Source organism: Chenopodium quinoa, unplaced genomic scaffold (genome assembly GCF_001683475.1).
Source record: "Chenopodium quinoa cultivar QQ74 unplaced genomic scaffold, ASM168347v1, whole genome shotgun sequence".
NCBI classification, from domain to species: domain Eukaryota; kingdom Viridiplantae; phylum Streptophyta; class Magnoliopsida; order Caryophyllales; family Amaranthaceae; genus Chenopodium; species Chenopodium quinoa.
Genome location: NW_018744633.1, coordinates 1,581,648 through 1,653,736, shown reverse-complemented (window position 1 = coordinate 1,653,736; position 72,089 = coordinate 1,581,648). Strand labels below are relative to the sequence as shown.

The following is a 72,089-nucleotide window of genomic DNA, read 5'->3' as shown; positions in this document are numbered from 1 at the left end:
GGCAATGAGAGAATGAACATGAGTGAGCCTCCCTTTAAAAGTGATTTTAAACAAGAGATAGAGCAAAACCATGAGAATGAAAAGGAGAAAGAATGTGAGAAAAAAAAAGAATATGAGAAAGAGAAAGATTTTGAAAAAGAGAGTGAAGAGAGAAGAGAAAAAGAGAGAGAAAAAAAACAATTGCAAAAACTACCATATCCTCACAAATTTGTTAGAAACAAATTAGATGTGCAATTTGGAAAATTTCTTGAAACATTGAAACAAATTCACCTTTCAATTCCTTTTACCGATGCTATTAAGCAAATGCCTAACTATGCTAGGTTTTTGAAAGATATTTTGAGTGGAAGGAGAAAGTGTGAATTGGTTGAAACGGTGAGTCTCACCGAGAATTGTAGTGCAATTATCATGAACAAGATGCCACCCAAATTAAAAGACCCCGGTAACTTTTCTATCCCATGTGCAATATACAAGATGCAAATTGATAATGCTTTGTGTGACCTAGGGGCTAGTGTTAGCCTAATGCCATACTCGGTATACCAAAGACTTGGGATAGGGGAACTTCTACCCACCAACATCACCCTACAATTGGCCGATCGCTCTATTAAATTCCCAAAGGGTAAGGTAGAGGATGTTCCTCTAAGGGTGGGGAAGTTTGTAATCCCGGTGGATTTTGTTGTGTTACAGATGGATGAAGATGTTAACATTCCAATAATTCTAGGAAGACCTTTTCTTGCTACTTCGGGTGCTTTAATAGATGTTCAAAGTGCTAAAATTTCACTAAAAGTAGGAAATGAGGTGATAGAATTTGATTTGAATGAGAGCATGAAATATCCAAGCTCTAGTCTTGATAATTGCATGATGATTGATACTATTGATTCTATTGTAACTTCTATGCATGAGCACTTGCTCACTACTAACAATGCCCTTGAGAATGTCCTTTTGAACAAGGAAAAGATAGGTGACCAAAGCAAAGAGATGGCATTGTATGAAGAGATGCTTGAAGGAAGTACGGAACCAAGCAATGAGCAAGTGTGCATGGGAATCACAACACATGATGCATTAGAAGTAGCTACCTCAAGAGAAGGTAAGGGTGTTCCAATGGTAGAGTTGAAACCTCTACCATCACACCTAAGGTATGAGTTTTTGGGCCCCAATTCAACTTTTCCGGTTATTGTGAATTCTTCTTTGAACGAGTGCCAAACTCAAATGTTATGTGGTGTTTTGAGAGATCACCAAGGTGCTTTAGGCTATACCATAGATAACCTCAAAGGTATTAGCCCCGCTTTATGTATGCACCACATAACACTTGAGGAGGGTGCTAAGCCTTCCATTGAGAGGCAAAGGAAACTCAATCCTCAAATGGGGGAGGTGGTGAAGAAAGAAATCACCAAACTCCTTGATGCCGGCATCATCTTCCCCATTTCGAGTTCTAGATGGGTTTCCCCCGTTCATGTGGTCCCTAAAAAGGGAGGAATGACCGTAGTTGAAAATGAGAATGGTAATCTCATTTCAACTAGAACGGTGACCGGTTGGAGGATGTGCATAGACTATAGACGTCTAAATGCATCCACCAACAAGGATCATTTTCCTCTCCCTTTTATCGACCAAATGCTTGAAAGACTAACCAAGCACAAGTATTATTGCTTTCTTGATGGTTATTCGGGTTTCTTTCAAATCCCTATAAACCCGGATGACCAAGAGAAAACAACTTTTACTTGTCCCTATGGAACTTTTGCATATAGGAGGATGCCCTTCGGGCTTTGCAACGCACCGGCAACCTTCCAAAGATGCATGATGAGTATTTTTGGGGACATGCTTGAAGCCGAAATGGAAGTTTTCATGGATGATTTCTCGGTAGGGGGCCTTTCGTTCGAGGATTGTTTGTCCAACTTGGGCAAGAGCTTGACAAGATGTGAGAAGGTCAATTTGGTTTTGAATTGGGAGAAATGCCACTTTATGGTGGAAGAGGGAATTGTCCTTGGTCATAAGATTTCAAGCAAAGGGATTGAGGTTGACAAGGCCAAGGTTGAAGTGATAGAAAAGCTTCCGCCACCAATCAATGTGAGAGGAGTAAGGTCATTTTTGGGGCATGCCGGGTTCTATAGGAGATTCATCAAGGATTTTTCACAAATTGCTAGACCCCTAAATGCTCTTCTTCAAAAAGATGCCATCTTTATTTTTGATGAAGAGTGTCTCCAAGCTTTCAACAAATTAAAGGATGCTTTAATCTCAACTCCAATTGTGCAAGGGCCAAGATGGGATTTGCCATTTGAACTTATGTGCGATGCAAGTGATGTTGCGATTGGAGGAGTATTGGGGCAAAGGATAGAGAAGAGGCTTCACGTGATTTACTACATGTCTAAGACTTTGAATGAAGCTCAACGGAACTACACCACAACAGAGAAAGAGTTTCTTGCCGTGGTTCATGCTTTTGAGAAGTTTTGGAACTACCTCATTGGTTCCAAAACTATTGTTTATACCGATCACGCAACCATTAGGTACCTTATTGCAAAGAAAGAATCCAAGCCACGTCTTCTTCGGTGGGTCCTATCTCTCCAACAATTTGATGTTGAAATCCGTGATAAAATGGGGGCCGAGAATGTGGTTGCGGACCATCTTTCCCGACTAGAGAATGTGCAAGCTAGTGATGATGAAATCCCTATATGTGATGAATTGAGAGATGATATGCTTTACATCTTGAATGAAAAGGAGCTTCCTTGGTTCGCCGACTTGGTAAACTACTTGGCTTGTGGAGAATGCCCACCCGATTTCTCCAAGAATCAAAGGAAGAAGCTAAAAAGGGAAGCAAGACATTATGTATGGGATGATCCCATTCTCTACAAACGAGGAGTAGACGGTTTGCTCCGTAGGTGTGTCCCGGATGAACAAGTGCAAGGAGTGCTCAAGATGTGCCATTCCGATCCATGTGGAGGGCATATGGGAGCCAACAAAACTGCATTGAAAATCTTGCATAGCGGTTTGTGGTGGCCTCACATCTTCAAGGACGCTTGGGGATTTGTGAAGACTTGTGACCGGTGTCAACGAACCGGCAACATATCCAAACGCAATGAGATGCCCCAACAACCGATTCTTGAGCTTGAGGTATTTGATGTATGGGGTATGGATTTCATGGGGCCATTCCCAAATTCTCATGGGAATCAATACATCCTTGTGGCGGTCGACTATGTATCAAAATGGGTGGAAGCCATTGCCTCCCCAACTAATGACCACAAGGTTGTCATGAAGATGTTCAAAAAAGTCATATTTCCAAGATTCGGTATTCCAAGGGCGGTGGTGAGTGACAATGGTTCACATTTTGTTCATAGTGCTTTTCAAAAGATGCTAAGAAAGCACGGGGTCCACCAAAGATTTGGCCTTACCTATCATCCACAAACAAGTGGACAAGCGGAAGTGTTTAACCGTCAAATAAAGTTAATCCTCGAGAAGACGGTTGCTAAGAACAGGAAGGATTGGTCAGAAAAGCTTGATGACGCTCTATGGGCATATAGAACGGCGTACAAGACCCTAATAGGCACAACTCCATATCGTCTAGTGTATGGAAAATCTTGTCATCTACCGGTGGAGCTTGAGCACCGGACCCAATGGGCGATCAAGAAGATTAATTTCGACTTGGCTAGCGCGGGAGAGCAAAGATGGCTTGATTTGCATGAGCTTGAAGAGCTAAGGTTGGAAGCCTATGAGTGTGCTAGCAACTATAAGAATCGCACTAAGGATTGCCACGACCGGAACATTGAAAAGAAAGCATTTCTAAAAGGCGATAAGGTACTCCTCTACAATTCTAGGATGAAATTGTTTCCCGGGAAACTTTTATCAAGGTGGAGTGGACCTTTTGTTGTCAAGGAAGTGTTTCCTCATGGAGCCGTGGAAGTTTGGGATATGGACGGCAAGAGATCTTTCAAGGTGAATGGGCATCGCCTCAAGCTTTACTACGAGGGTGCTCATGTGGGTGTTTTAGAATCAACTCAATGTAATCTTACCTCCTGAGTGTGGAGGTCGTCAAGCTATTGACGTTAAAGAAGCGCTTCCGGGAGGCAACCCGAGTAAAAAAAAAGAAAAAAAAGAGAGAGAAGAGAGAGTCAAGAAAATAAAAGGAGTGAAAAATAAAACAATGAATGAGAGAAGAAAAGAATATGAGTGTTGGGAATATCTGATTTTGGCCAAAATTGTTGAATTTTGTTCTTGTGGTTTTGATATAGGTACTTGAAGCAAAAAGAGCCGAAGAAAACAAAACAGGAAGCTGTCAACAGCTAGGAGCGGGCGCTCCAACACAACTGCAAGCCCGCTCCAAGCTCAATGTACGAAACAGTAGGCTTCAAGACTGGTAGGAGCGGGCGCTCCAACTCAACTGCACGCCCGCTCCTGTCTGGGTTAGCAAACAGGTTTCAATCATAGCATTAGAGCGGGCGCTCCACTATCATTGCACGCCCGCTCCTGTCAAATGCCGTAGCCAAAATTGATTTAAGGAGCGGGCGCTCCAACTCAACTGCACGCCCGCTCCTTGCTGGGTCAGAAAGTCAGTTTCTTAACTACGGCTTGGAGCGGGCGCTCCAACATCATTGCACGCCCGCTCCTGTCAAATGCCGTAGCCAAAATTGATTTAAGGAGCGGGCGCTCCAACTCAACTGCACGCCCGCTCCTTGCTGGGTCAGAAAGTCAGTTTCTCAACTACGGCTTGGAGCGGGCGCTCCAACATCTCTGCACGCCCGCTCCAAAATGGTTTTAAAACGGGCAGAAACTCTCTCAGTTAGGAGCGGGCGCTCCTACCCTTCTGCACGCCCGCTCCTACCTGTCCGGGTAAAAAAAAAGAGGAACTTATCTCTCTTTTAATCACTTTACCCATCATTTCTCACCACTCATTCAAACATTCATACTCTCTCTCCTCCTTCCCATCTACTACCCTCTCTAAAAACCTCATATTCTCCAACTTCTCTCTTCATTTTCATTATCAAATCTCAACTTTCTTCAACCGAAATTCACAAATTCTTAATCTACATCAAATTCTCTCTCCAAAAACCATAATTTTACAAAAATTTGGGCAAAAATTTCGAAGACCCACAAGTGGGAATTGAAGAAAATCAATAGGGAAAGGGGCAAGCTTGCTAGTAAAGGAGGAATTTGAGGAAATTGGAGGATTTTAGAGTATTTTCATACTCAAAGTGGTATAATTTTCTTCCTTACTTCACTTTCCCTCTTAAACCTAAGGGTTTTTCTTCAATATTTCTCTCAATTTGTTTATTTCATGATTGTTGTGTAATTAGTTGCATGATTAGGTGATTTAAACAAATTTTCTTGCCTTTGATAATTAAATTGTTGGTTTTTGTGGATAATTGTGGAGTAAGGGAATGGCTTGTGCATGAAAAATTAATTATAATTTGTGAATTTGTGAATTTTTGTGTGAGAATTGTTGTGTTAAGATTGTTGGTTGGTTGTGTGGAATTATTATTGAATTGTGAGCAGGTACCTTGGTTTAATTTGGGGGATTTGAAGTTAAGGAGGTTGTGTTTGTTGAATTTTGGTGCTTGTGTGAGGAGTTTTGAGTGAACCCTTTTTACTCCTTTTTCCAAATTTTGTCAAGATGGTGCTAAGATTATTTGGAGGTGCGGGAGGAAAGAAAAGAAAGACTTCCAGCATCCAAATATCCGAAAACCAAAACCAAAACCAAACTCAAAACCAAGACAATGCTCCTCCTCCCATTAGAATCCCCGAAAAATTTAAAAAGTATCACTCCGAGCTTTCAAAACGAAAAATCCTTCCAACAAGATTTTACGACCAATCAACTGGCCATCTTTTAGGGATAGATGAAGGAATTCGGCGAGTGGCCGATAATTTCGGATGGTTAAACTACCTCAAGAAGAGGGAGCTAACCTACGAATCGATCACTCTCGAGTTCCTTTCAACCTTAACCATGCGCCGAATCAATGGTGAGGGAGAGCCTCTTGAGTGCGAAATTAAGTTAAGACTTTTCAATCAAGAAAAGACTCTAACCTTAACTCGCCTCAATGAAATATTTGAGTGGCCCGTGTATAATCAAATAGACAACCCCGATAGTTTCTAACTTTCTAGCTACGAAGAGCGAAATTGGTGGAATACTATCGCGGAGTATCCTAATTTCACCACCCGGTCTAGCCACGCTAGCCACATTGTCCACCCCGTACTCCGTATATTCATGAGAATTATGGGGTACGCTTGTTTCTCGAAACAAGATCTCGGGAAGCTAACAAAAGAGGAGATCAAATGCCTCTTTATAGCTTCCCGATTTGAAGGGGACCTTGAGGGTAATGTGAACATAGGATACTTGTTTATCCAAAGGTGCCTTGAGATTAAGAGGAGTACGGAGTTTAGAGGGGAGATAAAATGTGGTGGCATGATCACAATAATTGCCAAGGCTTTGGGTTTCACTAATTGGGTTGAGCAATTAACCCCGGTGAACGGGTCCAATGTCCTTGACCTTGCCGGACTTGCCTCAATGCAAATGCTTGTGGAGATCCGTGGCAATGTCACCACATACTCTTGGTTGGTCAAGGGTAAGCACCGTTGCTTTCTCCCTAATGCGGCGGTAATGAACACCGTGGGGAACACTTGGCAAGTGCCATTTGAGCCACTCCCCGCGAATGTTCCCATCCCTGACCAGCCATCTCAACCTCGTCGCCATAGTATTTCTACCGCTCCTAGGTTTTTCGGCGGCTCCTCTTCTTCTCCTTCTTCCTCCTTCGACCTTGAATCGGCTTTTCACCGCCTAAATCTTTCCAACCAAAGAATCCTCCAAGAAAATGAATATCAAAGTTATGTGTCTCAAATGACATATCAAAGCCAAGTTGAGAGGGGAGACTTTCTCCCCTATGTCAACTATCCTAACCGCCCCGTTCAAGAGGGGCCGGTTGCGGGTTGGAACAACAACCAACCCACCTACTCTTATTGGCAAGGACCTCGTAGCTCCGTTTCGGAGCTACGATCCTTTCCTCCCTACGATTATACACAACCCGGGGGTTGTGATTTTAGGGGGGACCCATCTTATTACCACGTCCCCGAGACATGTGGTAATATGACTCCCGAGGAAATCGATAACCACCCCTTAAGGGGATACTTCGGGTTTCCACCCGGGTATGATGGTGGGTGGGGCACTAGTAATGCACCGGACTACGGTCACTATCGTAGTAGCCCTAGCTATGATCTTCCTCCATACGTGGATCAACCTTCCTTTTCCGGCGATGTAGACCTCAACTATAACTACATGCCATCATCGCCTAGGGAGGATGATCGGGAGTAGCCTTTAGACATTTGTTTTTACCGTTCCCTTCTCTTCTTTTCCCATCATGTGTAACACCGAGGCCGGTGTCGAGTTCTAGCTTGGGGGGGGAGATGTTTCTCATTGTGTCCATCTATCGTGGGAACGGTAATCAAATGTCTAGCTTGGGGGAAGTCTTGGGGTCTTTGTGTCTAGGGTAGTTTTCGGTTTTGGTAGGAAATGTGCTTTCTTGTGATGCCTTTTGTGCTATGTATGGAGAAATTTGAGATTGTATGTGGAATGTTTGGCATGAAAGGCTTAGTCTAGCCTTTGGGACTTGTGGTAGGATTCATAAGGTATTATGTTCTAGTTTGCATGCCTATATTAGGTTGGTTGTTACCCCTTTTCACGTTTTTATGGCATGCCTAGGCTAGAACAATTGCATATTGATGTTTTTGTCCCACTTCTCTTTATGTGTGTGCTATTTGGAGCATCTTATCTATGGCTTTGATATGATCATGCTTTGGTTGGTTTGATTGTTGGTTGGTATCATGGTTGATTGGCATTGTTCTTGGTCTTGCTTGATGGTGAATTTTGATGATGATTTCCCTTAATATCTAAATTTCTTTTTCTTATCCTCTAACCCCTCTAACATCCAAATTCCCTAATATCCAAATCCCTAATATCCAAATTCTTTAATTAGTTTCTCTTTCCCCCATTTTCAACCTTTATTCAAAAAAAAAAAAAAAAAAAAAAAAAAAAAAATTTAAAAAGGATTTTGTTTGCCTTTGATCGGTTTGCAATGATGATATTGAATTGTATGTGGTGGATGTTTGTTTTCTTTTCGTAATAAAATTTCGAGCATGGTTTAGATGCCCTTGGTGGAACATAGAATTGGTTAGTTTAGGCTAGTGTGAGAATAACTTTCCCGAATGTGCGAAACTTAAAGTCTAGGTTTGTGGTAAGATGGAGTCGCCCATATCAAAGGAATTTGAACCCCAAAAGGTAGTAATTGATCCCACATTGTTCCCAAAAGTGAGGGTGTAATATTATTTTTTCAAGCCTACTACATTTGAATGAGTGGCAAGGATCCTCTTTGATTTAGTACCTAGATCGAGAACTTGAGTCCTGACTCCCAAGATCGCGGCCTAAACTACTCTTAGTAATATGAAGTTGTTATGTATTGTTCATTCGCACAAAGTTAAGGCATGTCATTCTTGTTTCCTTAGTTCAATCTTTAAGTTGTTATAAATAATAGTTTGTGATGTAAATACCCAAGTTTGAAAAAAAAAAAAAAAAAGAAGTAATGAATAGCCACCACCCTAGCGATGAAACAAGCTTGGGGGTGCGTTTTTGTTTCAAGTTTATTCATAGTTTGTATTTTGGGTCAAAGTTAGAAACCTCTTTAGGTTTGCTCTTAGTGCTATATATCTTAGCTTGACTTTAATTGCAAAGCACTTCTAGTTTTCTCTATGCCTTAACTTTGTGCCGTATTCCTTGAGTCTTGTAATGTTAGTAGAATAGTTGAAGCCATAGACGGTGGAGGGAGTTGGTTCACAAGCATATGGAGAGGGTATTTATCATTGAGATGTCGAGTGCTCTAAACCTTCTTGGGTCTATTTTTCTTTCGGCTCCTTCGAGGAGTCATGAGACATTACCATTAGGGGGAATTTGAACTTTGTGTTGGGGACGCGGTAAGATTGGTTGAATGGACCAAAGTTGAGTACATTCGGGAAGGTTAGCTAGGCCTCGGCTAGTCATGACCGTGGTTGATCTTAGGCATATACCTCATGCTCGAGTTTTATTGCTTAAGGATTCTCATATCTATGCATGTGCTTTTCTTTGAGCAAATTGATCTTTGGGTTTGTTTTTGGGCAATGTGAATTGCTTGAGGACAAGCATTTGGCTAGCTTGGGGGGATTTGATAAGTGGTTTATTTGACCACTTATTGTGTAAATTTAAACCCGATTTTGCGATCATTTCCCCTCTTTCTAACCCAATTTTGAATGAAAATGTTTTTTCTCGGCTTTCCCCCCCTCTTGGTTTGTGTTTGTCCATGTTTTGCAGGTCTATGAGCTCAATTAGGCAGGCTTTCGGTGCATGAATCGTGTTTAAGACAAGAGGATTGAAGATTGGAGAGGGCGCTCCAGGGGAGCGGGCGTGCCCCTCTCAAGGAGCGGGCGCTCCTCGACTCTAGCCACATTCTGCCCAAGTTCAGGTGCTGTTAGGAGCGGGCGTGCACCTCTCATGGAGCGGGCGCTCCTCGACTCTAGCCACATTCTGCCCAACTTCAGGTGCTGTTAGGAGCGGGCGTGCACCTCTCATGGAGCGGGCGCTACTCCCGTTGAAGATTGAATCTGCCCATGCTGCTGGAACAGGGGAGCGGGCGTGCATCATGTGAGGAGCGGGCGCTCCTCCCTGACACTTTCAAATCTGATCCTTCATTGAAGCATTCTGGAGAGGGCGTGCAGCCGAGAGGAGCGGGCGCTCCCAGCTTAGGAGCGGGCGCTCCTCATTGTGGAGCGGGCGCTCCTCGCTGGGAATCCGTTTTCTTTTGACGGATTTCCCTATGTGTTTCGGGGAGTATAAATACTTCCCCTTTAGCTCATTTAGAAAAGGGGGGACAGTAGCCTAGTTTTCAAAAACCTCTCTTAGTTTGAAACATTCCTTAGGATTAATTTAGCTTAGTTTTCATCAAATCAAATCATTGTATTAGTGAAATTCAAGAATTATTCTCAAAGTTTGGCAATTTGTATTCAACATTTGAAGCTTCAATTAGTAATTTCTCCAACCTTCTTCCTTTTAATTTAAGATTTTATTTGGTATTTGCATGTTATTTAAATCTTCCTAGTTCTTGGTAATTTGTTATTGGATGATAGTTATTTCAATTGTTAACCACTTTTCCCCAATTATTGAAGTATTTAGAACCCTAATTCTTGATTGCATGTTGATAAACATGAGTTGTGAGTAGTCTTCTTGCTAGGGGTTGGGTGAAGCTCGACCTTTTGGGTTAACTATGCAAATGTGGGAGAAGCATTGATGTTTGAATTGCAATTAAATTGATTATATGAGATTGCTTGTTAGTTCCTCATGATAGGTTTAGCTACCCTTGACTAAGGAGCTTGATAGTATGATATGCCTAATTTGACATGGAAGTGTAAATTGAGTACGTCATTACTTATTGTAATTTGATTATGTATCATCTATTGCTAAACTAATGAGGAATCTAAGTTTAGTAGTGTGAGTTGTTTTCTAATTGCATGAGGTTGATTTTACATATAGTCCTTGCTATATCTTGTCTATTTTACTCCCCGTTTGCCTATTTGCCTTGGTTGAGTGGATCTCATTCCCTAGTATCTTTAATTCATTGATTTAGAACCATAGTTTGTTTGTCTTCTAGATGAACCCCAATTCACCAATTGACTTCGAGTTAGCTTAAGTGTAAAGATCTTTGGCAATCATATCCCGTTCCTTGTGGACCGAACTCTTACTTGTCATTATGCTTGGTTTGTAAGGTGTTTGTTAATAAATGTGTTTGATTGAGTGTGGAATGTACGACCGTTCCAACGCCCATCAGGTTTCTTATCAAAGAAAATTTTAGGTCCAGCCAATACTCTGTCTCTGTTTTCCATGGTCCTAAAACGAACCATAGAAATACCCTTCTCCCTCAAAGCCACTTTATCTATCCCCAAATTCCTCCATATCATTCTAAAGAACCCTTCCATTACAGTTAATGGGGGATTAGCACCACAAACATATACTACAATTGCAGAATTCCAGAAATCAATTTCATCCTGTATATCCTCTAAATCAATTTTAACACATTCAGGGAATTTAGTTTTCACAACATTATCATCAATTGCATGCATATTTGACGCATCAAAATCAGATTGCAGATTCTTTGAAATGGAGTTTACCTGAAGAACAGGGGTTAGATGCATACCCAGATTCTATTCCTTCGATTTCTGCTTCGAACTTGCTTCCATGGCACTAATCCATTCAGAGAAAGCCCTTTTTGTCCTCTTCTGCTGCTCCAATTCCATTATTGAAGCCCCTGGTGAAAGAATTTGTTCTTCCATAAATCGATCAATTTCTGGGTTCCCAATTTCCATCACTTCAATTTCTGGGTTTCCATGCTTTTCCTTATTCTTCTTATTATTTTTTTTTTGTTTCTGATTGTGTTTTTGTTTGTTTTGCGCAATTTTCGAAGAAGATTGAGTACGAGTGCTCACTGCCATGGCTGCTAAGCTCGCACTTTCACGCGCTCTTAGAGAGAAAACCACGCGCTTAATCTTTTTTTCTGAAACTCCATTTTAACAACTCATTCTCATTATTATTGATTTTAATAATAAAAAAATATATTTAAGAGCCTTGTTCCCCTTCCTTCTTCCCTTATCTTAACCAGCCTTACCGGAGCCTGCTGCCCCAATCCCTTCCCCCATCCCCCGACTGTACCTACCCCCTCCCCTGACGGAGACTGCCTCACCCTCCTTTCCCGAGTTCTCATTCCCTTTACCCACCAGGACCACCGCCCATTGCAGGAAGATCCACACCTCACTCCACCACCACCCTCAACTCCCAGCCACGTCCACAGCCTATCGCACCATCAGCTCCCAGACACGACCACTGACCATCAAACCACCATGCCCTGTGCAACACCCACACCCCACTCAACACCATCACACCAATTCAACCACCAACCACATTTTGCAGGTCAAAAACACATGAATAATACGGATAACATGAATTGGAACCGCAATAATCATCATCATTATAATTAAGATTATTGATGTGATCTTCTTCTAATGTAGTTTTAACTAATAATCTAATCCCTTTTTCAACTCATTACTTGTATCTCATTCAAACCAACCCTAGGTTTGCAATCCAAAATAAAATTTCGTTATTTTCAAAAAAGTTAAAACCCATATCAAATCTCACACCTAATTGAAATGGGTGTTCATCAAAATTTAATCTTGATGAGTAATTTTACAGAATTTATAAAAAATAACAATTTTATAGAGAGAGAGAGAGAGAGTAATGAGTGAAGGAATGGGGGCACGAGAGAGCGAATGTCGAAGGGTGGGGTCAGGTGAGGGGGTCATGGTGGTTAGGCGGGGGTCAGGTGAGAGGGTCATGGTGATCATGTGGGGTATCAAAGTCAGGTGAGAAGCTATGGTAGAGGTCTGGGTGGGTGGGAGGAGAGATTTCAGAAAAGAACAAAATTAAAAAGAAAAAATTAACCTGCTAAACAGGTTGTAGGTAAATGAGCTAGACCATTTTAAGTAGATGTGTATCAAAGTTTTTCTTTTCTTTTTTTTTTTGGGATGCAAATGAGGGAAAATCCCGAACAAATAAGGAAAACAATTACACCACCATATGTGGCAAAGCCACTCCAACTAAGTCCTCCAAAAGAGAGTTCTATATTTCGATTGGAGGCTCATTGAAATAAACCACTCTCTCTTAAAGAATAACACCCAAATTGGCAAAGGTATCCGCCACTCTATTCCCCTCCCTAAAACAGTGAACAAAAGAAAACAAAATAAAAAGATTACAAAGACTACGACACTTATTGATGATATGCATACACTCCCCTTGTTGCTGATTCGCATTATTGAAGGCTTCCACACATGCTTTATTGTCCATCTGGTTAATGAGCTGAGCTTCCTGATGCCTATTTGCTTTGCCATTTGAAGACCATAAATTCCCACATTTGCTGCAAACACCTTCACAAATCTTCCTTCTACATCCCTAACCAATCCCCCGCCACTAGCTAGTCCAGGAGAGCCTTTAGCAGCTCCATCAGTATTGAGAGTCCACCAGAGGGAGGTGCATTCCAGAGCACATGAATCTCTTCTTTCTTTCCACCATTCGCACTTAAAATGGGATAATGAATTCTAGGAGTATTGAAAACTCTCCAAGCTTCTTCAACTTGACCTTTGATGAACATACCAGAATCTAGAGGAATCTCACCTTCTCTTCCAAAGACAAACATGTTCCTCCATCTCCAAATCCACTATAAGGTAAGTGCAGAACAAGAGGGCCACTTTTCTGAATAGATAAGCCCGTCAGCTTCCAAATTTTTAACCAACCACTCCTCTAGATTACCAGTATAGAATGAAGGGTGAAGGGCTGTATCTCCAACTTTATTCCAGATTTCACAAGAAGTAGGACAATCTCTTATGAGGTGGAGAAGTGTCTCATCCTCACCAATACTGCATCTATTACAGCTAGGATCTGTAGTTAAATGTCTTCTTTGTCTGTTAGCATTACAGAGGATTCGATCATGTAACACTAGCCATAGAAAAGTCTTGACTCTTTGTTGAACCGAGGTGTGCCACGCAAGTTCCCACTTTGGATTCCATGGAATAACATCATCTTCACGCATTAGCTTTAGTTTATCCTTAACAGAAAACAACCCACTATTAGAACCTCTCCAGTAAATTTGTTCCTCACTTGAGTCATTCTCAATCACCGAATGAGAAGTTATATATATATGTTTTAGTTGTTGGTCAGGAAGCAAGTGTGCAAAAAGGTCCCATCTCCAACCTTTTCCCACTTCCCACATCTCTTCAACTATGGCACCCTCAATTGAACTAGGAATTAAGGCAGTTGCATGATCACGGAGAGGCTTGGTTGATGCCCATCTATGATCCCAAAAGAGTGTACGCTTCCCATTGCCAACTGCTACTTGCGACCCTGCTTTGATCCACTGAGAATTCTCAAAAATCCCTCGCCAAACATTCGACATACTAGATGTAGGGGTGAACATGTCGATATCGCATCGACCCTTGAAATACTTGGCTCGAAGCACTCTAGCCCAAAGAGCGTTAGGTTCTTTCAAAACTCTTCAGCCAAGCTTCGTGAGAGAAGCTTAATTGGTTTGTCTTGCCGATCTCATACCTAGCCCTCCCTTGTCTCGTGGTAATTTTAGTGTGTCCCATGAGATGAATCCTCTATTTTTCGTCCGTACTTCCCCAAATGAACCGTCGAGCTTTTTTTGTTAATTTCATCACAAATAGTACGAGGAAGCTTGGCTGTTTGCATTGAGTAATTTGCCAATGTTGTGATAGTAGACTTCGTGAGAGTAATCAATCCTCCCTGCCAATGATAGATATTTCGTCTTCCATCCTGTGAGACATCTATCTATTTTTTCACAAAGGTGCACATATGTTTCCCTTGTCACTCTGTTGGTGAGGGTAGGCATTCCCAGATTTAGCCCGAGGTCGTCAGTGATTTGTATTCCCAGATTTTCTCCAATAGCCACCCCATCTTCATTTTTTATGTTTCTGGAAATATAAACACGCGACTTGGGCAAGCTAACACGTTGACCAGAAGCTTTGCGGAAGCGATCTAGACAATTTTTTATGACCATGTTCTGTTAAATCAAAGCTTCCGCAAACAATATTAGATCGTCCGCGAAAAATAAGTTAGAAAGAAGAGGACCTCCACGACTATCATGTATTGGTTTCCACTTATCCTTAATAATTGCCTCTTCAATGACTTGATTAAGCCTCTCCATACACAACACAAAAAGGTATGGGGACAAAGGATCTCCCCGTCGAATACCACGAGAAGGGAAAAGGCATATGATTTTTCTCCATTCCACAATATTCGCATAGAGGGGGAAGATACACACTCCGATCCATTATGACTTCAATCATGAGCAACAGAAAATTCATCTCCTTTAGAGTGTCTCGAATAAAGGACCACTTAAGCCTATCGTAGGCTTTCTCAAAGTCTATTTTAATCGTCATATAGCCCTTGTTTCCTTGTTTCTTTTTCATGGTGTGAAGAACCTCCTGCACTATGACTCAATTGTCGATGATCTGACGACCCGGAACAAAGCTAGACTGGGATTGTGCAATGAGTTTAGGGAGCAGTAGCTTGATTCGGTTCACAATTGCTTTCCTAATTATTTTATATGTGACATTACAAAGGCTAATGGGTCGAAATTGTGAGGGTAATTCTGGGTTTTCAAGCTTGGGAATAAGTACAAGAAACATCTCATTGAGAGTATTAGGGAGGGCTTTACCTTCAAGGGCTGCAAGCACCAAATTGTACACGTTCTAAGCTACCAAATTCCAATTCTTCTGGTAGAATAGCGCTTGGAATCCATCTGGTTAAGCGCACCCATATTATTGATTACAAAATCAATATCCCCTTTCGAGTATGGTTTATAGAGTTTGTGCCACTCCTCCTATGATAAAGTCGAACACACCCTTGTAGGAATATTGCAAATCCCCTCATCATCATCAGCAGTAAAGAGCTTTGCAAAATAATCAAGAACCAGATGTTTGACTAGCTCCTTGTCGTGTACCCATTCATCATTCTCATCGTTGATTGCCACAATTTTATTGCGCCACCTACGGATCATAGTAGAGAGGTGGGAAGAAAGAGGTGTTACGATCACCATCTTGTGTCTAGTCAACCCGAGCTTTCTGGTACCATAATAACTCTTCCTGGTCAAGCACCATGTCAAGATCTCTCCTTAATTTTTCTTCAATTTTTATTAAGACAGTCTCTAGTGTGAGATAATTTAGCTTGTATCCCTTGAATTCTAGCCATTAGATTTCTCTTCTCTCGAAATATAATGTGAAAAATTTCCTTATTCCAATTTTGAAGTTTACTAGACAAGGAATTTAAAAGAGGTACTAGAGGGGCCGATTTGTCCCAGTTTTACTCTATGAAACCTGCAAACTTTTCATATGAAAGCCATGCCGCTTGAAAGCAGAAAGGCATGTCTATAGAGTCTAACGGAGTAAAACCATTGGAAGAAATCAACAAGGGGCAGTGGTCAGATTGCAATGTAGGGAGATGTTTAAACCGAGTCTTGTCTAATCTGAGACCCCATTTAGCATTACATAAGATACTATCAAGCCGAGCACTTCTTCTAGTCTCGATGGAATTACCTCGAGCCCACGTGTGAGAAGGGCCCGAGAATTCCACTTCAATGAGTTGATTGTTTTCTACCTAATGATTAAAGTGAAGGCTACATCTCGAAGTTTCAGGGAAACTCGAGCTGCGTTCTTAACCGAACCTTGTCTCATTAAAATCTCTAGCAAGCAGCCAGGATTTGTTATTTCACTTGATAAAGTCAGACAAGTCACGCCATAAATCTCTTCTATTAGCAGGGTCAGGACTCGCATACACTGAGGAGAAATACCATGGTTCTTCCCCCCTCCTATTGATCACCATTGTGATATATTGATTAGACCGTTCAATGGGGTCAATAGTCACTAACTCCGACTTCTAGTAAACCCAAATTTCCCTAGTAAATCCTTGAGCGTCCTCTCTTGTATGTCCCAAGTAACCCAGCATATTGCCTACTCTCACACTACAAGAAAACAGCAAAATTGCGACGGAAAAAGTTCGTCGTAAAATATGTCAATTCCGTCGTAAAGTAGGGTTACGACGGAATTCCGTCGTAAATAGTTGTCGGAAAACCCTTTGTAGGAAAATGGCCATATTACGACGGAATTTCCGTCGTAAACCAACTTTACGACGGAATTTACGACGGAAATAATATCGTCGGACTTGGAATTGGCCTTCATTGAAGATCCGTCGCAAACTTCCGACGGAAACAGGTCCGTCGCAAACTTTAGGTTACGACGGAATTTTCCGTCGTAAAATATAATTTACGATGGAATAATCTGTCGTAATTTATAATTTACGACGGAAAAAAGCCTCGCAAAATATATTTACGACGGAAAAAGCGTCGCAAACTCTAATTTACGACGGAAAATTCCGTCGCAATGTATTTGCGACGGAAAATTCCGTCGCAATGTATTTGCGACGGAAAATTCCGTCGCAATGTATTTGCGACGGAAAATTCCATCGTTATTTATAATTTGCGACGGAATTTTCCGTCGTAAATATTATTTTGCGACAGAAAATTCCGTCGCAAACTATAAATTTCCGACAGAAATTTCCGTCGCAAATATGTACATTACGACGGAAAATTCCGTCATAAATTATATTTCCAGCCCAAAACAAATTTCTGTAATTTTCTGCATTTTCAAACCTGAATTTTTTTAATGATAAATCGACAAAAAAAAAAAAAACTAAATATTGAGTCCTAAAATTGTTGTTTTTAAAAAATTAATTACCGACCTACGAAATTATATTTATGTACATATATATATAATAATTATGTCCTAGTACAAAAGATAGTCCACATTTTGGTATCTATACCAAACAAAATCTAGGTTAGAGTGATTCTATGCTAGACTAAAGCTAAGCTACGCAATCGCCTGGAAACCCTGGCTTGCTCCACCACCACCCGGGTCGTCCCTAGGGTCTCGATGCTGAGGATGAATGGCGGAACATGAGTCGTTGTTGGTGAGACGACTCATCATCTCATCCATACTCTCCTTGTATCTCCTCTCCATTTCAACCATTCGGGCTTCCATTTGAGTTTGGAGAGCTTGCACCCTGTGTTCCATCTGGTCTTGCATTTGAGAAATGACAGACGGCGTGTATTACTGTGAAGAACGGGAACCTCGACCCATCTGTTTGCCATAGTAGAGCTCTGCACTTTGGCCAAGTCTCTTCACACGCCCCTTCTTATTGCGCCCACCCACCGATTCCCAGTACAACTCATTTGGACTCTTCTGAATCCCCTGACTCCTTGTTTCTTCGAGCTTCTTCTGGTAGGTCTCCTACAAAATATTGAAGATAAAAAAAAAAATATTGTTAAAAAAACAACCAACAATATAAGGTAAGGTATCTTTCTTCTAACATTCCAATATCACATACTTTTAGGTGCCTAAGGATAGAAATAAAGAGAAATAAGCACATAAGTCAAATTTCGACCCTAACTCATCCAATATCATCCAAATTTGGCCTATATGGCTAAAACCATGCCTATTTTCTATGTTTTCAATGAAATGGAAGGTTTCTTTCTTCTAACATTCCAATATCAATTGCATTTAGGTGCCTAAGGATAGAAATTAAGAGAATTAAGCACATATGTCAAATATCGACCCTAACTCATCCAAAATCATCCAAATTTGGCCTATATGGCTAAAACCAGGCCTATTTTCTAAGTTTTCAAGCAAATGTAAGGTTTCTTTCTTCTAACATTCCAATATCACATACTTTTAAGTGCCTAAGGATAGAAATTAAGAGAAATAAGCACATATGTCAAATATCGATCTAACTCATCCAAAATCATCCAAATTTGGCCTATATGGCTAAAACCATGCCTATTTTATAAGTTAGCAAGAAAATGTAAGGTTTATTTCTTCTAACATTCCAATATCACATACTTTTAAGTTCCTAAGGATAGAAATTAAGAGAAATAAGCACATATGTCAAATATCGATCTAACTCATTCAAAATCATCCAAATTTGGCCTATATGGCTAAAACCATGCCTATTTTCTATGTTTTCAAGCAAATGGACTCGTTCTTTCTTATAAAATTCCAATATCACATACTTTTAGGTGCCTAAGGATAGAAATAAAGAGAAATAAGCACATAAGTCAGTTTTCGACCCTAACTCATCCAAAATCATCCACATTTGGCCTATATGGCTAAAACCATGCCTATTTTCTATGTTTTCAATGAAATGGAAGGTTTCTTTCTTCTAACATTCCAATATCAATTTCATTTAGGTGCCTAAGGATATAAATTAATAGAATTAAGCACATATGTCAAATATCGACCCTAACTCATCCAAAATCATCCAAATTTGGCCAATATGGCTAAGACCATGCCTATTTTCTATGTTTTCAAGCAAATGGACTCGTTCTTTTCTAACATTCCAATATCAATTGCTTTTAAGTGCCTAAGGATAGAAATTAAGAGAAATAAGCACATATGTCAAATATCGACCCTAACTCATCCAAAATCATCCAAATTTGGCCTATATGGCTAAAACCATGCCTATTTTCTACGTTTTCAAGCAAATGTAAGGTTTCTCTCTTCTAACATTCCAATATCAATTGGTTTTAAGTTCCTAAGGATAGAAATTAAGAGAATTAAGCATATATGTCAAATATCGACCCTAACTCATCCAAAATCATCTAAATTTGGCCAATATGGCTAAAACCATGCTTATTTTCTATGTTTTCATGCAAATGGACTCGTTCTTTTCTAACATTCCAATATCAATTTCTTTTAAGTGCCTAAGGATATAAATTAAGAGAAATAAGCACATAAGTCAATTTTCAACCCTAACTCATCCAAAATCATTTAAATTTGGCCTATATGGCTAAAACCATGCCTATTTTCTATGTTTTCAAGCAAATATAAGGTTTCTTTCTTCTAACATTCCAATATCAATTGTTTTTAAGTGCCTAAGGATATAAATTAAGAGAATTAAGCACATATGTCAAATATCGACCCTAACTCATCCAAAATCATCCAAATTTGGCCTATATGGCTAAAACCATGCCTATTTTCTATGTTTTCAAGCAAATGGACTCGTCCTTTCTTCTAACATTCCAATATAAATTGCTTTTAAGTGCCTAAGGATAGAAATTAAGAGAAATAAGCACATAAGTCAATTTTCAACCTTAACTCATCCAAAATCATCCAAATTTGGCCTATATGGCTAAAACCATGCCTATTTTCTAAGTTTTCAAGCAAATGGACTCGTTCTTTCTTCTAACATTCCAATATCACATAACTTTAAGTGCCTAAGGATAGAAATTAAGATAAATAAGTACATATGTCAATTTTCGACCCTAACTCATCCAAAATCATCCAAAATAAGCATATAATGAGTTCTACTTTGCTAATTTTCCATATATCAACTCATATAATAAGTGTTTACCGCAATCCTTTTTGATTTGTTGTTGACAGCCACTTGGCCTTTTCCAGGCACTTTCTTGAAGTGTGTCTTCAAGAAAAGATCATGGGCATTTGGTAATTAGCCTTGGTTTTTTGCAGCCTTTATATGTACGTGCAGAGAATCAATGAAAACATGTTAGCCCACCAAAATTCATTAATAGACAAATGACTTAATTGTTACTAGACATATTGTAGGAACCTTACCATCCTTTTAGCATGTTGTACAGATGACATTGAACCTTGAAAGTGGGTCGGTTCAACGACATTTTCCATGGATCCGCCTCTTCGGTTCTTCTTGTTTTGTTCCGACCGCTTCTTATATTTTGGATCGGTGGCAACAATTCTCATCATGCCTTCCTGGACATCTTTGCTAAGCCATCTTGGTTTGCGACCATTCAGCCTGTGTGTGATGTTGTAGAACGTGTCACGTAGACGATTTGCAAACTTTTCTTCGAAAGTGTCCTTCACTTGGTTGTTTAACTCAGGTGCCCACTTGAATTTTTTCTGCAAATCAAGAAAATGTCTTTATTACAAAATTCAACTCTATCAATATAATTTATAAAACATGAATTATGTTAGGTCAAAGTTATCATACGTTGAACAAGTTCCAAAAGTGCTCTCTCGAATCTTCATCAACCTCTCCATAATTCCTCCAAGGCTCAACATAGTAGCCGGTTAGCGAGTCAGAGAGCACATTCTTCACCGGGATATCATCAAACCTATAATAAAGGATAGACATTCATGTAAGTAGATAATCAACAAAAAGTGAACAAAACATGGTTAAAGTAATACAAATTCACTTTATCAAAGTAAATACGAATTTAAGGATATTTCATTATACAAATACATACGCACCAAAGTGTGGAAGGGTCCAACTCTAGCAAGTCATTAGGATGCGGGTCCTGTAGCTCCTGTTCCTGATGCTCCTGTTGCCCTTGTACATGCCGAGGAATCTGTCTCCGATTGACGATTTCTTGAGAGGCCCCCAAATCATGTGTCTCCTCTTCCTCCATTGACTCATCCTCGTCAACACGTACAACCTGAGATTTCCCCTTAGACTTTCTCCTCTTGGACGTTTCTCCTTGATTTCCTCCTCCCATGATGACCACCTTAAAAAGTTGTTAGTACCATGATCGCACATTGTAAATTCATAAATTAGATCCATAAGACATTAAAATAATAAAATGATACCAAAAATGTAATGCAATATTACAAGTCCGAGTAGTCATTAAAAACTAAACATTCGAAGACAATAGTTAAAGGAGTAACTACATATTCTCCTCTTCATTACTCTTATCACTACTACCACTATCATTATCACTATCATTATTACTATCACTAGTGTTATCTAAAAATACATCGATGTCCTCTTCTTCGTCACTGTCACTGGAGCCAATGCTTTCTTCTTCTTCTTCATTACTTGAGATAATAAAGTCATCGTCATCGTCATCATCACTATCAAGTTCATAGTCTGGAATGTCATTTGGTGGACAAAGCGTTGCATGTACTTGTGGTGAAGGACCCTGCAAAAACTCTAAATCCACCGGAGCATCAATCACCGACCTTGCTTGAGTTCTAAATACAGCCCACCATTGAACCCGATCACATTTAAGGCTAGGGTAAGATGCATAACACACTTGAGACACTTGGTAAGATAAGACAAATGGATCATACTTGGGATACTTCTTAGTATGATTTACTTCGACAAGCTTGTATTGTTCATGAGTGTTCATTCCTTTACCACAATCCATCCAACTACAACTAAACAAAATAGTCTTGTACTCTTTTTCGGGACCGGTGTAGACAAGTTCAATTATGTCGTTTAAAATGCCAAAGTACTCTCCACCGTCCTCACTTGAGACACACACCCCGTAATTCATCGTAGATTTGTGTTTGCCATAGGACTGTGTGTGGAAATTAAAGCCACCGACAAATATCTGGTTCCAAGTCCGAACACGCTTGAAAGGCCTCATAGACAATGCTCGCAACACATCGGAACTTGGTTTTTGTTCTCTCACCTATAACCGTTACGAATACAAGCATCACACTAATTGAAATGAAATATATTATATTATATTATCACAAATTAATCGATATGCAATGTTCGAAAAGTATTATCACCTTGTGATGAAACCAATCAGGGAATTCACTTTCGCATTTCTCCATGACATCTTCTCGACGCAAATAAGTTCGAGTACTAAGAATGTAGTCCTCAAACTTCCTGACAGATTAATGACACATGGTTAATCATTGCAGCAATTATATTAAATTTAAGGGATTTTCATAAGTTTATCCTAAACATATATACCTTTCGTATTCACCAAGAATGCTGGTATTTCTTAAAATGAACAAATGAGCACGTTAGAGTTCCTTGTCATCTAAATACCGAGTTTTACCCAAATTTGACACACGATCGACCCTTATCCACCGTGAACAGCTCTGGGATTTCATCGTTGTCAGCCTGGGATTCCACATCAGCATTCACATTTCGACCTAGATCTCGTGTTTTTGTGTCAACTGAGGGCTGAAAGTAATTGGAGCAGAAGTTTGATACCTCTTCAGTGAGATAAGTGTTGCATATGGAACCTTCAACACGAGCCTTATTACCAATTTTTCGTTTCAGGTGATTAAGGAACCTGTAATTATGTCTATGTAGCCGTAGAAGTATAAGTAACGGAAATCAATTAAAGAGATGAAAGTAAGAGTTGAGAAAGGACCTTTGATTTACCTTTCGAAAGGATACATCCACCGATATTGAACAGGTCCACATAACTTGCCCTCATATGGCAAATGAATTGGTAAATGCTCCATGGAGTTGAAGAAAGATGGGGGGAAAACCTTCTCAAGCTTGCACAGGATCTCAGCTATGTTTTTTTCCAATCGCTCCATGTCGCTAACTGTAATTGTGTAGCAACATAAATCGTGAAAGAATTGGCTTATCTCTGTAATTGCATTCCATATATGGGTAGGGAGAAATTCTCTCAAAGAAGTGGGCAACAACCTCTCCATGAACACGTGACAATCATGACTTTTCATTCCATGTAACTTACCTGATTGCAAATCAACGCATCGGCTCAAATTGGAAGCGTAACCATCAGGAAACCGCAGCTGTTTGACCCACTCACACAAAACCTTTCTCTGAGCCTTGTCAAGAGCAAATGGAGCCTTTGGCATGAATTATTTTCCTCTATCATCCTCTTGAAGATGTAGCTGGGGCCGTTTACAGTATTTAGCAATGTCATTCCGAGCTGATGGCGTGTCACAAGATAGCTTTTTCACGTCCATTATAGTGTGAATCAACTGATCAAAAAAGTTTTTTTCAACGTGCATGACATCTAAGTTGTGACGAACAAGCAGATGTTTCCAATATGGAAGGTCCCATAGAGTGATTTGATTGAACCACCCTTTTTTTGCATTCTTGAGACGTTTTAGTGCCTCGGGGCCATATGTTGCTTTTGGGAGGTTTTTCACACATTCCCAAAGTTCCTCTCCTGACATGATGTGAGGTGGTGAACCCTTTTCGACTTTGTTTTTACAAAATGCATTTTTACTATTTCGAAAAGGATGATTTGTCGGAAGGAATTGACGATGGCAGTCAAACCAAGAAACCTTACCACCATTTTCGAGCCAAAATGCTTTGCTTTTCTCCATGCAATATGGACAAGCCTTCTTACCGGCTATGGTCCAACCAGATAACATACCATAAAGCCGGGAAGTCACTAACGGTCCATAGGATGGCTGCTCGAAGATTGAAATTTTGTTTTCTCGAAATATCGTAAGTATTTGCCCCAACTTCCCACAACTGTTTCGACTCGTGTATGAGCGGATACATGTAAACATCCAAGTTGCCCTTAGGGTTTTTAGGACCAGGAACGAGTAACAAAAGAAACATGAACTGTCTTTTCATACACATTGACGGAGGCAAGTTATAAGGGGTCAAAATGACAGGCTAACATGAATACTGTCCCCCAAACTGACCATGTGGAGCAAATCCATCCGTACATAGGCCAAGTCAAACATTACGAGGTTCAGAGGCAAACTCAGGAAAGCAACTATCTAGGTGTTTCCACGCTTCACTATCGCTAGGGTGTGCCATTGTGCCTTGAACTCCAGGATTTTTAGCATGCCATGTCATTTCCTCAGAAATGTTTTTAGTTGCAAAAAGCCTTTGCAACCTAGGTGTGATAGGGAAATAAAAAAGAACATTCAAAGGCACTAAGCTACCTTTAGAAGTCTTCTTGTATCGGTCGCTGCCACACACCCTACATGTAGATAATTGAGCATCATCTTTCCAAAACAACATACATCATTTCGAGCATGCATGAATCTTTTCATGGGGCAGCTCTAACCCCTTAACAATTTTCTTGACCTCATAGAATGTCTCGGCCATGTGGTTGTTGTTAGGAATCGCTTCATTAACCAAAGAAGCAAATCCATCAACACATCTGTGCGGCAAATTATACTCACACTTTAGGCTAGTGATTCTAGAAGCCATCTCTAACACAGACAATGAACTCCCTTCATATAATGGTTGTTCAGAAACCCTTAACAAATCAAAAAATGGCTTGGCCTGTGCATTAGGCTCCTCCTCTAATGAAACAGCTGGCTCTTCGGAATGGCCTTGATCTTGAGACTGACCAAAGGCATCCAAAATCATTTCACGATATTCATTTGACTGCCTTCTACGAGTTCCTGGAAACCCTTCCCCATGACACATCCACTCGTAGTAATTAGGTAAAAAAACCGCTGCGATACAAATGAAGTTTGACCGTATCTGGATCCCAAAGACGTTTGTTTTTGCATTTAAAACATGGACACCTAACTTCATTCGGGTTGCTACTCTCGGGATGATATTCCACATATTTAAGGAATTCATCTACCCCCTTCAAGAACTCAGGATTAATAGAATTCCCAACCTTCCTTTCTTACATCCAGCTACGTTCTTTTCGTTTCATGATTACAAGTTCTACACAACTAACACATATGCCATTAATCACATTAGTCATAAAGCACAATATATATTCATTATAGATCAAACTGTTAAGGAAATTCAAATGAGAAGAGAAATGATTTCCAAGGGTCCTTATCACTCCAACCTAACCCATCCTTGTACGTTCAATCTCACTAGTGAATGTATGCCAGAATTTCAATTCTATGGAAAATCCAGCAGCATCTCCCTACAGTTCCCCGAGTACACAATATAGGCGATTAGAAACACCTATATATGTACCTAGAGAGCATTGTAGAGCAATGACAAGCAAGGATCTTCCTTAGAGTTAAAACAAAGGAATACATTCACCACCTAAGTGAGAATAAACGTATAAGGACAGTCCCAACCGGGGACTATTCAAGACATACTCCTAATGTGTATGCCTTGAATGGGTATCTAGGCATATGATTGTGCAAATGATTTTTTTAAAAATATATATACTTACCTAACATACATAATATTAAACAAATATATCAAGATTAAACTAAACAAGAGAAACAAATCAAACCAAACCAAAGTAAACTAATATATCATATTAAACTAAACCAAACCAAACTACCGTTTTATATCTTAAATTAAACTAACATATTTCTAAAAAAACTAAACTAAATTAAGATACTTTATATTAAAATAAATTAAAAACACATTATATTAACATAATATTAACTAAACTACATTATGTTAAACTAAACTAAACCAAACTAACATTGTTTTTTTTTTTAAAGATCAAGGGAGCAATTAATTAATTATAAGATTTATTTAAAAAAATATATACTTAACTAACATACATAATATTAAACAAATATATCAAGATTAAACTAAACAAGAGAAACATATCATAACACCATACTATTAATATAAACCAAATCAAACCAAACCAAAGTAAACTAATATATCATATTAAACTAAACCAAACCAAACTACCGTTTTATATATTAAATTAAACTAACATAATTCTAAAAAAACTAAACTAAATTAAGATACTTTATATTAACATAATTCTAAAAAAATTAAACTAAAACACATTATATTAACATAAACTTAACTTAACTACATTATGTTAAACTAAACTAAACCAAACTAACATTACTTTTTTAAAGAGAAGGGAGCAATTAATTAATTATAAGAGATGACCAATGTGAATAAATTAACCAAACTAACCTACATACATACATTATAATTAAAACCCAACACACTGTCTAATAACCAAAGTAACATACACACATACATTATATTAGGGTTTGTAATGTAATTAGGGATGTCAGTAGGGCGGGTCTAGTAGGAGACCCGCCCCATCCCCGCCCCAATGGGGCGGGGATGGGTCTAGCTTTGGCGGGTCGCGGGGCGGGGATGGGTCTAAACTCCATACCCGCCATGGGTGATGGGGCGGGGGTGGATTTTAGGCAATACCCGCCCCATCCCCGCCCCGCCCCACCTGACCCGCCCCATCCCCGCCCCGCCCTGCCTGACCCGCCCCATACCCGCCCCAGCCCCGCCTGACCCACCCCATACCCGCCCCATACCCGCATTATACCCGACCCACCCATATGTACATATATATCATTAATTTATTTATTATGTATACAGGGAAAAAAAATAATTAATGAAGTTTCTGGAAAAAAGCCACACATTCTCAATTTCTCATTCTCAAACTTTCAACCCTAGCCATCACGTATTCAGGCAGTCAGGCTCACTTTCTCCTCCGTTTCCCACTTTCTCCTCTCAGGTTGTCACGTTACTTCCACCTCTGAGGCTGTGAATCTCGTCGCCGGTCAACGAAAAATCCGACCAGAAACTCGACCAGGTAATCTCTCTAACTCTCTCTCTCTTTTTTTTCCCCCAATTATTTTTTCCCTTACCATTTTATCTTATGAAAAATAAATGAACTAATTAACTAAGAAATTAAGAAGCCATTAAGATTTTGGATGCTTAAAACTACAAGTTTGAATGTTTGATTATGTATGAGTTAATTTAATTGATTTGCGTCTGTGAGTATGTCCTAGGTAACAAAACCATTTTTTTTTTGATGAAAAATAATTTGATTAATTACTTGAATAATTTGCTATTATGTTTGATTACTTGTTTTTTGAGTTGCATGATATTGATATAATTGATCTGTCTATTTGCATTTTATTTTGTATTTGTATGACGATAGTGGGGGGTTCAAGGGTATTTGTATAATTTGTATTTGATTTGTCTAGTTGCATGATATAGAATAATTTGTACTTGTATGTTCAATTATGTCTACTGTTAACCATAGATGTTTGATAATTTCAAAGTATATGTTGATAATTTGTATTTGTATGGGAAATTGGGAGGTTCAAGGGTCAGATACTTGTAGGATATCTTTTTTTAAGTACACTAAAGGATTATGTGTTGACTTGTTGAAAGTAGTAGTTTAATTTGTTCATGAATTGACCATTAAATTACTGCAATTTATTTTAGAGGAGAACCGGAGAATGACATCAAAAAATGACAATAATGTTAGTGTTCCCACTTCCGCTAGTAATACTCCAATTACATTGGATGACGATGAAAGTCCCGTGGAGACTAATTCCGATCCTTCTGTCCTACCAATAACTAGTAGGCATACTTCAGCAGTGTGGTCTGATTTTAAGAGAAAGAGGGCTGGTGATGCAGTAAAAGCTGAATGCAACCATTGCTCTAAGCTACTTGCCGGTGGGTCGAAAGCAGGGACTACTCATTTGAAAGATCATTTAAAAATATGTCCAAAGAGAGTATGTCAAGATATTCGACAATCAAGATTGTTTGGTACACAAAAAAACTTGAATGATAAGAATGAAACGATGACATTGGCCCCTTATGAATTCCACCAAGAAGATGGAAGAAGAGACTTGGCGGAGATGATTATTTTGCATGAGTATCCAATTAGCATGGTTGAACATATGGGTTTTAGAAAGTATAGCAAGACACTCCGACCTGGATTTAAAGTGCCATCTCGCAACACAACAAGAAAAGATATTATGAAAAGATATGAGCTTGAGAAGGAGAATGTTGCAACCTTGTTGAGGAAAGCAAAGGGCAAGATTGCCTTAACTACTAACATGTGGACTGCTGACAACCAGAGAAAAGGTTATATGGCGGTCACCTCACATTTCATTGATAATACATGGAAGTTGCAAAGTCGGATCTTAAGGTATTGTTTTCTAGTTACTTATAACTTGTTTATTTTTTTGGTTGCCTTTGTATTGTTATAGTTTTTTGTGTGAGATTTAAAATGAAAACATACCTTTATATTGATGTTCCCTGGAAAATATCATAGTAATTATAAGTGATGATGATAGGTTTTTATATGTCAATTTCAATGGTTTTGTTAGGTTTTTATATGTCCCTGCCCCTCATACTGCCGAGGTCCTTGCTGATGCATTGAAAGAAAGTATTCAATCATGGAATCTTGATCTTAGGTTGTCTTCTATAACTGTGGATAATTGTTCGACTAATGATGCAATGATGGAAATTTTGAAAGGAGTGTTTCCATATAGCTCACTTTTATTGCGAGGTGATTTTTTTCATATGCGTTGTTGTGCTCACATTTTAAATTTGATTGTTCAAGATGGTTTAAGTGTTGTGGTATCAAATGGTGTTCAAAGGATTAGGGATAGTGTTGTGTTTTGGACTGCTTCTGATAAGAGAGTACAAAGGTTTGAACAAGTTGCTAAGCAAATAGCTCCTGAGTGTACTAGAAAGTTAGCACTTGATTGCAAAACTCGGTGGAATTCTACTTATGAAATGTTTTCTATTGCTATTTGTTATAGAGAAGTGTTTGTTGTTTTAAGTGCTCGAAATAATTTATATAAGAATCCACCGACACCTGAAGATTGGGAAAAAGTTGAGAAAATATGTGAACATTTAGAAGTGTTTAGTAAAACTACCCTTAACTTTTCAGGAACAAATTACCCTACTGCCAATCTTTATTTTCCTAAAATTTGTGCTTTGAGAATTGCTATTTCTGGTTGGCTTTTATCTCCTCATGATTATGTAAGGAAAATGGCCGACATTATGTTGCTGAAATATAACAAATATTGGGCTAATGTGAATGGTTTAATGGGAGTGACAACAATACTAGATCCTAGATACAAAATGGCTCTTATTCGGTTTTATTTTGCAAAAAATTTTGATGAGCATGACTTTGAAATTGAGGTTGGTAGAATTAGTGATCTTCTACGAAGATTGGTTGAAGAATATGGCTCTAAGATCGGTAAAACTCAAGGTAGTAGTAGCCAACAACCTTTTGATTTGGGTAGTAGTAGCAAAGCCAATGAAGAGGCCTTTATGCAAGAATTTGCAGAATTTTTGCAACAAGATAAGGATCCAAGTCATGAAATTTCTGAATTGGATAAGTATTTAGATGCTGCTAATGTGCCTCTAGTCCAAGATTTTGATATTCTTGATTGGTGGAAGAAAAATGGAGGCACATATCCCATTCTTCAGCAAATAGCCCGAGATATATTGAGCATTCCTGTTTCTACTGTTGCATCGGAGTCCGCATTTAGCACAAGTGGTCGGGTTCTTAATCCTTATCATACTCGGCTTTTACCGGAAGCAGTCGAAGCTTTGATGTGTACTCAAAATTGGATATGGGCAACTCTTAAAGGTAGATAGCTAAAATAACATTTTATTTAATTACTATTATTATTATTTTTTTTTAATTAAGTCACATTGTTGTATTTGCAGATTGTGGAGAATTCAAGAATGATGAGTATGCTAAATTAGTGGGTGAATTAGAGGAAGAATTTGAAACATGGGATATCGATTCCGCAACAAGTGGAGTTTGCACCGAATAATTCAAGGCCTAATGGATTTCTTATTATGTATTTTAATATTTGTAAACTTGTCGTATTTTTAATTTTGGACTTTGGACAATTTGAGTTACTGTTTTTTTTTCAATGTGTGAAGTATGTACTGGTGAACTGCTTTCTTTGTATTTGAGTTGTAGGCTTGACTGCTGTAGTATAGATTTTTTTTTTTTTTTTTTTTTTTTGGAATAGATTTAAATATATTATTTGTTGTGGAGTTCAGATGGGGATTTGGTGGGTATGGGGCGGGGATATGGGCGGGGATTTGGTGGGTATGGGGCGGGGATTATGTGGGGCTAAAACGGGGATGGATATCCACATGGGGATGGGGCGGGGGTGGTTTTGAAGTTAGACCCGCCGGGGCGAGGATGGGGAAAATTTCCAGACCCGCCGTGGGGATGGGGGTGGGGATGGGGATGAAAATGGGAGGCGGGGATGGGGATGGAAATGCCAAAACCCGCCCCGCCCCGCCCCGTTGACATCCTTACACATATTGGAGTTAAATTGGACAGTACAATGAGCATCATCAATTAATTGTGATACAGAAATTAGATTGCAACGTAAATCGGGGACAAATAGGACATGCTTAAGAACAATTTTAGATGATAGACGAACTGAGCCTTCCTTCGTGGCATTCACTGTTTTGCCATCCGGGAGACCAACCGGACAATGTGAGATGTGACTCGTATCAAAAAGCCATATGTCATCACAAGTTACATGCCTAGAAGCCCCTTTGTCAACGATCCACAAGGTATTATCAAACTCACCGTTCAAACGTTCGTCGGGAATTTGAGTGTTACCAATAAAACCAGCAATTGCCCTCCACTGTTCTGCTGTGAAAGTCTGAGAGGAACCCCCTATTGAATCTGCCTTATTAGCTGCTGTAGCATTCGGACGAGGAGGAGCCCGAGCTTTAGAGCTGGTCTATTGCGGTTTGCCACGTTTTGAAGGGTTCGGTCACCAATCTGGGTACCCTTTGAGTTCAAAACAATCAGAAATTACATGGCCATGTTTCTTGCAATGGTTACAGTGAAGACCGGACTTATCTGACTTCTCATCAGAGGCTGCTGTCCTTTGTTTTTTCCGGTGCTGGTTCAAAGAGAAAACCCCACTGCCTCGGATGTCTTCTCATCAGGGGTTTGCTTGGCGATTCGTACACGTTCGTCTTACACAACCAACTGGTACGCCCGATCAAGAGTCGGCAAAGGGTCTTGAGATAATATATTAGTACGAGTCTGAGTATAATAATCAGTACATAGGCCCATCAAGAACTCATGGAGTCGAGTATTTTCACGACGTTTTTCATGCTCCACACCTGCTATACACGTCTGGCAGCAAGCACAAGTAATGAGCGGCTCATGGTTGTTTAATTCCTCCCATAGAGCCGTCAATTTTCCAAAATAGGAGGCCACTGACATAGTCTTCGTTTGCTCACACAGATTGGAACACCATTCATGCCATGTTGATATCATGTCAAAGTAATTAGGGCTCAAAGCTTAAGCCTCATTCATTGATTGATCTTTCAATATATAGAGTACATAGTTTCCTAAAGTCTAGCAAAATAATATTCTCAAGATAAATCTTGTGCCTATAAACTAGGAAACTAAATATACGATAAATATCACAAAGATATGATAATATTCCTAACAGTTACGGACCATGGGCTTAGAGTTAATAGGTGACAGGCCACCATCAATGTTTTGCACAAAGGGCCAAAATAAAAACTTGACTCCATTTCATCATTCGACAAATGATTACCTGCTTGTCTCAGCCTCCTTCTTGGAACATTCACCTGAGTTGAGATTATGAAAGTTGGGTCATCGAGTTTGAAGATTTATTTTATCTGTTAGATTTTGTGTAAACTCCTCAGAATGGAGTGATTCCATTGATCAAATATACATAGGGTTACAATAGTGAGCCTTAAACACGTTAAGAGATCTCACAAGATAATTACAGAATATTAACAAACTATATCCTTCTATACAAAATAATAACGAGAATATTTATCATATTCTAACACACCCCCGCAGTCTTAGCGGGAGGAGGACGTACGCTGAGACTGGTTCGAAATTCCAGAAATAGTTGTCGAGGTAGGCCTTTTGTGAAGATGTCAGCAAACTGATAACGTGAAGGAACGTGCATGATCCGTACATGCCCCAACACCACCTTTTCTCGAACGAAATGAATGTCCATTTCGATGTGCTTGGTACGTTGGTGTTGTACGGGGTTATGAGATAAATAAATGGCACTGACATTATCACAATAAACAACGGTGGCCTTTCTAAGAGGACACTGTAACTCCAAAAGAAGATTACGAAGCCAACATGCCTCGACAACAACATTTGCTACGCCACGATATTCTGCCTCTGCACTTGATTTAGAAAGAGTAGGCTGACGCTTAGAAGACCAAGAAATGAGATTGTCACCTAGAAAACAACAATACCCTGAGGTCGAACGACGAGTGTCAGGACACCCGCCCCAATCTGCATCAGTTTAAGTAATCAATTGCGAGGATGATGAAGGATATAAATGTAACCCGTGATCAATGGAGCCCTGAATATAACGCAGTATGCGTTTCAATGCATCATAGTGAGCCTCTCTGGGGTCATGCATGAATAAGCAAACCTGCTGAACTGCATAAGCAATCTCAGGGCGAGTGAAAGTCAAATACTGAAGAGAACCTGCAAGACTGCGATATAGTGTTGGATCATGAAATTTAGGCCCTGTCTTTGCACTGAGCTTGGATTGGGTATCCACTGGAGTCGTCGCAGGTTTACAACTAGCTATACCTGCGCGCTCTAAAATTTCCTGCGTATATTTCTGCTGTGACAAAAACAAGTATGATGGAGTACGAATGACAGCAATGCCCAGAAAAAAATTCAGAGGACCTAAATCAGTCATTAGAAATCCTGTAGCAAGTGATAGATGATTAGCTCACATAAAAAATCTGAGGATGTGACCAACACAATATCATCAACATATAATAGAAGGTATGCCATATCATTTCCGTGTCGAAAAATGAATAAAGAATTGTCACTCTTAGAAATGACAAACCCCATCTGCAAGAGAAAGTTAGCAAACCGTTGATACCAAGCCCTAGAGGCTTGTTTTATATCATAAAGAGCCTTACGGAGTCTGCAAACATAGCCTGGAAATCTCTTGTCAACAAAACCGGGGGGTTGATGCATATACACACACTCTTTCAAATCACCATGTAAAAAAGCATTTTTTAACATCAAGTTGATGAATAGCCCACTTACGAGTCATAGCCAAGCTTAGCACCGTGCGAATAGTGGCCGGTTTCACAACCGGACTAAAAGTTTCATCACAATCCACTCCTTCAACCTGTTATTTACCATTGCAAAGAAGACAAGCTTTGTGTCGTTCCAAATCACCATTAGAATTCAATTTATGACGAAAAAGCCACATACAATTAACAATATTCACCCCCGTAGGCCTAGAAACCAATTCCCATGTCCCCGTATTAATTAAAGCACTATATTCATCACGCATCGTAGCATTCCGATTTGGGTCGGAAAGGGCTTGTTTGTGATTTTTGGGAAGCCGGGAGCGGATTATTGGATGACTCGGGGTGGTAATGGCAAGGCCGAATTTTGGGTTCGGTTTAAATATGCTGTGTTTGGAATGTGTTTGCATTTGAGGAGAGGGAGGTGGACGAGTTGGTGTGATAAGGGTGCAGCCACGAAGTGGGGGAGGTGTGTAGGCAGGGGGTGTCGAGCCAGCAGTGCGCGTGGCTGGGCTGTGTGGTGCAGCAGCACTGTCCGAGCCAGCAGAAGGCGTGGCTGGGCTGCCTGGCTGCACTTCCAGGCTCGGTGTGGGGCTGTGCGAAGCAGCTGCTATGGTTGCCAGCTCTGCCTGGCCAGCAAAAAGCGGGGCAGCAGGGCCACATAGGCTGGTCAGCGAGTAGGCTGCGGTGTGAGGCAGAATGTGACAGGGTAAAGTCGTATCCCCTAATCAAAATTAAATACCTAAATCCTCTAACTAAAGTAGATAGGGAAGTAGGGTCGATCTCCACAGGGAAACAAGTCTTTTTACTCCTAATTAATTATTATAATCTAAATTATCTAAGTAACCAATATTTACATTTGAGTATGAAACTAAACTACAAAGAATAGGAGTAGAGGGAAAACAATTTATAAAAGGATCTAGAGCATAGGTTCACCAATAAATAATACTCCAGGGTAAAACATAATAATCAATCTTCAATGCATAAATTAATCAGATTATAAAGGGCTTTCGCTACGTATTATAATCACACAATTAATTTACCGGTATTAAATATCATCTTTCGAATCTCGACCTAACCATTTATAAATTAACCTGCCTATTGAAACTAGACCTAAACATCAATTCTCATCTGTCGAATCTCGAATCAATATTGTTAAACTCATGCATAAAACATCTGCGCAAATCTAGTCACATAGCATTAAATCAATCAATAGAAAATTAATCTAACATTGACAATTAACAATAATAAATTACCCCTTCATATTATTTATGGATCCCCACAAACCCTAGAAATAAAACTACTCACACATATTTAAAACTAAACAAATCAAAGCAATAAAATAAGTCATGATGGAAGGAAATAAGATTAAGAGAAGAGAAATCGTTACCAAACTAATCTGTATTAATGGAAATAATCAAGAACAAGAGTTGAGAGAAGAGTTAAGAGAGAGAAAAGATCCTAAGTAGAGAGAGAAAGTCTAAGAAAGAAGATCATCTAAAAATTCCGTACAAAATCGTATTTAAACGTTTTTCTAAAACAAAAATTAAAACTAAACATCATCAGGTCTTCTAGAAACGCGCGCCCGATCAGGCGAAGGGCCGCCCGATCGGGCGCGCCTTTTTCTTCGCGTTCTTCCCAAGCAGCATCGCCCGATCGTGCTAGATGCTCGCACGATCGGGCGCGCCTTAGCATGCACAACACTATGGTTTGCCGCGCCCGATCGGGCTAGAGGTTGCCCGATCGGGTCTTTCCTCCCCTTGAGGCTTGGACTTCGATTGGGCTAGATTTCTCGGCCCAATCCGGATTTCCTCTTGGGTCTCGAATACTTGGTCCAAATGCCTCGGGATCCCAATTACCGAGCCCTTAATACCGGCTCTCACCGATCCTGGGCTCCAAAAGTGGTCGCGTCCTTCTATCTTCCGTAGTTTATCCATAAAGCCCGGGAAAATGCTCTAAGAGTGCAATTTCCTGTAAAATACAACTAAAACTACGAAAACACTAGAACACACAAATTAGTAATAAAAGTGGCCCGAAAGAGCCAAAAACACTACTAATAACGACCAAGGGACGGGGGTAAAACACTATATAAAATGGACATATCAAACTCCCCCAAGCCAAACCTTTGCTTGTCCCTAAGCAAAGATCTCATCAATGAATCAATAAATACGCTTCACCCCAATCCATAAAAATCAAGCACAAATGATTCAGGGTAAATAAAATAAACATGCTTCAAAATCAACCAATCGAATCCATCCAATTACCTTTCTTCCCTAACAATTGTCAAACAGAGCAAACCATAAGAGCATATAGAATTCAAAACTAGTGCTCACACACTCAACTCTCATTTATGTGGCGAGTAAAGGATGTACTCGATCGCTCTTCATCCAACCCCTTTATGTGAACAATGCCCTCCCAACTCACACTCTCGTGTGTATAAAACAATGAACGCTCAATCCTACTAGTCGACTCGAAATATGTCAAATCATAACTTGCATTGATAAACAACACTTTCACATTCATACAATTCTATGCACAAAGGTCGGAAGGTCTTTAAAGCTTGTAACGTAAGGCTAGGGTAAAGAGTAGGATAAATTTGGGAATAAGTGAGAGAAAAGCTATGCTTAAAGGAGCCATATCCTAATAAAACCCATGATAAAAAATAACTATTGATCAACATCTCCTACATAACCAACTCTAACATCAACCAAAATATACTCCAATCATAATAAATAAACCCAACTCTTACAATTCCACTCATAAGATATAATAATGAAGAAATAGAGTGAATAAACAAACTTTATTTTCCAAACTTGAATTTTCCATTGAAGCTCTTATTTTTCCTTTGATCAATCTCCAAATAGAACATTTGAACATTTTTTTCTATTCGAAGTTCACTTATTTTTCACATTTTTTCTTGAACTTCTCTTTTTTTTCATAATATCATGCTTTATTTTTTTCAAGAAAATATAACTCTCTAACTTATCAAAAATAAACACAATATTATGGTCACTATTCATAAGACCCATGGAATTAGGAAACTTAGAATTGTAAGCATCAAAAATAGCTCGGAAATCTTGATTAATTTTTCCAGGCAACTTCAGTGTCACCACTAGCTCTAGCATCCTCCGTTCCAGTGCCAGCCATGAATGTATCTCCATCTCCGATTGGCGTATCAGGGGGTGTGCCGTTCCCATGAACGGTTCCATCATCGGATCAGTGACACAAAGAATTTTCTCCAGAGGGACTCGAGTAACTATTGGTGTCGGGAGTGGTTGAGACATGGGTAAAGGATATAGTGTTTGTTTGATCAGTATCTGGCTTGGTAATTGCTTGATGAGAGTTCAAGGAAGTGGCTTCTAAATTTTCTTCGGGACGTGCTTGGAAAGTAATTGGTGAGTTTTCCTTGCTAGCTGGTAGGATTGGGGTGGGAATCTTCTGTAGGCTTAAAGAAGGAATGTTCGTGGAGTTAGTTAGTATAGCTTTTGATTTATTTTTATCTTTTTTCTAATTTGTTGCCGTTGCTTTGATCCTCTTAGAAATTAACCATGAATTATGGGATTTATTTGAGATTTTTCCAATTTCATGGATTTCATTCCTCGGACAGTGTTCACCTTGATGCCCAATCTTACCACAGTAGAAGCAAATCATACGCAAGCCTTCATATTAAATTTTCCAAATACGTCCCTTCAGCCAAAATTTAGACAACAGAGGTTTAGAAAGGTCTAATTCAACACTGAGTCTAGTAAATTGCCCCCTATGAGCCTGTTCAGTATTATTATCAATGCGCACTACTTTGCCTATCTTTCTTCCAATATTGTGTAGAAACTCTTTGTCAAAATATTCAACAGATAAATATGGTATGCAAACCCATGCTGTGAGAAATCGCATTGGAGAGTCGTTAGGGATGAAATTTGGCTTCCACTTCCTAATAGTGAGATAATTATCATCAAGCATCCAAGGACCTTGAGTTAGCACATGATAATAATAACTAAGATTAGAGAATCTTACAATGAAATATTCATGGCCAATGTCTATGAGAATTAGTCCTCCTTTTAGTTCGAATTCCCACTTCTTTTTCAGTCTCTTCATAAATGCCATATAGCCAATTTTGCTATTGAACATCTTGATAATGGGAGTATGTTTCCAAGGTTGAAGAATTTTGCGCTTCTCTTCCTTAGATAGCAGGATGACAGGGCATTTGGGATCATCCAAGACCCCCTGTGGTGGTTTTTCATCATCAGAGATATCTTCCTCATCCTCTAGATTGACGAGCGGCACACCATAATTCACCATATTTTGCTCCTTAGCCATAATATCTCTAAAAGACAGGCAGTCTGAGCAAGCTGCTGCACCTTAGGGATATTGGTAACATTCTGTTTATCAGTATCCTCATTGGAGAAGATTAAGTGGTTAATTTTCCGTTTGGATTTTTCAGAAGAACGAAGAAGCAGATTTTGTTCCTAATAAGAGGGTTCTTGGTTGAGAGAGTTTTTTTATTTAATTAAAAATAAAGATTAAATTTTAGTAAAGGCTACTCAATAGATGTGTATCAAAGGTGGGATTATTTCTGAAGGTGGGATTGTTTTGAGCAGTAGCGGCAAAGGTGGGATTATTATTTTCTATTTTTTCAAATAAAAACCCTACTACTCATTAACTTTACAAACATTTGATTTCTATGTTAGAAAAATAAAATGTACAAATTATAAAATATACCTGGTCTACAATAAATTATTGTAGACCAACTGCCCTTGTCATGTACTCACGTGAGTTTCCTTTAGGTCTATTATTTTCTCTCTCTTCAAAGTTCCATTCTCTATTTTCACATCTGCAACACTCTCTCAACACTTTTGCTCTCTAATCTTCTTCTTCAATGGTGAAAATTAAAATGAGGCGGTGTTTCACAAAATCGTTGTAAATCCTCTTACTTCAACTTGATTTTGAACTTTCTAAGCTTATTGCGATTTTGTTCTTTTATTTTGGCCCAAATTTTGTTCTTCTTGAATTGAAGCTCTTTAGTTTAGTATTAACTATTGAAGCTTAAAGGTTTTGATGATGATGAAATGAAACAAAGAAAACTTCAAACTAATAAGAGTTCTCTAAGTGTTGTGACTAGAACAGGTGAAATTGACCCTGGAAGTGGTAGAGTAGCCTAGCCTTGAAGACTCATAAGAGAACTCAAGGAAAATTAAGGAAGATAGAAGAAGATTTCCTTCACAGGAACTAACAAAGTTCCCTTACAGGAACCTGAAGACAGCAAGTTAAGGAGTTGACTTGGTCTGCATCGAAGACGGCAAGTTTTGAAAGAACTTGGCCTGCGAAGTTCCAGTTTGGAACTGAAATGAAATTGACAGCAGGAACTTAGTCCTGGACTGCATGAATCCCAAGTATCCTACGCAAACAAAGTATTGGTGCTTCAGTTTTGTTAAGTTTTTATCTTTGAGAATTGTTGTAAATATGTTTAGTAGCTTTACGCATGAGATTTATTAGAAAAGTGACAAAAGCTTGGCAAGCTTCTTCAAATTGGAAAATTTTAAAAGATAAGTCTTTAGGAAAAGATTTTATAACAAGATTTATTTTCTTAAAAACCGATTATCAAAAAGATATTATTCTTTGAGATAATTTATCTTTGATAAGTTTTCTAAAAAGATTTACTTAAAACCGTGTTTAGGATTTTGAAAAATTAACATGTTTATCTTTTGAAAACCCTACTTTCTATATAAGCAAGTCTTGTATAAATTGTAGAGATCCGAATTCACTATTTTCAGTGAGTTTATGTGTGAAGAAATCGAAGTGTGCTTAATTGTGTAAGTTTGTCAAGTCTATAACTTTGTCATATTAGTTTCGGGTATCATGCATAGCTTGCCTTTCATATATTTGAGTCAATATTTTGTCATTGGTTGGGTTCTTGGGTGAGTTTGTGTATTCATCTTTGCATACAATAGTGTAGGCTTCTAGGTTGAAGCTGAGTGAGTAGTACTCAGGGGAAGTACGAGTGAATCTAAGTCAGGGACTTATATTAGGTAGGATAGGGTCCTACTATGTAGCAAGTTCAATTTGGAACTTGTGAGAATATGTCTGATTATAATAGGTTTGTAACTTGTGAGTTTGTTCTATTATGTGAATTGGTTTGGTTTGGAAATCCCTTAGAAGGGTCGAGGTTTTACTTCCATTTGGGCCCTGTAAGGTTTCCTTGTAAAATATTGTGTGCTTTGCAAGTTTCTTTACATTCTATTTTACATTCTGTAAAAGTAGTCAATAGGAACTCACCTACAATTCACCCCCCTCTTGTAGTGCTCATCTCAACTAACATTAACGATCTAGGTTTTCAATTTTCGAGTTGACTTTTAAAGCTTATTAATCAACATTTTTTCTTGAATTGAAGCTTTCTTAAGAGGTTTTTTTTTTAATTTTTATTTTTTTTTATGCTTCGATCTTGTTTAGTTTTAAGGATCTAAGGTTCAATTTGTTCAATTCATGTTTTCGCTATGATTTCGTATCATTATTTTTGCTCTAGTATTTTTTTGTTTAGTGTACTATAGATCTTCGATATCAATCTGAATATTATGCTCAATTTTTGCAGTGGACGAGGTGGAGGTAATGAGTTATGATGCTGTTTGGTTGAATGGTGTTGTTTAAGGGGGTTATGGTGTATGATAAGATTGGGTAAGCTGACTTGTTTGTTGGTGCTACTCTGTTGCTTATTATGACTTTGATGAAAAGTCACAAAAGTTGTAAATGAACATGTACTTCTTGTATAATGTGTTATTGTGTTGTATCTATACAATGAAGCATAAGAAATTAAGATGTATTTTGGATTAGGTCAATAGCTACAAATTGGTTTTAAGCTATTTAGATATGGTAAGTGACACGGTGTTAGCTATTGAGGTAATCATGTTATATCTCGTTGGAAAATAGTGAAAATTGTTTTTTAATGGTAAAGTCTATTAGCTCAATTGATGTAGGTTCAAATCTTACATAGGCTAGGTAAAGATAAAAACAATGATATGTTGTAAAATTACGATAACTATACAGGACTATATTTAATTAAGGGTCACTATATGCATGTCTAAATATGGGTTTTACTATATTTAAATAAAGGTCATTATGTAAAGCTATGACTATATCTAAATAAAACTCATGGACTCACTGTATACATGTATAAATATGGGTTGATAATATTTTAAATAAGGGTCACTATATATTTAAATAAGGGTCACTATGTTTAAATAAATGTCACTATATATAACCATGACTATATTTAAATAAGGGTCACTATACATACATAACAGGTCACTATATTGTAGTATTTAAATAGTGTCACAATATAATTGAGAACAATGGCAACACTCATCAATCACGTTTGTTATAAAAAGTGGGATATTATGTTGTTGAATAATAAAGTGGAGTACACCTCCAAAAAATAAAAATGAAGAACGTTACATATAAAATAAAGAACATTACATACAATAAAAGAACATAACTTAAAAATAAAATAACATTACTTTTACGTATTAAAGAACATTATCTTTTTGAAAAAATGTTACATATAAAATAATGAAAAGATGCTACTACCCAAACCCATGAAAGAAGATGATGAACAGCAATGGTAGTGCCAAAAATTCAAACATTCTTCATTATCACAAAACACAAAATATACGTAAAAATAACAACAAATATTATCACAAAACACAAAATATAAGTAAAAATAAACAAGCAAAGAGAGAGTTCACTATTGAAGCACAACCTAGGGTTTCATATTCGTGAAATAGAACAAAGAAAGAGAAGTATACCTCAAATGAATAAAAAAAATAATAATAATAATAATAAAAAAAAAAAAAAAAAAAAAAAAAAAAAAAAAAAAAACCTTATAAAGTGAATTTATAGTGGAAATCAAGCAAGTTTAACACTCAATTGCAAGTTTTTTAGCCAATATAAATTAAAAAAAAAATACCCAAAATTCTCAAATCATGAAAAATCCGAAAATTTGATCATGAAATTTAGATTTTGGAATGTAAAATCCAGTATAAATGCATTTGTGAGTGATGAATTAACTCAATTAGGCACTTAAAAACTATAAAAATCAAGAAATAAAATAGAAGAATTTTTTATTTTTTATTTTTAAACTGGAAGTAATAATATTAGCAAATAATAGTCATATGACATCTACAATAATAAAAATCTGTAAACCACATATTTAGAGAAAATATCATAACTTTAACAACCAAAATCATAACTAATTTGCATATTTGGCATGGCTTCAAGCTTGACGCGAGCAATGATTTTTGATGTTTTTGCATCTTTCCAAGTTAAAACCTCCGCAATCCGCACTGGTGTTTTGATCGACCAATTGATGACAAATCTCATACCCATAGAAATTCAAATCACCTTCCCAATTATTATAAAAACCCTAAAAATAAAATTATCATCCATAGATGAATCAAAATCCCAGAATATTGAAAAAAAAAAAAAAAAAAAAAAACCCAAAAAATTGGGACAGACTCTCACAGATGGAGAGAACAAAACAAAACAAACAAAACAAAACGTAAAGCAAAACAAAAAACTAAATTAAATTAAAGAAAAAGGGTCGAAAATAGTCTAATTTTCAATTTCCAAAAAACTAAATTAAATTAAAGAAATTAGACTATTTCCGTCCTAAACGGCCAAGAAAACTAAAAACCCTAGAAGAGAAAGGAGAGAGAAGAGAGAAAAAGGAAAAAGGGGGCGACGCCAAATTCTTGTTTTTGTTGAAGTTAGAGGAAGAGAATAGAGAGTATCGAAGAGAGAAAATGAATGGGTAAAATAAACATTACATATAAAATGAACATTACATATAAATAAAAGAAGGAACATTAACTTTGTTCCAATGTTCTTTTATTTATATGTAATGTACTTCCGAGTGTACCATATTTCATGATATCCCCCTCTACCATACTATTTTCAATTATTTTGAACAAATGTGGCAAAATTAGAATTATTTTGGGTAATTTTTCCAACTTAACCAGGATCTGCGAGTTTTTTCTTAGAAAGCCGAAATTAATATTGTTAAGGTCAGCTAATAGTTCAAGTGGGGCTTGATCAGTTTAACAAGTTTAAAAAAAAAAAAAAAACAATTAGTGACAGACAAAAACACAAAGGGAGGAACCAGAATGATTGGGATTTGCTCAAGTGCTCAGAAGACTAAAATGTGACTGAGATTGGGAGAGGAGATGCAGTAAGCAGTTTTTAATGATTAGATGGTGTGCCTCAGTCGTATGCAACCAAAAATATCACAACTAAGCTAACTGCAAATAAACGTAGTTAGGGAAGTCGAGTTCGAATCCACAGGGAAAAAGGGACTAATAACTGGAAACCTAAGTGGAAATACTCTAGGACGGTAGTAACCTAAGTAACGAGGGGGGTTTTCACGAGCAATGATGATAAATGAACTAAGTAAGAACAACGAACGTAATGAATAGGTAATCAATGAGAAGAACGGTCTTGGTTATGCGAAATCCACTAATGAACATACAAATTGATCATAGAAGTCTCCTCAATCAAGCTCTATTGAACACCTTGTTGTAGAATTCCTAGATTCTAAATTCTCATAAATAGTTAGAAATAGCAAAGCGCTCCTTTCTAACCCTTTCCAATGCACAATTCAAGACAAGCGCTCTAAATTATCCACAAGAAGAAAATAAACGGAGAAATCAACAAGGATTGAATAAATTAACACAAGCGGTCTAATTTCTTCAATAATATTATTCCCTCTTCAAGTTATCAACCAAAAGCATGCATCAATAACCTAAAGTTGCTACTTTGGAAAGATTAATTAGATGCAAGCGAATCCAATAATTCTAACCTAGCAATTGATTAAAGCAAATCATGAAATTAATTCAAGGAACAATATATATTCAATAGATATTAAGAGAAGAAAGATCTCACAATTCGTAGCTAAAAGCTTCAATCTTTAACCAAGAATCCGGAAGATTAAGCTTCCATGGATTCTAATTCCAAAACAAAGAATTCTGAAAATTCCAAGAAAACCCTAGAAAGCTTTTTTTTTCAAAACTTAATTCTCCTTTTTTCACTTCAAACTTAATTAAAACTAAGCTATTTATATGTTTCTATATTTTAATAACATAACACAATAATAATAATAAAATAATATCCAAAACACGAGCCAAAACAAAGCCAAATTGCTGAAAATTAACCAAAACAGCCCGAATTTCTGCCAGAGCCGCTGCCAGCTGCTCTGGACCCGCTGGCAGCTGCTCTGGCAGCCCCTCACTCTGGTATACCCGCTGCCAGCGGCTCTGGCCAGCTGCCAGCGGCCCTGGCAGCGGTTCCTGCTGTTTTTGCCTTCTTTCCTTGCTTCTTCTTCTTGCTTTGCTTCACCTTTTCCTCAAGCTTTCTTCCTTGCTCTTCCATGCTCCATCACAACTCTCAAATCACGAGCCAAGGTCCATCCTTCTTACATAACTCTTCATTGGTTCCCGAGCTCACTCACTCACTTATACTCATAAATCCCGCCTTTTGCACATAAGTGAGATCACAGCCCAAAACTCACAAAAGCTAACAAAAGTACATATAAAGCATCAAAACACACCCTAAAATGCTTCTCTCAACCCATGATAAGAAGGCTTATCAAATTCCCCCATGCTTGAACCTTTACTCGCCCTCGAGTAAACTTAGAGAATAAAACACATCCTCCTCACTAAGGTTCAAAACAGAAGATGGTGGAATCAAACTAGCTCTATGCACTCAAACTCAACAAAACATCCTAGTACTTATCAACCAATCACAATCACACTCCCCCATACTTCACACTTTGAATCTCCCTTTTTTCTTATTTATCAATTCATCCCCAAAATCAACTTGGAACGATAAACGCATAGCCATGAGTATGAATATTCTCAACCGCCTAAAGAAATGAAATTTTTGATAAAATTGGGCAAACAAAAACTCAACTTAACCAAAAATCTCATAAAAACACTTCCACATTCAAGAGTGAAAACAAACAACTCATGCTCTCAAATTCCTAAGATGATCAACAAATTCCCCCAAAATCTCAACTATCTCCCAAAATCACCAAGATGAAACCTACCCCGACACCTCCTTATATCTCCTCCCCTTATGACACCGACTCCGGCAAATAGATGCGAAATTTCCTTGAAAAATCAAATTCATGAACATTTCTCTCTTTTTTCTCTCATTTTGCCTAGGAGCCCTTTCGGGTTTTCATCCTAGCCTCTCTTCTTTTTTTCAAATCTCACTATATCACCCGCTCATTAGCCTCTTTTTTGCTTAGGTCGCCCTTTCGGGTTTTCAACCTAACCGGGCCCCCATTTTTGCCTAAGCCGCCTTTACAGGTTTTCAACTTAGCGGGTTTCTTTTTCTTTTTTTTTTTCTTTTTTCCTTTTTTTTCTTTTCATTTTTCATTTTTTTTCATTTTGCATTTTTTTTTTTCATTGAAACACAATTGAAATAGCTATACAAAACCATCAAATTAAGATAACTATACAATTTGTAATGATATGCAAGAATTGCTTCCCCCCCTACTTGAATGAAACATTGTCCTCAATGCAAGAACAACAACAATTAAAACAAAAGTATGGGAAAGGAAGAAGGATGCAAAACCTCAAGGAGAAGGACCTCCGGAGCCGGAAGATTAGGCATTATCAAGGATTTCAAAAATTTCGAGAAGAAAAAATGAACTATGGGGACCCCAAGTGTTGCCCATGGGAAGATCATTCCAACCAAAAGCATTTTTAATTACCGCATAAGGCATGATATAGTTCTTATTGTTAAAATTGAAAGAAATTCTTGACATCCCTTAGTCAAAGTGGAAAGGAATTCATGTATACCTCACATAAGTAGGTGCGCTCGTGCTCCATCACCTCCTCCAAACCAACCTCTTGCAATGCCTCCAAATCGAAGAACTTTGTGCATTGCACTATACTCTTGGGTTGTTGGAGTTCAAATAGCTTGCTCCTTTGTAGTGAGCCTAATTCCCATGAAGTCACTTGCTTGGGGAAAAGAGGGTGATTCACCCTCTTTTGAAGTATCACCTTGTTGTCTCTTCCCATTGCTTAAGAATGAATTGCACAACTCACACTTTATTCTTCAAAGCACAATGAACACACCACCAAACCTCCAAACACCAAGGTTCTCACAATTCCTCAAATGCCAAGTGTGAAATTGAGAAATTGAAACAATTTTAGGTTGAATTGTCTTTGAAAGTGAGGGAAAGGGATTGTGTGTAGGAAAGATTGGGTTAGGGTTTGGGAGTATGAGTGTGGGATTGCTAAGGGAAAGAGAAGAAGGATGAATTGGATTTTAGAAATCAAGAAATGGGTCAAAAAGGGTGAAAAATTCAGGAAAGGCTGGAAAGGCCGCTGGTAGCGGCTTGGGACCCGCTGCCAGCGGCTAAAGCAGAGCTTTTGGATCTTCTTTGCTGGAAGACCCGCTGGCAGCGGCTATACTGCGTAAATTTTTTTTTTTTTTTTTTTTTTTTTTTTTTTTTAGAAAAAATAAACGTGGAGGGGGGGTACCCGCTGGCAGCGGCTTTTGAGCAGCTACCAGCGGCTGGGACAGCAAAAGGGGAGGTTGGGCTGCTGGAAGACCCGCTGGTAGCGGCTGCAGAGCAGCTGCCAGCGACTACTGCAGGGATAGCCCCCCTTTGGCCTGTTTTGCTCTGTTTTTGCTGCTCTTCGCGCATAACAAATACTCCCAAGGCATCCACCTACACAAACACAATAAAAATACTCTTCACATCACAAGAAAAATAAAAAACTAAACTACAAGAAGAAATGGGGAAGATTTTCGATCGGGTTGCCTCCCGATTAGCGCCTTTGTTTTACGTCGTTGGCTCGACGCGGCTCATCCCACTTCGCTACTCCATTGATGGCTCGTAGAGATCGATGCACTCCACGTTCTCGGTTTTGAAACCCTCGAAGTAGGGTTTGAGCCTTTTTCCATTCACTTTGAACATGTTGTTGGTCTCTAAACTCCGAATTTCTACCGCTCCATGCGGATAGACCTTGTCAACTTGAATTGGACCCTTCCAACGGGAGCTCATCTTGTCATGCCACACCTTATTCTTTGCTTTGTGGTATACCTGGGATAATTTCTTGCCCGGAAATGATGACGGGGTGGGTGTTGCCCCTAGTGGTATAGGTGGAAGCTTGGACTGTTCATTCAATTCCGCCACCTTCACCTGCACATTAGTAGGTATAGAAGAATCCAAGCAATCACCAGACACAACATTAGTAATAGGTGTGAGGAGCTCATCCCCATGATCAATGTTAGAAACATCATGCAATATTGGATCAACAACATTTATAGAATATAAAGAATGAGTATCAACAGGATACTTTATGGTATCATAAATGTTATACACAATTGCTTTCCCATCAACCTCCATAGTCAAAGAACCGGTAGACACATCGATTTTTGTCTTAGCAGTCTTTAAGAAAGGTCTTCCTAACAGGATAGGGGCTGCTTGTTTGTCATGTTCCATGTCAAGGACGTAAAAGTCAGCAGGAAAGATCAATCCATCAACCTTAACAAGTACATCTTCTACTACCCCCTTAGGATATACATTGGACCTATCAGCTAACTGAATTACTACCCCAGTTTCATGCAAAGGCCCAAGTTCTAAAGATTTAAACAGGGAGTAGGGAATGACATTGATTGATGCACCTAGGTCCAACATGGCTCGGTGTAATGTGGTGTCTCCTATTGTAACAGGAATAGTAAACATACCAGGATCACCACATTTTTCTGGGAGTTTCTTTTGGAAAACTGCAGAAACATGAGCACTCACCTTCACTTTTTCTTTTCCTCCCAACCTGTGCTTTCTCTTGATCGTACACAGTTCCTTCATAAACTTAGCAAAACGAGGAACACTTTTAATCACATTCAAGAGGGGCATATTTACCTCACATTTGCTGAAAGTCTCATAAATATCCTTGTCTTTCTCATACCTTCGAGTATCTTGCAAGGCTTCTGGGAAAGGTGGCACAGGCTCATAAGAGGTAAAGGTTGGAGGATTCGCCTTAGTTTCTTGTTCTACTTCCTCCTCCTCAACTCCAATCAAGTCTTTAGCCTTCTTAGGTGCAACTACAGTTTCTTGCAACTTTTTGCCACTTCTCAATGTTATTGCATTAACTTGTTGCTTAGGGTTCAGCTCCGTTTGGGATGGAAGCTTTCCAGAGTCCTTAGCTTCAAGTCGGCTTACTGCACTTGAGATTTGACTGACTTGATTCTCCAGGTTTTGAATACTTGATCTGGTTTCTTGTTGAAACTGCATCATATTCTGCTGCATGGTAGAAACATTAGAATTTAGTGATCTAATCATTTCTTCAGTTGACATATTACCTGAATTAGAGCTTTGGCCTTGAGGTGTTAGGAACGGTGCCCTATATTGCTGAAACTGTTGTTGACCTTGAGCATGCTGATGTTGTTGGTTTCCTTGGGAATTCCCATATCTCAAATTTGGATGATCTCTCCATCCTGGGTTGTAGGTATTTGAAAAGGGATCATATCTTCTTTGCGGACCTTGCCCTTGAAAACCTAAGGCGTTGGCCTGCTCATTCTGCTCCTCTTGTAATTGAGGACATGTATCAGTGGGATGTCCCATGGAGGTGCATAAACCACAAGCATTCAGTTGCTGCGGATTCCTTGAGTTCACCATGAACTCACGCATCATAGAAGTCAAATCAGCTACTTGACTCTCTAACTCAGTTGTATTCGAATTTGCTAAATTCACCCGGCGCGTGGGAGTTCTCTGACTGAATTGCCTAGAATTTTCTGCTAGCTCTGCAATCAACCTAGTTGCATCTCCTGGAGTCTTATTCACTAGCCCTCCACCACTTGCTGCATTCACCATCCTCAAGTCATCATCAGTTAGACCTCCATAGAAGTATAGGATGAGGTCTTGATCGGAATACCCATGGTAAGGACAGCTAGCACACAATCTCTTAAATCTCTCCCAATACTCATACAAGGATTCATCTTCCTTCTGATCCACATTGCTGATAGCTTTCTTAAGGCTTGCAGAAATAGTGGCTGGGTAGTACTTCTCAAGGAAACACTTCTTTAAATCTGCCCAAGTTGTTATGCTACCTGGGGGAAGATAGTAAAACCAATCCTTTGCTGCATCTTTGAGAGAAAAAGGAAATGCTCTCAACTGAATTTGTTCATCAGTCATCCCAATCGGTTTCATGCTAGTGCAAACCACATGAAATTCTGCCAGATGTTTATTCGGATCTTCGCCTTTCATGCCATGGAATGCCGGCAATAGATGAATTAGACCGGATTTGATCTTAACATTAGTACCTTCCTCCAACTGCTGGTATGCAATGCACAACGGTTGTTGGTTCAAGTTAGGGGCTGTAAGTTCTCTTAGAGTTCGATTGTCAGCCATCTCCTCTTCTTCTTGAATATTGAAGGAGTACGTTGATTCACTAGGGGTTGTTTTTGCCTCTTTTCGCAACCTGGAAATATTCCTTTCAATTTCTGGATCAAACTGCAAAACTTCTTTGTTAGCAGAACGGGTACTTATCATACCCTAGCGAACAAACAAAGAAAGATAGCTAAGAACAGTCCTAAAATAAATTCTACTAAGATAAACAATTAAAAAGTAACGCCTTAATTCCCCGGCAACGGCGCCAAAATTTGGTGTGCCTCAGTCGTATGCAACCAAAAATATCACAACTAAGCTAACTGCAAATAAACGTAGTTAGGGAAGTCGAGTTCGAATCCACAGGGAAAAAGGGACTAATAACTGGAAACCTAAGTGGAAATACTCTAGGACGGTAGTAACCTAAGTAACGAGGGGGGTTTTCACGAGCAATGATGATAAATGAACTAAGTAAGAACAACGAACGTAATGAATAGGTAATCAATGAGAAGAACGGTCTTGGTTATGCGAAATCCACTAATGAACATACAAATTGATCATAGAAGTCTCCTCAATCAAGCTCTATTGAACACCTTGTTGTAGAATTCCTAGATTCTAAATTCTCATAAATAGTTAGAAATAGCAAAGCGCTCCTTTCTAACCCTTTCCAATGCACAATTCAAGACAAGCGCTCTAAATTATCCACAAGAAGAAAATAAACGGAGAAATCAACAAGGATTGAATAAATTAACACAAGCGGTCTAATTTCTTCAATAATATTATTCCCTCTTCAAGTTATCAACCAAAAGCATGCATCAATAACCTAAAGTTGCTACTTTGGAAAGATTAATTAGATGCAAGCGAATCCAATAATTCTAACCTAGCAATTGATTAAAGCAAATCATGAAATTAATTCAAGGAACAATATATATTCAATAGATATTAAGAGAAGAAAGATCTCACAATTCGTAGCTAAAAGCTTCAATCTTTAACCAAGAATCCGGAAGATTAAGCTTCCATGGATTCTAATTCCAAAACAAAGAATTCTGAAAATTCCAAGAAAACCCTAGAAAGCTTTTTTTTTCAAAACTTAATTCTCCTTTTTTCACTTCAAACTTAATTAAAACTAAGCTATTTATATGTTTCTATATTTTAATAACATAACACAATAATAATAATAAAATAATATCCAAAACACGAGCCAAAACAAAGCCAAATTGCTGAAAATTAACCAAAACAGCCCGAATTTCTGCCAGAGCCGCTGCCAGCTGCTCTGGACCCGCTGGCAGCTGCTCTGGCAGCCCCTCACTCTGGTATACCCGCTGCCAGCGGCTCTGGCCAGCTGCCAGCGGCCCTGGCAGCGGTTCCTGCTGTTTTTGCCTTCTTTCCTTGCTTCTTCTTCTTGCTTTGCTTCACCTTTTCCTCAAGCTTTCTTCCTTGCTCTTCCATGCTCCATCACAACTCTCAAATCACGAGCCAAGGTCCATCCTTCTTACATAACTCTTCATTGGTTCCCGAGCTCACTCACTCACTTATACTCATAAATCCCGCCTTTTGCACATAAGTGAGATCACAGCCCAAAACTCACAAAAGCTAACAAAAGTACATATAAAGCATCAAAACACACCCTAAAATGCTTCTCTCAACCCATGATAAGAAGGCTTATCATTAGACTATAAAACGATTTTGTAAACAAAGTAAACAAAAATGAAGATGAATGTTGTGATCTTCCTACGCAGTTACCAATCCGATTCAGAGTCAGAGTCAGAGTCAGATTCAGAGTAATATTCATCTTCATCGTAATCTTCTTCGTCATCATCGTCAAAATCTGAGTCATCATACATGATATTCCTTTCATTCCAAAGTGGACATGAACATGTAGCCTTCTTATTCTTCCACTCCGCTCCACATGTATAGCAAAATTCAAACCCACATCTGCATACAATATGAACATGTTATAATTTTTTTTAACAACTTAAAGGTGTTCATTGTAGGGAAACTAAAATTGAGAATGAGAAATTTATATCACAAAACCAGATTATGTCAAGGTTATGGGTTACAGAGAAGAATAACACTCAAAACACTTTAAAACCTTTGGTGTTTTATAGCAAAAAGGAAGAGGATGGCAAAGGGAGGGCATTAGTCAGAGATGTATCAATGATTTTGTTATCAGACTGAATTACTAATTCGTTCCAATTACCACTTTCAAATCCCCAAACTCCCATTTCCATTCACACACCGCTCTTTCTAAAGCAAAATATGTAACAAAATTCAGTTTCTACTTCATTAGATCGGCAAAATGGTCTAAAGAACTAGAGAGCAGGAGCCTGGGGTTTGAAATCTGAGTAGAATATGATGGTTTCTCAAGGTGTTCAGCCCAACAGCCACAAGTGTTCTAAAAGAAAGGGTAATAGAGAGGATAACCAAATAATAATGAATGTGATAGTATCAATGTAAAGTTGTAAACATTCCAGCATGAAATATTACTCTATCACATTCGTCATATGGGAATCTAAGCCAAAGCTACCTAGGAAAGCTAATAGGTCTTATCATATTTTCCATCCATTGTACCAACACTACAAATTGATGGACACGACGTCAACAAGCTGCTATGAATCTTGAATTCCCACAATGATCAAGATCGCACTCACTGTGAACATCAAGGTCATGAGACTTCAACTAGGTGCATCCATAATGACTGTAAGGGTCTGTAACATTCAACAAACTATTAAATTCAGCCGTGATTTTTTTCTAAACTCTTCTATCAATAACATTTCTTCTATGAGCAGCCCTGCATTTCTTTAACACTTACTCAGCAAGCCATCTTCTACTTCTCACCCCTTGGTTATTGGAATACTGCTTTGGCTTTCTTATACTCTTTTACCTAATATACCTTAGGCAACTCTTCACTACAAGTCATCTTAGCATCTTCCATTTGCACCTCCAGTCTTCCACAACCTCAACCTAACACTCTAACAGACACATAACCCACACCAAAACACAGTGCGTACAACATAAGGTTGATACTGGCAATTCAAATTCTGAAATGATTCAGAGTCAGCTAGCAAAAATCATCTAAAAGCACCGTCCACAAACAAAAAACTAACAAAATAATAAAATAAATAAATAAATAACTGGATTTCATTCCCAGTTACTTAGCACTTATATTTTAAATATTTAAATATTCGGAGTGGATAATTAAGTATACATGTGACAAGATGTTAACAGTTCCTCAGGACTTCATTATCCATTCTCCTGACACTAGTGACTGCTCATTAGACTATTTTGACAAACTCATCCTATCATCCAGATTAAATCAACTTTGTATGCTTCCATACAGCCATGCCAAATACATTTTTAATATAAAATATAGAAATGCGAAGTAAAATTACCTGCATGTCATGTGGTAGCAACCTTGAGCGAGTTCAATCATATGTTTGCATTTCACACATTGGCGCCACAAATTTTTAGTTGCAAGTGACTTAAGCTTTGCATCTTCAGGCTGCGGATTTGGATTTGATCTCTTATACTCTAAACAGGACATATTATTATGCCATGGCACTCTACAATAGATGCAAAAGAGCCCATGACATTTTAAGCATTTTCTGACTCCGGATATTCTTCTGTTAACATTTTCTTTCCTTGCAAAGTCGTTAATCTCAGCTCTTGACATCAATACTGAGCACCTAGGGTAAGGGCAATATACCTTTTCAGCAACAGGGATCGATGCTTCTCTAACTCGTTGTTTCATAATTTCAATTAGCTTAGGTGACAAGAACTTTTCACAGCTGCTAACATTTAGCTCATACTTGCAATTTTCATGAGGGCATTTTGGTACCATCCCATTATGTAACTTTGCTTCCACATGCTGCTTCATACAAGAAAAACAATATTTATGCAGACATCTATCAATAGTGAACATTTTATCCTGAACTGTCTCTTCCAAGCAGATCACACAAGTCTCCTTCAAAATCTTGAGATGGATAGGCTCGGTAGGTTTGGAGATCTGAGAAGTGATAGCATCTCTAGCAAGCTTGAATGCAAACTTTATAACATTTCGGGAAACAAGGCAAAGACGATAGTAGGTAAATTCCTTTTGAAGAAATTCTACTTTTTCCATTAAATTAACAACCTTCCTCTGTTTTGGTTGCCATGCATGCATAGCCTGCATCCAATAAAAAAAAAATTTAAAAAATAAAAAAAAAAAAAATTATATTTCATGCATGACTATTGTTATAACAGATCCAAGCAAGATTAAATAGATCAGCAACAAGACCACAGGTTTTACATGGTTCACTAACGATGAATTAGCTACATCCACAAAAAGGCAATCGAGAGGAGAGTTATAATTACAGATTACAAAATAGTGGCTAGGTTAAACCCTAAGGGAGTTTATACACTACTCCCAAAACATAAAACGGAATAGGCCAGAAATAAGCCCGAAAACAGAAAACCATAGCCCACATAACAAATACCATAACCCCAAGCAACCCCTGTGATATTCATTCGAAGGGGGCTAACTGTACAAGGCATATTTTAACAACCAACCGTAAATTGATCACCCACCGTAGCAAAAGTAAAATCAAGGAATGTACTTCCTTTATTTCTTTTCACTATAAATAATTCTCATTTCACATTTGCCATTGCATTATTTCAATTGCTAATAGCTTTAGTTATCATTAACTAAAATATAAATTGAAGTAAATTTACAAGATCCCACATGGTTATATTTTTCCATTTAATATAAATCACCAATGACACCAAAGCTCAGAGTATGTGAATAATGCATAGGTCAAAGTGTGTGAAACTTTTTTCGGGTTGCTAGTATGACTGTATAAGAAAACTTAATACTTGTCTTATTATGAAACTTTTCGACCCCATATGTAATTTATGTCTTACAACCAAGGAGATAAGAAAAGTGATGTTTCATTGGAAATAGGGAGACATTGAATTGCCCTGTCTACTCTTTAAGAGTTTAAGGTCAACTAAAATTTCATTGGAAGTAAGAAGGCAAAGAGGCAAAAAATTAAATAGCAAATTGTGTTATATCTATTATGTTGGTGCTCTAACTAAAGAGGAATAATTAAATTTTCCATCGTTGAAAGTCCTCCCTGGTTACTTTTTGGGAGCAAGTGGTGTATTTAGCTATGTTTGAGCTCACTCATAGCTATTATGCTAAATTTTTTTATATATAACTATTTGGCCTTGTTTCTGCTGATCTCCTAGACCCTACTTTGTATCATTTCGTTTGAGCTTAAATAAAATGTGTTTTTTCTGATATAAACAGTTGAGAAAACATACACACACACACTGGCGGACCTAAAAAAAAAAAAAAACTGCAAAATGTTAAAAATGCTACAGCAATGATTATGTATATATACTTTTAATTGCTTATACATTAAGTACAATGTGCATTGCTCTGGTGGTGAGTTCAATAAAGTTAAAGTTGTTTTATGCGACAGGTCAGGAGTTCGAGACCTATAGGCTGTATTTTGTGTTTTTTTTTTCCCCCTTTTTAAAAGAAAGCTTCTCATTTCATACAAATAAGTGAATAACCATGTAGAAATAGCTTTCTAATTTACAATATACTCTCTATTCATAGTAATTCTTCCCATTTTCATGTATATATATTTTTTCCAAAGCTCATAGCTTTATATAAGTAACAATATTTATGAATATTTACATAGATATGTATATAAAAAAATCGCATGTTATAGTTTTTTTTTTCTTATATTCAATGCAATTAGCGGTATAAAACTTAAACCGATTGATAGATAATACCAATACATACTTTGTAGTGTATAATTCATGGAGCATTTAAGGGAGTACTTTTTAATTTGATAGCAGTATATTATTGACAAACAACTATATTCGGAGTATATATTATGGACTAATTAAAAAGCACTAATATTGGTAAAAATATTATGGACAAAGTGGTACATGTATATTAAAAAGGTCTAAATTGTGCATACACTTACAAAAATAGGGTAGGGTATAAGTTAAGACAACACATTGTACTGTATAAAGTTAACCCAATTCGTTCGGTTGATTGTTGTATAATGCGACAATCTAAATAGTTTATTATGACTTTATGAGTTCTAGCTATTTACGGTTTGCTAATAAGTTATTTAATGCGTAGTGCTACCCCTAATTAGAAATCCTGGATCCGCCACTGCACACACACACACACGCACACACGCGCGCGCGCGCGCACACACACAGAGTAGAACAAGGTAGTAACTTAAATGAGCTTGAGGATATAAACACATTTTAAATGTAGCCGACCGCACTTTTAAGTATCACCAATAAAATATTGCCAGTTGCATCTTAAGACTAATCACTATACTAATATAAAGAGTGCTCAATTCCTAAATACGAATAGGACACTAAAAAGATTATAGAAGGGTTCCAACTGACTGAAAACTAATCTAAAATACAGTGGAAAAATCTTCTAAATATAATTTCCTTGAAACAACTTCATTGGAACCCCAATACTACTACTCCATATTAGATAAGAAACATCCTTAAATAAAGCTTTTTGCACACCGGGAATAAACAGAATTCTTCATCCAAATCAAAGTAGTCAAAACTCAAAAGCTCAAAATATGTTTAACGTCTTCTGGTCCCAAGAAAAACTCAACTTTATTCAATTTAGGAAGCTTTCAGGTGGCCAAGAAACAATATCATACCCAAGTTCGGTGCTTTGAAATCTAAGCTTTATCACAAACCGCAGTAGCAAGTAACAGTTTGAGGTTTCCTTCACAAGTACAATACAATACCCTATAGCATGACACGGCATTAAATAATTTAAGTGGATGGGATTATGGGAATTGACAGTTTGAGGTTTCCTTCTTATAGTTTTAGCTCTGCCTTCTCTACAACTACGAAGAAAATTTGTTACTTTGAGAGTACTTGGCCCCATCCCCAAAAGTTCAAGGATGTAAGGGAATTTTGGGTGGAAAAATATTTAAGTTCAAACAGCACTAATGACTAATAAAAGTGTGGCAAACAAAATAATCTTTTAGCTATCTGGTCAAAGAAGATTTAAACACATAATATTTATAGCTAATTGATATTTGATCTGTGGCAACCGAGATAAAAGGATCATCAGCTCATCGCAAGGTGGTATATACATGGACTCCCTATTTAAATTTTGCTAAGATTTGCATATTACATATGCAATTTAGCTAGCCAAGCATTAGAAGAATGGTCCACTGCATGCAGCGTTCTGAAATATATGCTCAAGTGACACCTTTTTTTTTTTTTTTTTTTTTTTTTTGAAGAACTCAAGTGCTATCTTATAGTACTCTCATAGAAATCCAAATTAGAGTATACAAATTGATTAGATAGTTTTTTTGCTTTTTTTTTTTTGGACACAAAATTGATTAGATAGTTTATCCATATTAAAATAATTGCATCATTTTACATAATAATACTTGCTTTTATACATTACTAGTGGACAAATATGTTCAAAGTAAACAAGTGAATGGCATCAACGGTTATTATTGGCAGAGGGACTAAGACATTTTTTAACAGCAATATGCTTCCTCTACCTAAAATACTTAAGCTAGCTACGCAATCTCAACATCTCAAAAACAAGAAATTTAGCATGACATATAACTTCACAATGGTCGGGTCATCCCTATTCTCTCTCCAACTCTATCGCTCAACTCAAGTCGACATATGCCAAAAATATAGTCATTATCTACTCCTAAATCCAGAAAGTGATCATATTAGCCTCCCAATATAATTTTCTTAACTAATATTTCCTGGTGGAGGGGTGTTATAAAGGCTAAGGCTTGTCCATCAAATGAAAAGCAAAAAGGCCCTTAAGATATCCATGCCATAAAAGATCCTATCTGACTCACTCACACTATAGTCTGAATAGCCATATATAATTGCACAAAAAATACATTTCACACGATTTTAATACATATACAATCAATCAAGTCAAGGACAAGGGAGTTTCTACTCACATAACGGTAAACAGGAAGGTTGTCACAAAAGATAATGATGCGCTTCAAATCCAGTGCACGAGCAGTTTCAAGACCTTCAATTAAAGCCTTGATCTGAGTTATTCAACGACTCTTTCCATTCCCCACCAAAGGCTTGCTCAACTCAAAAATCAAGTTTTCCCTTGGATCACAAATTGTGACTCCAATGCCAGCTAGTGTAACCTCGGTATTTTCTACTTGTTTTACCTCCACTAAACCCTTAAAATACAACCTGAGGATTCACCAAAATAAGACATTAAAATCACAACATAGTAACATACTATCTGCAGGTAAGTGTGACACCTAAGATCCAATTACGAAAACAATCAATACTAAATTGCTAACTTAAGCACAATTACATCTACAATACCATCCATAAAACTAGGAAAAATCAAATCAAATGACAATGTATTTAAGCATTCAAATTCAAATGCCGGATATCCAACTTCAAACACAACTAAAACCTTCAAAATATGTCATTCTAGCAAAACAAACCAAACCAAGAAACACGAAAAATCACTCAATAGACTTACAAAATCAACCTTATATCACCATTGCACTTTTATTAATACAATAACATTACAAATCACAACTCTAAATAAAATATTCAACCAAAATATAACATCCAAAAAACATAAACTGGTCAATTAAAACAATAAAATAGCTAGCCTAACGATTTGTTCTCTTCACCTGATATTTACTCATTCGCCATTGTATTTGTTCTACATAGTTACAAATATTTAACTATTATAACTTATTTTTATTGAATAAAAACTCGAATACTGATTCATTAATACTAATTCAATGTATTTGTTTAACGGAGTTACCAACATTTATCGATTGACTTATTTTTACTGAATAAAACTCTAAAACTTATCAAAATTCAATGTATTTGTTCATCGGAGTTACCAACATTTATCGATTAAAACCTATTTGAACTGAATAAAACTCGAAAACTTATTAAAAACACAACTTTAAATAAAACTACCTGAAAATCGGAGAGGCGACTGAAGAAGCCGAGGAACCTTCATCAAAAGGCCTTTCGAATTCATCACCAAATTCATCCCAATCACCTTCAGGCAAACGAGTAATCTCAAGAGCAAGTTTTTGGTCGTGAATACAACGATTAAGATGATCTCGTAATTTCTTCGCCTCAATTTTGCTGAATTCATGGTCTCGGCGTTCTTGTTCAAGTTTTTCGAGTTCTTCACTCTGAATATCTGCGAAATTGAGTTCGTTGCCATTGTTGTTGGAAGAAGAAGGTTCTGGAAGAGAAAGAGGAGGAGAAGAAGAAGAGGAAGAAGGGAGGAGAGAGAGAGAAGCGGTTAAGGCTTCCTCTAATTGGAGATTGAAGGCGAAATCTAAGTCGGATTCTAGGGTTTTTGCGTTGGTTAATTCTAGTCTTTGTTCTGTTATGGCTGTTATTTCATCGTCGGTGTTGAAAGCGCCGCCATTGTTGCTGCTTGATCGAGACACAAGAATTCTCTGGAATGTCAGGAGATCTTCTACAGTTTTGACTTATTTAATACGAGGATGATTATATGATTTATACGTATGTATATTTAGGAGTTAAGCATAAATACGGTCCCTCAACTATTGTATTTGTAGTATTTTGGTCCCTCATCTTTTTAATGAAGCAAATTAGTCCCTCTGCCTCTCTTACATGATTATTTCCGATGAAAAACTGATGAGTCATCATAGTTTAGGGACTACAAAAGAAAAAAAATTAGGAAAATTCTCACTGGTAATCACGAACTTTTATTTTTTCTCAATGGTAAACCCTAAAACTTTTGATTATCAATGGTAATCATGAATTAATATTACTAAACTAATGGTAACTTCAGTTAGACAATTTGTAAATTCCTTTACCATGGTTTAGCAATCGACCTACAAAAAGACATTAATACCCTTATGCATAACCACTTCTTTCTTCTTCCTTTCTCTTTCCTCCTCCCCGCTGCAACTCCCTTCCCAGCCACCACCGTCATTGTTAAACTACTTGTTAAGGTCAGAATCAGAGCGAACTTGGAGTGATGTAGCTTTAGTGTTGTATAACCTATGGCTTGATCATAGCAACCGAGTGAAACACGTGAAACAATTCAACAACAAACCTCAGGACGCTGCCATTCGAACCGCAAAACCCAGAGAATTCAACGGCAAACCCCAACAAATTCGACCTAAAACTAACAAATTTGACCCCAAAATCAATGAATTCGACCACTAATTTGACCCCAAATCAACATATTCGGCAAATTCGACCCCAAAATCAACAAATTCGACCCCAAAAATCAACATATTCAACCCCAAAATCGACAAATTCAACCCCAAAAATCAATAAAATCGACCCCAAAATCAACAAATTCGACCTCAAAAATCAACAAAATCGTCAAAATCGACCCCCAAAATCAACAAATTTGACCCCAAAATCGCCAAAAGTCCTAGAAATTTTAACCAAAGTAAGGGGAATGAGAGGGAATCGGGGAAGAAGATTAGAGGGAATCGAGGAAGAGGGGAGGGTGGCTGATTTCGGCTGGGAGGATGGCTGGTTTCGGCGTCCTCGAGAAGCAGTTTTGGTGGTGATGAGAGGAGAGAGCGTGTGGGTCGGGAACAGGGGAGAAGGTGCTCGTTCTAGGATTAGGGTGTTGGTGGTGGGGTCTCCGGCGGGGGATGGGGTTGAGTCACCGTTAGCCGGGCGAGCTGAGCGGCGGGGATGGGGGTTGCTGGTTGCCTGGTAACTGGGGAGGGGTTCAGATTTATTTTGTTTTTTTTTGTTGTTTTTTAAATAATTTGAAGGGTATTAATGTAAATTTATTGTTACTTAACCCAAGATTAACCCTAGTTAATCTTTTAATAATATTAAAATATCATTAATGTTACCATTAGTTTAGTAATATTAATTCATGATTACCATTGATAATCAAAAGTTTTAGGGTTTACCATTGAGAAAAAAAAAAAGTTCGTGATTACCAATGAGAATTTCCCAAAAAATTAATCAAAGTTTAAGACCTTGGTATGAGTTGGCATTATTTAATTAATGAAGTGGTAAAGTTCAGTGACCTTCTTCCTCGGTTATCTTTGGTCCATGACCTTGTCTTTGACCCTATTAGCCCACAATGACACCTTTAACCACTTCCACTTGATCTATTGCTACATCTAGACATTGTCTGTCATCAATAAACATATTAATATTGCTTAAATCTTCTAATTTTGATCAACTCCTAAATACCTTAATTACTAATTTTATTGCAGAGCAGATACCTTGGCAGGAGATTTCTTCTTCACTGCAGCAATTATTTTTTTTTCTTTTGGAAGAATTTTTGCTTAATAGTCTCATGGTTTTAATGGCTACCAACATCAATATATATATAGCCACTTTTGTGTGTAATGGCTAGTTTTTTGTAACTATTTTGGAATTTGGTTATTTTTTGCTGTTACAATCCTTTAGAATTAAATGCAGAGCCTCTAATCTTCAAACTACCAATTTTTTCAACTAAAAATATTCATGTAAGCATGCAGCTCCTTAATCTTTTGGCAAAAAGAAGTGCAGTCCCTAAACTAATGCTGACTCAACGAGAGAAGTCCCTAAACTTTGGCTTAGTTGGCAGTAAACATCCCTCAACTTTGCTGACTCAGATTTTCCTCCACCAGAATCGGTGAGCCAAGGGTGGCAGAGGGACTAATTTGCCTCATTTCAAAGATGAGGGACCAAATGTGCAACTAATGGTATAGTTTAGGGACCATATTTTAGCTTATCTCGTATATTTAGAAAGAAAAATAAAATATTCTCTTCGCGGAATTTGATCCGAATACGGAGTATTTTGAATCAGATAATTGGGATATTCCCTCCGTTTTTAAATACTCCGTACTTGTTTCATATTTTTATACGCGGAGTTTTAGGAGAAATTGAAAAAGTAATACGGAGTAAAATATAGAGTTAGTAGGGTTGGTGAAATAATAAAAAATTATACAAAAAATCAAAAGTAGTATAGATGATTGAAAGAGAAAGAATATAAAATTAATATTGTTGGGTCCACTTGATGAGAGAAATTAATTAAATATTGTAAAACTTTTCCAAATAAGGTAATGAAACAAGTATTTAAAAACGGTCGATAAAGGAAAGTGGAGCAAGTATTTAAAAACGGAAGGAGTAATTATTATCCAATATTATATTGATTAAAATTAATTATGATTATTTTCTATATTTCGAATTTTATTGTTTTTATCACTGAGTTGTACATACATATAATTGAACTGGAAATACATTGAATTGAACCATTTTAACCGGGCACGATGGTGTTTTTGCAAGTTAATGATAGGTTTAATGTTGTAGTTCATCCGATCTAGATTGCACACCTGGCTTTTGGTGGATGAGTCTCACAACAAAAGTTTTAAGACTTATGTTAAGGTGCATCAAGTTGTTTACCACTTGAACCAACTCTCATTAATATTGCAAGGTATAATATTTAATTATTTATACCTTTTATTATTTGAGGCCACAAACAAAGTTGGGCCATGTTCAGCCCAGGCCTGAACTGGGTTAGGATCGTCCATGCTTCAACGTGACCTCCCCAATAATAGCAATACAAATCTTTCTAGTATACCAAGCCTTACTTGGTTAGTATATCATAACATACACTCCATATTACAATTTAAAAAATGTAGATCAATACACAAAAGTCCATCATTTGAACAAGCATCTTGTCACCTTGAATTTCTTTATATTGGGTTGACATATAAATCTATAACTTTATTTTCAAATAAATGTGAAAAAGAAATTGAATTCGTCAAGAACTAATTGGAAGATGAAAGTCATGGATTGCGACTCATAACCCATCACCATTTAGTTAGTGATATTAGGTAACCAAAAAGGCAAGAAAAAAAGTAGTTTTAGATTGAATTATAAAGATCAATATATTAGAAAATATAGACTACAACGTTGACAACTATGTGTCTTTTAAAGTTGAAGAGTTTACATGAGAGTTGATACACTCTTCTACTACTCTACTTTAGCTATTATGCCATTACATTATATTTTTATAATTATATCCTAACTTTTTCATACAAATTTGATCCAAAGCTACTTTGCTTAGAGCTTCATTAATTTACTACTACTAATAATAATATTATACACATTATATCATATAATATATAAATGATCTTCTTTAAATTCTCCTTTGCTCATCATAGCTATAATTAGCATGGAATTAGGAGACTTAATTAATTGACAATTACAATCATCATGTCCAAAGAGGCTCCCAAAGTGATCCTCCTAGGTTGTTGTCGTCGATGAAGCAAGCGTTGTTACTTACACCGCGATTAGGGTGTTCCGGTGACACTGACTGTGATGAGGTGTTAGACGGTGGAGATTCATCATGATCATGTGCCATTTCCATGCATAATAAGGCCAATAAATTAGTTTGTTGACATTTCATGTTCAAAATCTCAGCTTGAGCCTTGGCTAATTGTGCTTGTAGGTCATTCACTTGTTTTTGAAGCTGACAAATTGCTCCGGCACATCCATACACCGGATCTCTTAGTCGTGCATTCGCCTCGTACACCATGCTGCTCACGGCATCTGCCCTTTGTGACTCCGGGAGGTCCTAAAGATGTAATCAAATTCATTAAAAAACAAATTTTATCGAGGATAAAGTTGAGATCATTGTCAAATATTAAACATGTATTTAATTTGTACTTCTAACTTTGCTAGCACAACTAATGCAATTATGTATGGTCAAAGTGTCAAACTAGATTACCTAGTAAAAGGGTTGTCATACATACTATCAATCAAATATTTGATGTGTAGGAAGTTTAGGTTAAAACCTCATTTTCAAAAATTAATACAAAACCATTAGCTTATATCAAGACAAAAAAAAAAAAAATTAAACAAATATTGCAACAATTACCATTTTAATACAAAACCATTAGCTTTAATCAGGACAAGTAAACTTAAATAGACAAGACACTCTAAGAGTGTGATGAAATAACATTTATTATGTTGGGTGTATTAATGAAAGTCAAGTACACCTGAATATGCAATATAATTTAGAACGACCGATAAACTATATCCTTCTTTTTTTTCATACATTTTTGTAATTTTGTTATTGTGTTATTTGTATCAACCATTAACATATTAATTTTTTCTTTCCACAAATATTGCAACAATTACCATTTTAGAAAGTTTCACAAATATTGCAACATTTCTCTAATTGCACATGTTTTTTTACGTACTTTTTCTCTCCTCATCATATGTGACGTGTTCCTATATTTATTCCTTTCTATCTCTCTTATCTTCTTAAAATATGTGTCTCTTACTCATGTTGCAATATTCGGGAAACAGAGGATGTTTTTATTAGAAAAACATAGTCAATGTAATGCATATGAAATTGTGAACTCAAAATAGGTGCAAACTCAAAATGTGTCAACTCTAAATAACGAAGGAAGACAACAAGATACACATAATATATAATATTCCAACTACCCCACTGACCTCTTATTTGATTTAAGTTAAGTAATTAAATTGTCTATAATTATATGTCGATCAAAGTGTAACACTTACGAAAAACGAAAAGGAATATAATAACTTAATGTCATATATAATTTGGGGGAAAGGAATACTATAAAAACTCCCTTAGCTTGTCTTAACCAATGACACTATTGGTCATTTGTCCTTGCCATATTATATTCCTAATAATCAATAATAATTAGCAAGTAGCATAATCAAGAGTTTCAACTAATTTGTCTAAGAACTTAGGATACTATCTAGAACACTAAAAGTGGTTGTTTGAGAGAGCGAAATGATGTAGTCAACAGACAAGAGATATCATTGAGATTGTTCGTTGGGTAACTAATACTACTAACAAATTTAAAGATGAAATTTTGGTAGGTGGTTTGTCAATTTAACCACCTTAAGGTATTATGCCATCCACTAGCTACCATAATATCGACATGGGTATTTTGGTAATTTCACTAACCAACCAAAACTTTATCTAAGTTCTAGAATACTTTAGCTTTATCATTCTTTTGGGAACAATGTCCTAGACAAGGAATGCTTTGCTCCTTGTTGCATTCACACAAACGAACTCAATTCCCTCCAAATTGTTATACCCAAATAGGCAAATATAGATAGATTGAGAGTTTGAGACTGAAATATCAAATGAAAAAAGTCAACAAAAACCCATGTTTGATTTTTCTATTTTAATATTGACTGTTGTCTTAAAATACAGAATAGTAAAATAGATTGTGACATAAATATATATCATCTTATATTCTTATACCATCTTATACCATATCCAACTAATGACTTGGGGAGTTGGGGTACAATGTCAATTTTTTAAGATAAATTTAGAGTCAATTCATCTTATATTATAAATATAAGCAGATAAATCAAGTTAAATCTAGAATATAAACTCAATAAAATTAGTTGGAACCAAATTATAAGTTCAAATAAAATGAAGTACCTGATCAAATAAATTGTAGAAAATAAAGTTTTCTTCAAATATACGCGCAAATAAGTCAATTATGAGATAAAATAATTTTTGTAAACAAAATTAGTTTAGACAAAAAAAAATTAGTTGATATAAGTTTGAATCAAATTAGTTTTGATGATCTGATTTTCAAAAGAAGCTCAAACAAAGTCTTTATTCCGAAATAATAAGCTCTATAAATAACAACTTAATGGTTTATCTATGCTTTTGTAATCCCTTTGTCTTTTTTTCCTTAGTCCATATATGATGTTTCACATACTAAAGGTAAGATCAATGGTGCAATATGGACTCATCAAAAACAAAATATATTACTAGTATGTGATATAAAGTTTAAAAGTACTCCATGTAAACTCATTACTATGTCCCATCAAAAAAGAAAAAAAAAACTTGTTTGATTTTCCATTTTTTATGTTTAAAGGAATGTTTATATTCCATTTTCAAAAGTGCATGTTGATTTTTATTTCAATCGTAATCTCATCACGATTTCACCAAATAAAGTGGGGAGAAATCTATTTGTGTTGTCTCATTCATCAAACATTTTAACCAACTACTAACATAATAATACATTCACATGAAAATAAAACATTTTTTTTCTTAGACTTGTATCGTTTCAAGATTATAATCTAACAAATTCTACTTTTCTAGTAAAACCAACGTATATAACAATCAAAATCAACCAATTACGCCTCAAACTACTACTGCACGAGTTTAATCACATATAAGTATACAACAATGCCTTGTTTAGTCACCCAAAATTACATAGTGTTGTATACTTTGCAACTATGTTAGTCAAAAATAATAATATTTTTTTTTTTTTAAGAAAGTGACTATAGATTAATATTAAATGCACAAATTACGCAAAATTTAAGCAAATTATAAAAAGTTTTGAGTAAATGGTTTAAAGGAGGATTACCTGGAGGAATTTAATAATATTGCTAGCCCCAAAAACCCGGTGAGCAATGGTGAACTTGAGTGGTTCAGTGGGCGGAAAGTAAGGTGCCAAAACACATTTGTCAGCGCATCGCCGGCGTAGGATCTTGCAGGCAGCGCAAGGGCTAACAACCACAACCGGCGACGGCGATTGCGATTGTGAGGCCGGAGGAGGAGAGGAAGGAGAAGAAGGAGAGACAGAGTCAGTAGTGCTGACCATGGTCAAAAAAAACAAATACAGGGGAAGAAAGGAGAAAAGTTGAAATGGAGGGAAACAAGCTACTTTTCTTTTTTTAACTAGTAGAGGAAATTAAGGGAAAAGTAGTGGAGTTTAGTTTTGTTAAGCAAAGTTAATAAGGTAAGGACTATATATATATTTATGTGTAGAGAGTTTGGAACTTGGAAGTAGTTAGTAGTAGTAGGAGTGATTGAGTGAAAGTGTTTATGATGTACATGTGACATCAATACTTTGGGAAATTATTAATTTTTGTATATATACGTGGATATTGTACATATTATTACATTTGACATTGAAACACTTGGTTGTTGTATGAGCTTTTCCTTTACTAGTGGTCCTTTGCTTACATGTATGTAGGATTCATAAATTATAAAGAATTCGCAAAATTTATAATAATAATAATAATAATAATAATAATATAGAAAACGTTCATGGGAATCTCCTAGACCTGATCAAAGTTCCGTCCAAAAAAAATAAAAAAAAAAAGAGATCTGATCAAATTGAGAGGTTGTTATATACACCCGAATGTACCGTACACCCATGATAAAGTATTTGTTCTCATTTTGATGATTATTTTTCATTTTATCATTAAACGAATAACAAAAACTAACCTTAGATTAGTTAGGTGTACGATACACCCGAGTGTATATAACAAATTCTAGATCAGAGTTATTTTGGCCCAAACAATATCGGATTTAAACAGATTCTTTGGGCCCAGATTTTGGGTTAGCCTCAAGCCGAACCAATAAATTGGACTTTGGGCAACCAAAAATTACATTTTTAATTGAAAATATAGGCTCTTAATGTAACTTGAAAGGCATGCTCTTTATGACTCAAAATAGCAGGACTGGGCATGATTGGGCACGGTTTTTCAGCTTGACCCGAAGCCTTTGCTCGAAATGGGCCACTTTTTGCCAAAAACCTGGTCCGTGATCAGCTCTAGAATTTCCACTATGCAGTAAGTTAATTCTTCCACTTTGTGAAAAATTAGAATTCATACAATTCTTTCTATGTTGTTGCCTACAAAAAAGTCCTCTTTTATGCATTTATAGGAATATCAACTTCACCCATACTTCATACAATTTTTCTATGTTATTGTTTAAATTAAAAGCTACTCCTGAAATGATTAAAAGTTACCCCCAATATGCATAAAAATAATCTACGCTTTATTAATAAAGAATCACATTTTAGTGATTGAATGTATTAAATTACCTTTATAAAATTTTTCTTATTGTCTATTTATATAAAAATTGTATTATGTTTAAAGTTACCCACCAAAAAAAAAAAAAAAAAAAAACAATAAGTTACCCTAAAATTAGCTAAAAGTTACCCTTATAGTGTTCGATGTACACTAATATTAGTGTAAACCAGGTGTAACAAAAGTCTTTCTTGTTTTTTAGTTTTATTTTTCTTTCTTTGGTGTATGCCTTAGTTGAAATAAATAAATAAATAAATAAAACTAATTGTAGTACTTGTAAATAAAGAAAGTTTTTTATTTTTTATTTTTTATTTTTTTATCTTTGAACTTGACAAATATATACTACCTCCACTTCGCATTACTAGCAACAAAAGGGTATTATTTATGAGATATAAAATATTCGTTTGTTGCGAGTAATGCGAAATAGATGTAGTATATGCCTAATATCTAATTACTTTGATCCCTTCCCAAACTATGTTTCAGAATATAGAGTATCAAACAATCCTTTAAAGAGTTTTTTTTAAAAAAAAGTTATTATGTACTCCCTCCGTCGCATAATATAATCTATCTATACTTTAGTATTTAAAAACTATAACCAAGAAACTAAGAAAAGACACATGTCCCCATCCATTCTATTACATTTCTCTAACCATAGTGCCACATATCATCTTACACTGTTAATTTTATATTACACCATTTTTTTTAATTCTTTCATTAAATTTATACTTCATCTTTCATACACACTTCATCTCTCCCCTTTAATTCAACCTTTTCCTATTTCTCTCTTTAATTTTAGCCCTTCCACCTTCTATTTAAGCCTCTTTTTTTGTTTATTAAAGTTTCAAAATTTGAATTTCATCAATCATGTTTCCGATTACATATTATACCCTATGATGACTTACTGATATTTCCTCACTTATCTCTCAATACAAATTTTCCGATTACATATTGATTAGGGGATTTTGCTCCCACCAATCGGAATGCGCCACGTGGACCAATCAGGTCCTGCCAAGTGTCCCCCAGTTGGAACTGTCAGGGCTTGCCACGTGGCACGCGCTTATTCGTCCACCTTGGACCTGTTATGTCACGACATGTGGCATACTCCATGCCTAATGGAGAAACCGGCCACCCAGGCCCAACTTCAGAGGGAAGCCCAATCGGCCCTAGGTTTACCTAAACCTAGGATGGGCACATTTCCCAAGGTTATAAATACCTCCCTTAATCCTCATTAAGGGGGATTACAAAAAAAAAGAGAACAGAAACATTACGGAAAAAACACATTAATTACACACAGTAATAACCGGCTGATCTCGCTAACAAAGCAGATTACCTACGTTAATCACTCTCACCTAGAGAGACCTAATCACTTTAATTTCCGCATTAATTACTCCTTAATCAGGTACTAACTTGACCGTTGGAGGCGGAGCTCACAGGAGTCTCCGTTATTTTGCAGGTACAGGCGTCCGGTTCCAGTCTCGGAATTGTAACTCTCCCGCAGGACATCAGAAAACCCCGAAACATTTGGCGCCGTCTGTGGGGAGAGTACTTCTGAGATGGCATCCAGGTCTGTACCGACTCCTGAAGAGAGGCGTCCCCTAGACGACCCTCAAGTTCAGTCGGACCATGATACCGAGAGTGAATTTGAAGTTGAAGCTCACACAGCTTCAGACGGGACCCTAAGGGCCCGACGTACCCGTCATACCGAAAGGAGGGAACGGGAGCATCTTCAAACTGGAAGTGAGCCAGCAGGCGCACCGCCTGTTCGGCAACAGCCGACTGATGGGTCTGCTCCCATCACAAGGAACGAACTCATGACCCTCATGAGGGACTTCAAGGGAGAGATTCAAGAGTTGATCAACAAGAAGCCGCCTGCTCCAGTCAAGGAGCAGTCGGCCAAGAAACCCTCCACTTCACTGAAGAGGAAGCCAGTTCAAGGGCGAGAGGCGACTCCTCATCCTAAATCTAGGAAGAGGGAGCCACCTGCCCTTGATTTCACAAAATTCTGTTATCCTACAGGAAATAGGAAACCTGTTCGTCATATTCAGGCGGACGGGTCGAAGCAAACATTCACAGATGCTCGGCTACTGCTAGAGCAGAAGAAGAGTGACCGATTGTCAGAGTCGGCCTCTACTTCAAACTTTCAAGACAGTTTGCGAAATGCCTCGATGAGGCATACTCAGTCGTATCATGAGAGTCAGTCAGGAGGCACCTCCCGCCAGTCCGGCTTTCATAGCGACCAGGCGGTACCAAACTTACCATTTGTGCCGCAACAACAGTATTTTTTGCAGCCACCTCCGTTTGGTTGACCTGCAGCAAAAAACGTCCAACCTATGGACTGGCAGCTACGGTTGCTTAGACTTGGTGAACAGCCGTCGGCCTTCTCCAAGGAAATTACTGAAGCCGCTCAGCCGGCCAAAGTGAAAAATGTACTAGTAGGCGCCTATGACGGCACTACTAACCCAGAAGACCATCTGATGGCATTCACCAACCTGATGTACCTTCAAGGGTTGGATGATCCCACTTGGTGCAAGTGTTTCCCAGCGACTCTCAAAGGAATCGCACAGCAATGGTTCGGCAACCTGCCGGCTGGTTGTGTAAATAGCTTCAGGACGCTTGCTTACTTATTTGCCTCCAACTTCGCCATGAACATCCCTGCGAAGAAAACGACCCTTGATTTGGGAACAATTCAGCAGGGCGAGAAGGAGGGGCTTCGTTCCTACATCAGGCGGTTTAACCTGATGAGAATACAGATTCAAGGGTTACCGGATGAGGTAGCCTATACTGACTTTTTCAGAGGTCTCAAAGACGGGTCTACCTTCAAATTTGATTTGGTTCGAAAGAGGGTGGCGACTCTTCAAGAGGCCTTGATTGAAGCAGAAGCCTATATACAGGCAACTGATCTTTGTACGGTAAAACAGTCGGACGGGAAAAGGTTCGACAAAAGAGAAGGACGACAGAAACAGTCGTCAAACAAAGATGAGAAAAGAAAAGAGGTTTGGGCGGCTGATTCCTCTAAACAGCCGGCCCAGAAAAAGAAAAAAGAATTCAAACCATACTCCCCAAAGTATGCGTTTAACAAGGATAACCAGTTTATCCTAAAAGAAATCAAGGGACGGATCTCAATTGAGAAGACGGTCCCCATGAAGGGTTCTGCAAACAACCGGAACCAAGATAAATTCTGTGCTTATCATGATGATGTTGGTCATCACACCAATGACTGCATCAGTCTCATGCGGTACCTAGACCGCCTGGCTGAGCAAGGTGATCTTGACACTTATATCAAGAAATCTACGGGGAACGCTTCCTCAAAAAAGCAGTCGGCCAAAAGCATCAGCAGGCCGACAGCTCTGATACAGATGATGCAGTCGTCTACACCATTGCAGGCGGCTTCTCAGGAGGCGGCCCCACTATTAGGGGCAACAAAGACAATATCAGGCGGTTAGATGTAAATTCCGTTCACCAAGAACGGTCGTCCAAGTATTCATTTCCTGAGATTGTCATCACTGAAGAAGATCTAGGAGGGGTAAGGGGGCCGCATGACGACCCTCTCGTTATTGAATGTAAAGTGGCCAACCAGAGAGTTGGCCGAATCCTCATAGATACCGGAAGCTCCTCAGATCTCATCAGTAGCAAATGTCTGTCGAAACTGAAATATCAGACTGATTGCATACATCCAGCCTCCCACCCTTTAGTAGGGTTTGGAGGAGGAGTCGTCCACCCACTGGGACGAGTAGATTTACCCATCCGCCTGGGTGAAAAAGGGAAAGGACGACACATGGTAGTCCGGTTCCTGGTAGTAGAGGAACTCTCGGCCTACAACATGATTCTGGGTCGACCTACCCTGAATAATTCCAAGACTGTTATAATCCCATCTCTTATGTTGCTCAAGTTTGAGAGGGATAATGGAACAGTCGGCTCCCTAAGGGGAGATCAGAGGATGGCCCGAGAGTGCTATCTCTCGGATGTCAAGCCCACTGTTATGGCTACTGGGTCAAGCGGTGAAAAAACAGACCTTGACAAGGAGAGTGCGCCTGTTCAAGAAGCAGGCGGCAAAAAGAGAAAGGCATCCCAGACAGGGGCCGCAAGAAAAGCAAGAAAATAGCAATCATTGGCAGAGGAGCGGCCGGATGAGTTCCGCCCTCAGCCGGCTGGTGAGCATGCGGACCTGATCTTAGACGACTCACGTCCTGATCGAACAGTCAAAGTTGGGACGACTGCTCTGAGAAACCTTGGTGACGACTTTCACAACCTATTGAAAGAATACAAGGACATCTTTGCATTCGAAGTCCATGAAATGTCAGGCATTAGTCCTGATCTGGCGGTACATAAACTCGCCGTGGATCCGAAAAAGAAGCCGGTACGACAAAAGAAGCGGAACCATGGCGAAGAAAGAAGTCAGGCGGCAGCCGCCGAAGTTAAAAAATTACTTGATGCAGGGTTCATTCGGCAATGTTACTTCCCAGAATGGGTTGCAAATGTGGTGCTTGTTAAAAAGCCGAATGACACCTGGCGAATGTGTGTAGACTACACAGACTTAAACAAGGCGTGCCCCAAAGACAGTTACCCTCTGCCTAAAATTGATAACCTGGTCGACTCAACAGTCGGCCATGCCTTGATGAGTTTTATGGACGCCTATTCTGGTTTCCATCAAATTCCTTTATGGAAGAAAGATCAGGAGAAGACGGCCTTCGTCACTGATCAGGGGTTATACTGTTACACGGTCATGCCGTTTGGTCTTAAGAATGCCCCGGCTACCTTCCAACGAATGATAAACACTGTGTTCTTTGATCAGATTGGGAGAAACGTCGAGGCATACATTGATGATATGATTGTCAAGACTAAACTTCAGAAAGATCATCTGTCGGACCTCTGAGAAACTTTCGCCACACTCAGGCGGCACCATGTCATGCTCAATCCCAAGAAATGTGTATTTGGAGTTGAGTCTGGGAAATTTCTCGGATTCCTTATCAATCAGAGAGGAATAGAGGCGAACCCTGAGAAGGTGCAGGCGGTCATTGACATGCAGTCGCCTCGTACCATCCGAGAGGTTCAGAAGTTAACAGGTTGTCTGGCGGCCTTGGGAAGATTTCTAAGCCGATCAGGCGACAAATGCCTATACTTTTTCCAGGCAATTAAGAAAAAGGCAAGGTTTGAATGGGGGCCGGATGCTGAGGCCGCCTTCCAGAAATTAAAAGTTCACTTGCATTCCTTGCCGAGGCTGGTCAGCCCTTTGCCCAAAGAGGTTCTCTACATGTACCTGGCCGTCTCTGATCACGCGTTAAGCGCTGTTCTCCTTGCTGAAAGGGACGGGTGTCAGCTCTCGGTCTACTTTGTCAGTCACGTACTGAAAAATGCCGAGTTGAGGTATCCCCTAGTGGAGAAATTTGGTCTTGCACTCTTCATGGCTGTTAAAAAATTGAAGCCCTACTTTTTGGCACATGCAGTCGTCGTGTATACAGACCAACCTATCAAGCGGCCACTGACCATCATGGAGTCGTCAGGCCGAATGATCAAATGGGCCATAGAAATACAGAGCCTCGAAGTTACATTCGAGCCTAGAAAAGCAGTGAAGGGGCAAGCCTTTGCTGATTTTATTGTAGAGATGACTCGTCCTCCTGACTCTCAAGTTCCAGACCAAGTATGGAAGGTATATGTGGACGGAAGCTCTACTTCAAATGGTTGTGGAGCAGGCGTCATATGTCAGTCGCCAGAGGGCGACATGTACGAGTATGCTCTACGCTTCAGTTTTCAGGCTTCAAACAATGA

At 37.9% G+C, this 72,089-nt stretch overlaps 3 protein-coding genes and 1 pseudogene across 3 annotated transcripts; 2 read left to right on the top strand and 2 right to left on the bottom strand.

The window, feature by feature from the left end:
- Window positions 1–2,586: 2,586 nt before the first annotated feature.
- LOC110701560 lies at window positions 2,587–4,005 on the top strand. The gene is made up of 2 exons (XM_021879193.1): window positions 2,587–3,102; window positions 3,340–4,005. Exons 1-2 carry the CDS (start codon window positions 2,587–2,589, stop codon window positions 4,003–4,005), a joined length of 1,182 nt encoding a protein of 393 aa, XP_021734885.1.
- A 23,484-nt stretch (window positions 4,006–27,489) lies between these two features.
- LOC110701559 (zinc finger BED domain-containing protein RICESLEEPER 2-like) lies at window positions 27,490–30,326 on the top strand. The gene is made up of 4 exons (XM_021879192.1): window positions 27,490–28,187; window positions 28,369–29,645; window positions 29,726–29,815; window positions 30,040–30,326. Exons 1-4 carry the CDS (start codon window positions 27,490–27,492, stop codon window positions 30,324–30,326), a joined length of 2,352 nt encoding a protein of 783 aa, XP_021734884.1.
- A 19,704-nt stretch (window positions 30,327–50,030) lies between these two features.
- LOC110701558 lies at window positions 50,031–58,461 on the bottom strand (annotated as a pseudogene).
- A 2,904-nt stretch (window positions 58,462–61,365) lies between these two features.
- On the bottom strand, window positions 61,366–65,358 carry LOC110700930 (LOB domain-containing protein 1-like). Its single transcript, XM_021878496.1, has 2 exons — window positions 64,871–65,358; window positions 61,366–62,073 (listed from the first exon to the last, which is right to left on the bottom strand). The coding sequence occupies exons 1-2, from the start codon at window positions 65,105–65,107 to the stop codon at window positions 61,711–61,713; spliced, it is 600 nt and encodes a 199-aa protein (XP_021734188.1). The 5' UTR covers window positions 65,108–65,358; the 3' UTR covers window positions 61,366–61,710.
- Between the last annotated feature and the right edge of the window lie 6,731 nt (window positions 65,359–72,089).

Excerpts from the sequence above, each read along its gene's own strand:
- LOC110701560 (XM_021879193.1), top strand. The coding sequence starts at position 2,587 with ATGGGGGCCGAGAATGTGGTTGCGGACCATCTTTCCCGACTAGAGAAT. Across the intron at positions 3,103-3,339 it reads AACCGATTCTTGAGCTTGAG|ATGCTAAGAAAGCACGGGGT; the intron begins GTATTTGATGTA and ends GCTTTTCAAAAG.
- LOC110701559 (XM_021879192.1), top strand. The coding sequence starts at position 27,490 with ATGACATCAAAAAATGACAATAATGTTAGTGTTCCCACTTCCGCTAGT. Across the intron at positions 28,188-28,368 it reads TTGCAAAGTCGGATCTTAAG|GTTTTTATATGTCCCTGCCC; the intron begins GTATTGTTTTCT and ends TGGTTTTGTTAG. Across the intron at positions 29,646-29,725 it reads GATATGGGCAACTCTTAAAG|ATTGTGGAGAATTCAAGAAT; the intron begins GTAGATAGCTAA and ends TTGTATTTGCAG.
- LOC110700930 (XM_021878496.1), bottom strand. The coding sequence starts at position 65,107 with ATGGTCAGCACTACTGACTCTGTCTCTCCTTCTTCTCCTTCCTCTCCT. Across the intron at positions 62,074-64,870 it reads ATATTATTAAATTCCTCCAG|GACCTCCCGGAGTCACAAAG; the intron begins GTAATCCTCCTT and ends TTACATCTTTAG.